The sequence below is a fragment of the Ammospiza caudacuta genome, chromosome 1, assembly GCF_027887145.1.
Source record: "Ammospiza caudacuta isolate bAmmCau1 chromosome 1, bAmmCau1.pri, whole genome shotgun sequence".
Classification (NCBI taxonomy): domain Eukaryota; kingdom Metazoa; phylum Chordata; class Aves; order Passeriformes; family Passerellidae; genus Ammospiza; species Ammospiza caudacuta.
Window position 1 is genome coordinate 146,086,145 of NC_080593.1, and position 72,089 is coordinate 146,158,233.

Consider the following 72,089-nt stretch of genomic DNA (forward strand, 5'->3'; position numbering starts at 1 on the left):
TTAGCCAGCAGCATCTTCCCAGTCTTAAAACTTTGCTTTACTTCTGGCTAAAATTTCACACTCATTTAGTATTAAAATTTGACAAACTGGAACATTAAAGTGGAATTATCAAGTAGTTTGAGGCTACAGTTTAATCTACTATAAAGCTGACTCAATCTGGTAGGGAATGTCTTGTGGTATATTTACTCTCTGTGCTTAAAATATTTCTTCGTTACTTACAGCTTAAATAATTAACCACACTTTATGCTTGACATTGCAATATTCTTCTTTGCATACAGACAGGGCTGAACTGATTTGATTGAGGCATCTTATGGGCAACACTGCTGTTTTTCTGCCTTACACATGACTGAGAAAATTAACAGGTAAAAGCAATAATATAATGAATCTCAATCAGGCAAGAGAAGGAGTGTGAGGTATAAGCAAATATTTGCATCCTGATTTTGATTTGAATCTCATATTTTTTGTGGTGAAAATAAGAGAAGAAAACAAATGAGCTGTCACATCTAAAACCTTCATATGCAAATATTCACAACCTTTGCTCAGCACAGACTTTGGTCCCACCAATGAGCTATTGGAATTTCTAGCACCTTTGTCTCAGTAATGAAATAGGGCAGTAGATGTCCATAAATTCCCCATGATCATGTTGTATTTACTTCAAGGATCTTTTGAGCACCAACATTTGCAAATATAGATTGGAATTAATCTATGAATTGGGGTGGGGTGGTGAGGTTAAAGGTTTGGTCAGGTTTCTTTTGTCTTCCTTGTGCCAAAAAGCACAAATCTGTTTCAAGCAAATTCTCTCCTCAGCTTGAGGTTGAGTGAAATGTCAGTGACCATGAAAGAGCCAACAAAAAGCCCAGCTATGATGAGTTTTGCTGTATGCAGAACATTGATTCATTGATTGAAAGGTGACATTTTCAGCCAAAAGAAAATTAAAAGGACAAAAAGTGTACCAGAGTTATTTTAAACATTTTTACAAGGTACCAGTAATGAAGAAAAAATCATGCACACTACAAAGGTAGTAGTAGAAAATGTGCTGGTGAGCAGGAGTCAAAGTTCAGTTTAATTTCCCTGTGTCAGACTGCTCTTGCTGTACTGTATACTTCTATGATGATCATTTATATTTCAAAAGTTTTCTAAGTGTTGCCAGTGTGGGAAACTGCAGAGTGTGATAAAAATTGGTGCAAGGGCACACCCAGATCCTGATCCCAGTTTCTCAAATTCAAAATGGGCCCAGAGGAGATCTCATTTGGAGCTGCTCTCTGAAGACAGCACATCTCTGCTCACACCATCAATCCATTTTTTAGTTCTCCCTATGCCATGGGATCTTTGCAGTGATGGCTTGCTTTAACACCTTAATTTATGCTGCAGCACACTCCAGTGATGCTTCTGTTCTGTTGGGATACACAACTACTGCTGAACTCATAATGGTGAAATAAATCCCAATACACTGAATACAAACACTCCCTTTGACTTGAAGGATTTCATCAATTATTTTGAGAATCAGCTAAACATGCATAGCACCTTTTTAATTGTCAACTTTTCCACATTTTGATTTAACTGGACCTAATTTTCTTTGGCTTCTTGTGAAACATAGTTGACAATATCTTCTAGAGAGAGGAAAATATTTGACTTGTGTAACCATGAAAAAGCCCATCTCAAAATCTTTCCTGAGCTGAAACATTCATTGAAACAGGGCTTGCTTTTAATGTGAAGACATGGAAAACAGCTTTTATTTTTACTGCTTTTGAATGGCTGGTACCTATTTCTGTATTGACATTAGCAGATGTTACAGTGTGGTTCTGTCTGGCAGGGCTCAAAAAATGTTTAGCAGATGATGGGCAGGAAGTTCTTGTGTTGTAAATGTTACTAGAACATGACCCAAAAAGAGCATTAAAGATGTTAGTACATGATTGGCTGTATGTATATGTCTACCCTTTGCTTCCCTAGGGCATAATTTGGCAAGATATCCCTTCACTATTCACCTGTTCCAAATGGACTTCAAGCTGTAAAAATAAACCCATTTTTCTGCACCTTTGTACCTATTTCACTTACTCTGTTTCATTGATGCTGATGCAACCCAGGAGACATGCCATTCACTTCTTCAGAGTTTATTAGATTTACAGGGGTAAACCCAAAAGCTTGGCCTGAGACAGGATTAGATTCAGAACAGGCTTGTTACCCAATAAATAAATCTGCCTTCAGTTTAGTTTTTTCTCAGTTAGGCAGATACAAAGAAATCTTGCAGTCCATTGTGTACAAGGTTTGGTTTATTTTTCTATTACCATAAGAAACTCTTTTCTTCTTTACTGTTTCTACTGTTTCACAATGACAGAAGTCTTAATTTAATTTTTTTTAAGAGCTAGAGATCATTATACACCATTGATTTAAAAACAAAATTCAACAGAAAAACTCAAAACCTGGGGAGGTGAAGGCCTTTTCTCACCTTATGCAATATGGACTTGGTGTCTTAGACATAAAAGAGAAAAAAATAGCCTTTGAAAAAGGCAAACATGAGTGGGAGGAAGCCATAGAAATCAGACTTGGCCAGCCTGTACAGCAGAACAGAACTTTGTGGGTGTTCATACTTTCCTGCACCAAAAATGTAATCCACAAAATACACACCAGTCCCTGCTCTCACTCCAGCCCTCACTCCTGTTTCATTTCATCCACCCCTGCTCAAGAAGAGCAAACAGAAACACCAACTGTTTCAGAATAGTAGCACATTTCAGAGTGACAGAAGACAGCAGATATAATGTAGAGGGGGAGGTTGGACTTTGTGAAAAAAACTGCAGGGACCAGCAAAGCTGCTTTTCTGGGATGACTTTCAGTTGTTCTAATTTCTAGCAGGAACAACAAAGGCATCTGGAGATGTTTGGCTGGTCCCTTTCTGCTGGCAAGGTACGTCATCTGCTGAAATTCCTCTCCCCCCAGTTTCTTATGTAATTTGGTTTTAAGCATTTTAATTTGCCTGCCTTCATGTAGTCCTCAAACCTGATTCTTTTTACAGCAGAGCCCCTCTGCATTTCCTTGGCTTCACAAAGGGGATTTATATTTTACATTTGCATGGATCTGAAGGAATCCTGTACCATCAGAGTGCTGAGAAAAATAGTTTAATGGCTCTGAAAATCTGCCTCCATCCACTGTGTCTGGTTTACTTTACTCAAGATCTCTGGCACAGGTGAATTCCTGTTCTCCAAAGCATTCACAGCTGTAGTGTCCTCAGTGAAAGAGCCCTGAACTCCTGGAAAAGCCTGAAGTGACCTGTCCATCCAGAAGATTGCTGAGGCACTTTCACACCTGATTAATTGTAGTGTTTTTAAGTTGGGATCACATTCCTACATCACACGGAGTCCACATGTGAATCACATGGAGTCCACATGTGAGCACACGAGGCTGCATGACTTGACTTTCAGTGATTTAGAAAATGTGGGGTCAACATTCTGTAATTTTGGAGCATATAAAGTCTTTTACTCACTTGACAGAGAAGAGCCTGAGAAGCAGAACTTGTGAACTTTGCCTTAAGCACTGTCTGGATAAAGAGCTTCTCTATTTCTGCAAAGCCATTGGTGCATCCAGCTTGCAGTGCCTTCCCATCCCTTGGAGTGTCCAGCTCCTTGCTTGTCGGTTTCTCGGCTGTTTAGGTGACCTGGAAAGGCCCAGGGATGGCCTTGAAGAGCCGACGCTTCAAAGGACGAGGAGAGACTTCTGATCTTGTCTCGGTCTTGGTGTTTATTAATTGTTTATCTAAAAGATTTTCTCTCAGCCCAACAGAGGTCTGCACAGCAGCCAGCCATGAGCACACTGCGAGCCCCCGGGGCGGTCACCTATCTTTATACTCAAAGTTATGTATACAATATTTATCATTTTTCCCCAATACCTTTTACCCTTATTAACCAGTGCACTTTTAGTAATAACCAATCCCAAAGTGCCAACATCACCACAGAAGATGGAGGCCAAGAAGAAGAAGAAGAAGAACAGGACACGCCCCAATTCCTCCATCTTACTTCTTTAGACCCCCCTGTACAGAAATCCTAAACCCTGTGTCTCACACTCTAATTAACTTATCCCTTCACCATTCACCCGGTGAAATCCTCCCATCCTCATACAGGTGTCGTCTCCTGTGTAGGATCAAAGTCCAGCCACCAGACACTTCTGGCAACATTCCAGGACTCTCGAGCCCCCCAAGGGTGGTCTCAGTCACTCTGCACATCAGTCCTGAGGTGCTGAGATCCCACACTTGCTGGGTTCATCCTCTGGACACCTGGTTATCATCTCCAGCTGGGGAGCAGAGCAGTGAAGGCTGCTGCACTTAGAGACAGCAAGAGATCATAGGAGCCCCATGCTCATTTCTGCTTCTCGGGCCACAAGACTGTGTTATTCCTGTGCTGCACTTTAATAAGCCAGGCTTTTTCTTTCAGATTTATTTTGTTTCTGGTTTCCTTTTACCTTTTTTACCCCTCCACATTCTTATAATGAATTTTAGTAACCTCTGAAACAGTGCAAGATGTGCTTTATACCTTTTCAGCAATGTTCCCTTGCTTGTTCTGCCCTTAATATAGATTTTTCTGTTATTTGTTTTTTTCTCAGGGGGATATGCTGAGTTGTATTTTGCTCAACAAGAAGCAAAGAATGACTTTTCTATTTTTCTCTGTTTGTTTGTTTTTTCTTTAAATAAATTCAGGGTATATAAGGAATTAAAATAGGTCTGTATGCCTTCCACTAGGGAGATACAGAAAGTAGAAGCACTTTAACTGGCAAGAAAATGGCAAAAAATCCATGGTATGGATGCAGCTGTACTGTAAATTTACTCTTTGTTACCAGTAAAAAAAAAAGTAAACCACAAGACCCTCAAGGAAGGCTTAAATCTGTTGGTTTTTTGGTGTGGTTTTTTTTTTGTTTGGTTGGTTGGTTTGGTTTTCTTTTTTCTTTTTTGTTTGTTTGTTTTTGTTTTTATTTTGTTTTTTTTAATGCATTATTCTATTCACATTAGTTGCCCTCCTGATATTACTTGGGAAAGCACACAAATTTAAAAAAAACTACACATGAAAATTGGATTTCTGTGAAAACAAGATGAGAATAGTTTTACTTAGCAAAATAATGAAATTTCAGTAAATATAAATCTTTCCAGGCAGATATGACATAGTAAATGCATGTGGCTGCTATTACTTGTAAGAATTGTGTATAAAGGAATGTGAATATAAAAATAATAATTCCTAAGAAAGAAAGAAATCATTTTAGTGCAAAAATCTTACCTAATTTATCTAAGAAACTGAATTTCGAGAATATTCCAATATCTCAGACAGGAAGTTTAAGAGTCCAATTCTTCAAGGACAAAAGAAAGTATTCAGAGTGTCAGAACCACCTTTTTTTTTTTTTTTACTTCAATCAATATTCTGAAACATTTTAATCTATAAAAGTGTAATAAGATATGATTACACTGTTTTCTTGCAATCTAAATAAGGCAAAGATTATGTTTATGTCTGTTTAGCAATTAGGTGTTTTCTTCTAAATTTTTGCCCATCTAAAGCCTTGACTCAGTTGTTTCTCATGCTTCTGATATTGTCTAGTCCTAGAAATTTCTTAGTCTAACTAAATTTCCTGTATTGCTTTAAGTATTACTCCATGCATGCTAATTTCCTACTCTCACCCATTCTGTCTGCTATGGTTGTGATATACAGTTTTCTACACAATTATTTAAGATGAAGAATTAGGATTAAATTCTGGATACTCATAGGACCTTCCATAGGCACAGCTGTTCCAGTGAGTAATCACATGCTCAGACCCAGACCAGAACATCTATTTCAGCCAAAACTTTTCAGATGAGTCTCAAAATCTTCTGACTTATCCTATTTAGGGCTAATTTAGCCCACTTAGCCTAACAAGGATCTAGCAAAAATCAAGCACTTCATGAATTTACTAAATTTAACACATCACCTGTTCTGAGTTTCAGAAATGAAGTGAAAAATCACTGTGACAAAGTGCCAAAAATTCCACTAAGACAGCAGGTGTTGTGGGACCATGACCACCCAACCTTGCCTGATCAGAGGGTGGGTTTGCTGGAACTGATGGAACTGGGGAGAGTTTGATAGAGACAGGCTGGGAAAAAGGCAAGGAATAAAGAGTTCTAATTCATACAGTTAAATTACGTAAATTCTGGGCACGTTATGGTTTTGTTGTTACATTTCTTCCACCTAAGTCCACAACAGCCTTAGGAATGTCCATCCCCTGAGATCTGTGGAAGTCAGGGCTAGGAATGTGAGTCATCCCTGCAGTAGGAAGGGCAGATGCTGGCATCCCTTGCCTTGCTGATGGAAGTGTTTGTTCTCTTGGGCCAAATCACAGCATTGCTATTAGTGCTGTGCACAAACCAGGGGAACTTTGCAGCTCTAACATACAGTTCTGCTTGGGCCACTGTAGCACTTGGAAATTTGATAAATGCATAGGTTCTTTCTGCTGTTTGCAGATGTGTTTTTATCTTTATTGCACTCCAAAAAACCAAAATATTTAATTCATTTTAATTTATAACAATATGGTGTGGTCAAAACTCATTATTATTCTAACCATTAATGTTGTGTGGCTTGAAGAAATGGGATTATTTTCCTCTGGTTACATCATTTCAGGGTCTTTCAATTTTTAAAGGGGTAGTTCATGCAGGAGATAAAATCTTTGATACTGCCAAGTTATGTTTTAGTGGACCTCAGAAGATGTTGCATAAGTTGCAGTGAAAGGATTTGATAATTTCCAGCAACTTGATTGTTCTCCACCAGTTGTTAATAGTCTTTTTGACAATCATCAAGGAGATCTACAATTAGAATTGAACAAACTAATACTTTTACTGAACAAAGATTACAAGAACTGAGAGTCTGAGTGGAGATACCACTCAGTATCAGAGAGTTCTAGTTGTTATTAATTTATCATGTATTAATGATGAACACTCATTGATTTCACATTTGCTTTAGTGGGGAGAATAAGAACATGCCTTTTCAAAAAAGCTCAGAGGAAATGCAAAAATAAAGAATTCTATTTCCTCTCTAAAGCCTAGGAAAGAGCTGTGGTTTCCAGGATAACTACCACTGTCCCTTGGCAAATGTTGGTGCTGCTCTAACAGATGCAGTTAAGAGTATTGGAATAAAAAAATCCATTGAGTAAATACTCACCAGAGATCCCTGTCCCTACTAATTCCTCTTTCCTTTGGAGGGAGCTGGTCTTCCTAGAGAGCAAGGGATCTCCATTGTCCCTGAGTTCACGGACAGCAATATTTCTTGCCAGTAATTGAACTGTAGCTCGTGTACAAGATTCCTCTGAGCCCCACGTGCGCACTGAGAGTCCCAAAGCAGATCAACAAGACCACAGATGTCACCCAGAGCATTTGGCATATTCAGAGAAAGTGCTGGAAAGAGAAAGAAATACAGCTTTTAGCTGATGTGTTGAGATATTGCTTTGTACAAAAATAACTTTCAAGCTGATAAGATAAATAGCAAGATAATTATTAAACACTTTGTGTGTGTAACATAGATAGATAGATAGATAGATAGATAGATAGATAGATAGATAGATAGATTGCAATAATGATAGATGCTGAAGGGAAGAAAATCTATTTTCCATGGGATCCATAAACACCAGGGAAATCTGTGAACCAATCACATGAAAAGAGATCTTTGGTATAAAGGTGAATGGAAGCAAGGAAGATTTCATGCCTATGGATTATCAGGTTTTTAAAAATGAAACCCATCTTTATCATTATCTTAATACAATAGTAAGGATATTAAAGGGTGGTGATGATATTTGGTATATATATTTGGCATATTTGGTATAAATATTTGGTAAAACCAAATGTTTTCCTGATGGCACTCAATGAACTAAAATATTCTCAAGAATGATAGAAAGGAATTCCAAGAGAGGCAGACTTCCTTAGTCAAAGGCCATGGTTATATTTGTAGTTTGGCTACCATTGGATATTCCTATTGGATATTAGAATTCTAGTGTTTCTCCTTAGTTTTAGGAATGCAGTTGTGTCCCTGAGTGGTGCAACCTATTTTCCAGGTAATAATGGAAATTAACTGCCTCAGCCATAAGAGATTCCAGATTTGCTGTCATGGACTCCTTTGGACAAGACATCCTTGAGAGTTCCAACATCAGTATTTAACAGAAGGGGTGTCAGCCCGGTGACAAAATTAACTCTGCATATTTTAGATGTATTTATGTGTGTTATTTTTTGTGAGAGGTAGAAGTTCATTTTGCCTGTTAATTAAATGACCACCCTGTAATGGATCTATGTAACTTGCAGGTAAAGTAAGAGAGGCATCTCTGTGCAACTGAGCAAGAAAGGGTTTTACTCTTTATTTCTCCCTCTAACCACTACACCATGAGCCTGCCTATTAGGAGGGAATGTTTAGGTGGAAAAGTGATAAGGACTGGTATTGCAGCTTCATTTTCCTCTTCTGCACCCTGTTTAGATTCCAGGTATGCCCAGTTGTGGCAACAATTTTGTCTTTCCATAATATTTACTCCTCCCACATAATGAAACTAGTATTTGAGCTCTCTACAAGACAACTTGCTGAAGCATACCCATATTTGACTAACTTTGGTGTCTTGCAAATTGTTTAAGTGAAAATTGCCTGTCAAAGATGGGCATCCAGTCCTTTTCATTCCCCATGACTGGAACTGTTACCCGAGAGAGAGATTTTGGATACAGTGTTCAGCAGTAAATCCCACCCTGCAGTAAAAATTATGCTAGATTGGAAAATTCAGAAAAAGACTTGTGAGGATGATTAGAGATCGGAAGATTTTTCTTTTTTCTTTTAGTGAAAAATTTAGAAAGCTGAATGTATTCTGTTTAAAGGAAAGAAGTAAGTAGCAGATTTAATCAAAGCTCAGAATTACCAATAGGGGTGGATATTTCTGATGCCACCATCCTCCTTAATCTAGGAGAGAGAAGTTAATAAGAATCAGTGCTTAGGAGATAATACCAGACAATACAATTTTAGACACAAGGCTTAACTGCCAGCACTGAGCAGGAAATGATGAAAAAACCTCTCTTATTTTGTTGAGTCTCTACATTCATTCTTGGTTTGAAAAATAATGGTCCAGAAACGGGAATTCCAGAGTGAAAATCCATTGCTTGTGTTGGCCAGGAGCTCAGTTCAGATCAGTCCTCAAATTCACAGCTCTCTGAAGTGACTCATGGGTCCTTTGAATAGAGCCCAAGGAAAAGAGCACAGAGGCACAGGACAAATGTGGAGCTGGAAATGGAGAGCGGTGAGGTGATGTATCCTATATCATATGTGGGTGGGAAAAATCAAAAATAAAGGACAGTCTTCCCCCTGTGTCAGTGTATTTCTGTATTTATTTGGCCACAGAAACTATTATAGTAACTAGGACTTATCAGGAAACTGCTTTTTCTTTTTTTAAAACTATTGATTTTTTAGAAATAGCAAGCAAACAACTGAAGACTATTTCAAAAGCTTTGGCTAAAACTCAAAACTTCTGATATCACAGGATTGCAGTTTGCAGTCACTGTGCCCTTAGCAGTTTTTTAATTCCTTTTTTTTCCTGATCAAGGGTCCCACTTCACATACTGTGCTTTTCTTCTGTATTTGTTGAGCTGCTTCAGTGTGTCAGGAGAGTCCCACAGTCAGAGGTACCATGTGAAAGATGGGTACAGGTCGGTGAGCCTGAAAATAGAAGGAGAATAAAGGAAGGGCAGTAAATAAACTATGACACCAGGGAGCAGATTAGCAAGGTTTTAATCAAAATTGTGTATTCCACTCACCAACATCCAGATTTCTTCTGAACAGGTTCCTTTTTAAATTAAAAAACCTTATCCAAAGCAAAACACAAAATTTCTTTTCCACACAGAGTACATACTTTAAAAAATGTATGAATTGAACAAAAAAAATTCCTTTCTTCAGTTTCAACAAAAAAAAGTCAGCTAGCTATTCTAAAGACTGCCACTGGTAAAACAAAAATTATAATTTCAGTGTTTCATCATCCATAAGCCCAGATGTTTATCTGACATGTTTCTGAGTATTTGATGGGCACATTTTAAATACACAGGGTCTCATAAAAATCATAATCTCATCTCTGAACATTATTAGCAATATAATGCTTCTTGCTTACTTTTACTTGTTGCTATATAGCCAAGATCAAGATGAAGAGAAACAAGTCAGTAAAAGAAACTTTTGTTAAAATTATAAGTACAATTTAAAGAATTTAGGTTACTTCTTGTTTTATGAAAATTGACAGACATACTTCAAATAAAGGTATCACTGTGAGAAAACTTTTAAAGTTTTCAAGTAATTTTATTATTATATAAAATTATACAGTGTTATAAAATACAAAAAACAAATATATATTATAACAAATATATATTATAACAAATATATAGCTATATCTCATGATATATTTCTAGATTCTATTAAAGATCAAAAATTTTAATTCTTATGACATTTAATGGTTTAAATATTAATTTTATAGTCATTTCAAATGTTACTTTTATCAAATGGTACTCAGATTAAACATTGGCATACCATTAATGAAACTGTTCTTCATAAATTTTGTTGATATTACTGTCAGCTGGGAAACCTGTAGCTTGATTTAATCTGAAAAATATGGCACTTAAGTTCCTGTGTGAAGAAAGTTATTAATGACTGGATAGATTCAGGTTTCCATGACAACATATTGCTGTGCTGGATCAAGTGGGATTTTACAGTCGTAAATAGTTTTAACAATTGAGTTCAGCATTAAATAGGACCAAGGTACCACCAGGAACTGCCTTGAATCTGCTTAGGAATTAATAGAATCATGGGATCATTAAGACTGGAAAAGGTCTCCAAGGTCATTGAGTCCAAATTTTGACCAAACACCAACACCTCAACTAAACCACAGTTTCTGAAAGAAGAAACCAACCCTCACCTGCCTGCAACCTCTTTGCAGGGGCTTGTAGGGAGCAATAATTCCCCTGAACATCCTTTCCTTCAGGCTAAATGTCACTGTCATATTTTCTGAAAAATCCCTTCGCCAGGATTTCTTCTCCTGGGAAGCTGAGAAGGCTCAGGGAAAAAGAAAAAGAATATTATCTCATTTGCTTCTCCCTGTTTTGCTGCTTTGGAATGTGGTTTGGAGATTGTTTATCCAACAGGTGAATTTTTACTTAAAGACCAATCACCATCTGGCTGTGTCAGGACTGGAAGCAGTCACGTGTTTTTCGTTATTATCTTGTTAAGCCTTCTGTAAGTATCCTTTCTCTATTCTTTAGTACTGTTTTAGTATGGCATAATATATAATAGATAGAATAGGATAAGATAGAATAGAATAGAATAGAATAGAATAGAATAGAATAGAATAGAATAGAATAGAATAGAATAATAAATTAACCTTCTAAGAACATGGAGACAGATTCTCAATTGCTCCTTCATCCTGGGGACCCCAAAAATACCACAGCTGAACATCCCCAGCTCCCTCAGGCCCTTCTCACATGATTTACCCTCCAGATCCCTCACCATCTCTGCTGCCCATCTCTGGACATGCTCCAATAATAAAGGTGCAACCCTTGTGCTTCCTGAGGCTCTGCAACAGCAGCTTCACTTACAGGACACTGTGAATCCATTTGCTTTTCCACCTGGGACAGCTCTGAGACTGGCACCCAGCATCACCTTGCTTTGGGACATTCTGTAACAAAACACATTTGAGTATGGGGGTTGTTCCAATATAAAATTCTGGCACCATTTCACACTAAGTCCTTTTCACCTCTCACTCTAATGTTATATCTCTTTGGCATTTCAATTCTGGATGCTAAACTGCAGAAAAATGCAACCATCTTTGCAAGTGGTGAAATATTTTTAGGTCCTTACATCTCTTTTGCTATCTGGATAGTTTATTAGCTTAGTTCTATGTGTTCAGTCTTGGTTTTCCCTCTTAAATACCTTGTTTCCTCAACACCTTTCTCCCATAGTATATTGTCTCAGCTTGAGACAAATTAGAAAGAAACATCCTGAAAGGAGCATCTCCTCTGGGCATGAAGCAGATGATAGAGGATACAGTACCATAAAGTCACGCCAAGACATATTTATCTGCAGCTTCCTGTGATGGATGCAGCTATTGAGGGAATTAATGGAGGCAGGACTAATGAGGATGGAACCAGTAATTGTGGTGAGACTTTTTGTGACAGCAAATGTGATCGTCCAGATTTCATGGTCCAAATTTACAATTAGCAATCGACTTTATGTGAAATTCACTTAGGGCACCTTGTTATTTCTATGATGTTTCCCCTCTGTCATGCTTTCTGTCTCTTTCTACTTTGATGTGTCTATTCTGGGGGTAAGTCTGTCAAGGGCTGGCATAGAGACAGCCACATTTAAAATGGGAAATGAGAAGTCACCACAGCATGGAGGCTGAGCTCAGCTGATGGGACTCAGAAACATGAACATCCTAACACAGTGTTAGAAAAAGCAATGGAGACCACAGTGCAGGTAATCTTACTTCAGTGTGTCTCCATCTGACCTAGATCATGTCCAATTGCATTACATCCATCACAAGGAATCTCCTGTCTCAACATAAGACTGGAAAAAGCTATCTTTGTAATATGAAAGTGCAATAACTTTGTTCTTCTGAATTAATTCATGGTTGTATTACATTCAGAAAGTAATGTTTGAAAGCTTAAACTATTTAAACTCTTTAAAACTATTTAAACTATTATCCACAGATTTAAGATTTCTGCTGTGTTAAAATTAAACCAGTTGCCTTAATAAAAACCAAAAAACAACAAACTAAAAACAAATAAGCAAACAAAAAAAAAAAGAGTTTTAGAAAACCAAACCAAACCAAAACCCTGAAAATTTAGTTTCTTAGCCAGGAATAAGGCAAAATTCAGAGTATTATTCTCCAAATGACCATTTATGTAAGGAAGATGGTTTTATCAAAACACTCTTCTTGTGAGTATTAAACATCTTTTTGCATATTTTTCACTCTGACAGCTGAGGCCCATGGGGTTCTTCCTCACCTGATGTGGACCTTGAGCAGACATGAGGCCGCTGGGTCAGCTCCCTGCTCTGGGAGAGAGCCCAGGGTGGGGAGTTCCCTTTGCTGCAGCACATCACTACAGCAACAGCTTCTGGCACCAGCCTGATTCTACATGTCATTAAAACCAGTGCTTTGGGAAATCGGAGGGTGAAGGAAAGTTTTTACAGAGTGTGAATCCTTTCTGCTTCTCCTTGTACCTAAGTTTTGTTATCAAACAGTTCAGTGTCCAGCCCACTTTTAGAATCTTTGAAGGAGAGGAACAGGAGATAACAATTCACCTTTTCTCTCTCAAACCCACTTTAGGATGGGATCAACCATTTTTTACAATGTGCCTGTTGATCTACAAGTATTAGGAGAAACAAAAGCAATAGTTTAGACTAAATGTCAGGTTTTCTCCCAGCTACAAATAATAACTGAAAAAAATGACAATTACATACCTTACTTTTCACATATCTTTTGGACATCCCTTCATTTTTTGACTTCTCTGATGGGAGAGGTAATGTAATACAAAAACCAGCCTCCTTATCAAGTGTTGCCAAATACAGTTGTTGATTTGATTTCTAAAATAATATTTAGTGCTTTTGAGGCATGAGCTTTCTCACATTTCCCTAGAGGCCAAAGGCCATTCTTTTCATATTAACTCTGTATTTGAAAGAGCACCAAACTGAATTAAAACTCAACATCAAGTTATTGAGTAAAAAAAATATTATGCTGGAAAAGTACTATTCTTCAAAAGCAAAATGTGCTTGACCTGTGAAAAAAATAAGTTATTTATATTAATTTGGAAAATGTTATTTTTTCACAATTTTTGGGTGCTGTTTTCCAATGCAAGTAAAATAGTAGTGAGATTCAACTAAAGCCTGATTTCATAGCTTTAAATAGAACAGGTCTTGTCTAGCTGTGAAATTATCATTTATTTGCTAAGTGAGCTATGTGTTGAAGCACTGGGTAAATTTAAAACATATTTGAATGTCTTTTCTGTAGCAGGTTTTTATGCTTATGTAGTAAATCCTATTCATAGAATCCTTTTTCATTTTTTTCTCTCTGATTAAAAAGAAATGCTAAACACTGAGCAGTGAATGACAAAAGAAAGTAGTTTTATGCTAATGGATATCTAAAGCAGCACATGAGATAGAAACAATTGGGAACTACTGAAAATGAAGTCTCACAGAGATTATGCTAATGGAGAATTTCATTTTAAAAAGATGAATTCTGATTTTTTTCCTACTGAAGTATTGTAATTGCTGTAAAAGTGAAGCAATAAACAGAATGACATCCTGTATTGTATAACTTAATAGTCTTTATAGTACATGAATTTTCATCTATAAGAAGACTGATGTGATCATTATAAATTAAATTCAATAGGATAGATATGATCAATATACTTGTGCAAAAGGTCCAGAGAACTGGAAGTTGCTTAATGTGCCGCCAAATAGACCTTTGAAGGGAGATTCCAGGAATTGTAGATTAATGGTGTGAGACCCAGTAGTGCTTTTAATGAAGAGCAGAATTGATGGACACATGGATAAATAGTGGGTGTGTGCCAAGGTATCCTTTGGAGAAGAAGTCAGCCCTTACACGCCTGCAGGGATATTTTAAAGAACCAAAAAATATGTGCTCTTAATATATTTATTTAGATTTACTAATATATTTATCTCACCTTCAAAAGATATTCAATAAAAAGCCAAAGAAAGGCATAAAGGAATCCTCCCAAAATAAAGCTGCTTTAGTATAAAATGGGAGTTCTTTTTCTGCTTGAATTATTTGTTAATTGTTAGGAAAACAGGGACAGCAAGAAGCAATCAGATTTACAGCATAGGTAGGTCAGTGGCAGAGTTCCCTGGTGTCTATCCTGAGAAAAGGATATGAATAATGAGGCAAAAATTTGCTAATGACACTAAGTGATTTATGGTAAGGAAGACAGGGAAGATTATGGCTTCTGGAAGGAAGATATTACAACACTGAATAATGAAGCAATAAAAGACAGATGACATTCAATGCAGGTAAATTTTAAGTGAGGCTCAAGCAGTAACAGTCCAAACTTTCCATAGAAAATGATTTGTTTTAATTGGACTGTTATTACTCAGGCACAACACCTGGGGTTACAGTACATAATTCTGTCAAAATATTAACTTACAGATAAGCAGTGTCAATTAAGCAAGTGGAATATTCAGGATTATAGGGAAAAAATAAGTTAAAAAAAAAACTATACCACTGCACAGGTCCACAGTATGTCCACATCTTCTGTAGGCTATGATATTCTCATTCCCCCAGTTTTTTAACTAAAAAAAAAAAAAAAGTAAAAATAAAAGAAGAAAAGGAGCGAGAAACACTTTTAGAACAAAAAAAAAAAAGGCGATGAAAGGTCTGGAAAAGGCTCTGCATCCTATGTAGGGCAGGCCTTTTCAACGTGCAAACAGCTCAGGAGAGTATTACTGATATTACTGAGACCTGTAAATCATAGGTGTCCTAAATAAGATGGATGGGGATCAACTTTTTGTTGTCTTTTTCCGGTACAAAACCAAACTACCAAATAGAAAGGAAACTAGCAAGTAGCAAATTGAAAAAAAATATGAAAAGAGCAGCTTTCATACAGGATGCAGCAGCTTTCATACAGGATCTTCCCAGGCTGCTATTTACTAGGACAGCTGTCTGTTTCTGGAAATCACTGAGTCATCTAAATGGATCTCTGATTCTGTAAACTGCTGGAGGCAAGGAGAGTGGTTTTGGGAAGTATTTGCTGCATAATGCCACCTCCCAGACAGTCACTGTTGGCCACTGTCAGAGATAAAATAGTGGAATAACTGTATCACAGTTCTGACACAATAGGCCTATTTTTATGGTTATTATCAGGTCCGAGCTCCTGCATGCTGTGGTTAAGTGTAGATCACAAAGAGGTCATTTTTTCCTTTGGAGACAATGCATTAGAGGGATTTAAAAATAGATGAAGTATCCAAGAAGCATACTTGAAAACACCAAAGTCTTTTGTAAAAGCTTCAGGAATTATCAACCTGTATGTACTTTTTGAGGGTGCTAAATCATTATACCTTTTTTTGCAGTACTTTCTTTCAATTAAGAAAAAAAATAAATCTGTTGCTTAACAAAGCAGAAGTACTGAAAATAATTGGATTTTCATATAAATTAAAGAGGTTTCTCTAATTTTATGCAAATTTAGTAGGGTTTGGTGTAATAAATTACTTGTGTTTTTGCAGTTGTTGGTAAGGACTCAATTCAGTCAGCTGCATTTAAGTACTTAGCACTACTTGAAAGTGGCTCAAGGTATCTGAGACGCTTCGATGGTCTGGCAGATACAACACAAAGGTTAAGCCAGACTTTTTCCAAATTGGTCATATGTCCAAATACAAAAACAAAAATGCTCAGGCTCAATGTCCTTTGCAAACCAACTTTGTCACTCCTTTTTTGTTCTTTTTCCAAATAACATCTTTTTCTCTTTCTGCAATGTGATTGAATGTGCAGAATCCATTTGTTGGGCAATGTGGTTACAGTTCTGCATCAGCTTTTTAATGGACCATACTGGCATAAGAGTTAATTTTTTATTTATTGATAGAGATATATTCCAGTAGAACAACAACTTCAAAGAATCAAACAATAATGAGAACTTGTCTTTAATTTGAGTGGAATTCTAGGAAGAAGAATTTTAGGGAGCCGTAGTTAAATTTAAAGAGATTGAGCATTAATGAGATTGAACTCTACTCCACACAGGTGGCAGCAGCAAGATGTGCCACTGACAACACTGAAAGTGTAAACAAAGAACATAGTAGTTTTTCTGAAATGAACCAAATTTTATTGTGTTCCCCTCCTTTCCTGCATCTTTTTTTTGCCTACTTCCACCAATAAGGCATCTGCTGAGTTGCATGTTAACATAACAATACAAAAGTACAAAATCATTGCATGCCCAGTCATGGAGTTTACTCATTTTCCCTGACAGCTATGAACTTTGTGAAAATGGTGTTTCAGAGAGAAAAACTCGAGAGGAACCAGTTGCTGGGTGTCCAACCCCACTGCCTCCCTCACACTGCATGCTTTGACTGAGCCAGTGGTGATAGGATGGCAACTGTCATCACTGCATTACCAGTCCAAGAGAAATTCACCTCTGGTTTCCAAAAATTGTGAATGGCCATGGAATAGGAGTGCTAGCCACTCCAAAAGGCACATACAGCCATCACAGCATCTGCAGATGCAGGGCATCAGTATCTTACCAGTGAGAAATAACATGGACACAGCACCAGCCTTTACATTGTTATCTGCAAAAGTGACATTTTCCAACCCTTTTCTCACATCAACCCCACTGAGATGACTCACTTAAGGACTGGTCTGGAGGAGCTGTGTGGGTAGGAATGGGAAAAATCCTAAAATCCTTCTTATGTCTGAGCTCACTTCTCTTTGTAACAGTTGGATGTCAAAATTCACAGACCATTTCCCTTTGCTGTCAAGGACTGTGCAAGGACAAAATAATAGCATACATAGTGGGGCATTAAAATGTGACTTGGTGAGTGTACTTTGGAGCAGGCTGAGGTTAGATAAAGTGCTGTATTATCCTCCAATAACTTCCATATGCATTAGAGCACAATGACAGTAATGCACTCCCTGTCCTATTTTCTTAATCCTCTTGCTTGGGGAGCTGTGGCGTGGGTGGAAATCAAGATTAAAAGATAGTAGCCCAGATAACTGTGCATAGCTAAGCCCTGAAAATATTAATTTTTGTCTTTGAACTGCGCTAGTCATGGTGGGGAGTAAATTAATGCAGGATTAGAAACACTATTTTATACAAGATGTGATACAGGACCAAACTCAAGAGTCTTACTCCCTGTTAATTAAACCAGACAGTTCATATTGTTCAAAAATACTGATTTAAGGAGCAGAGCTGAAAATTAGAAAATGTTTTGGTCTGGTTATGTTTAATTTTAATTAACTGGAAACAAACTAATTTGACAAGTGTTTCACAACATAGAACTTTTAAAAGGACAGTTGAATGTTATGCTTGATCTGTGGGTTATTATATTTTAAAAACAACTGCATTTAAAAAAAAAACTACATAAATACTCTAGCCTTTAAAAAAAGGCATTCAAAGTGTTTTACTGTAAGCTTTTTATAAAAAAATGAAAAATGTTTTTACTCAGAATAAATTATTAATTAAATATTTCTTAACTCCCCACTACATATTTCAACAATCATAATTGACCACTTCATTTCATTTTAGTTTGCATTCTACAAAAAGTACCCATGCAGTGAAATACAGCTCACCCATCATCAGGATTCTAGAGGGGTCATCCTGTGCTAAGGTGTCTTCAATGTCTTCAACATTACTCAGCCTTCAGAAGTCAAAATCTCACTTCAGGGATGAAAGGGGAAGCCTAAGTGATTGAGTATTGCCAAAAAATAAATTTAAAAAAAATCATGTGCATTCCACCTTTTAGATTATTGATACCAGCTTTGTTCAGGTAGATAACTTTCTACATTGCTAAAGAACCAAAGTAGGAGTGATTCATGTCATGTTAGATTATCTGCAGAATTCAGTGGGTTTGGGTCTCCTTGGGATGAACAATATAGATGTTTTTGTTGTGAAAATCTAAGCTCCTGCTTCTACATCATACTGGAATATCAGCAACTGCCAAGTGTGAAATACATACTTGAAAACATAAATGAATCATAGAAAAATTAGAATAGAAAATCAATAATAGAAAACATAAAATTGGAGGTAAGGCATTAGCCAAGTAGTTGAGAATAATGCCTTAGTATATTCAATATCTAGGTGAGAAAAGATGAAGACAAACATTTTATTCTAATTTGTATCTTACATTTATTTACAGCCAATTTCCCTCTAATTTGATTTTTTTTCTACTAAGTGTATCTGTTACTCTCCTTTCCTTCAACCATGGTACTTAGAGTCATTAACTATTCCCCATTACCTGTGATTCTCAAGTTGACTTTTCTGCTGTGGAGAAAAGGAATTTCCCTGTACTGAGATCTTGTTTACTTAAGATTTTAAAAAGGTAATACACTATTTACTTAAGATTCTTAAAAGAAATAGATTGGCCCACTTGGCTCTGGAAGGATCAATCTCTATGGATTGCAAGTCCATGATTAAGAACTAACTCTAGGAACAAAAAATTGTTAAAGGTATCTCTGAGAGAGAGGGACAGCAGAGAAAGGCAGCGTGTCATTCTGCTCCATCTCCCAGGGAGCCGTCCGACAGGACAGGCTGTGGATTCCATGAGGTGCCCAGCTGGTAGTTCAGTGGGATGAAGGGAAGCAGGGGAATATGAAGTGCTGAGTTACCTGAGAGTGCTCACAGAGAAGCCGCTCATGAATTTTTGAAATTTTTCTAGACTGCCATTTCTGTTTGTAAATTAAACATTTTCAGGTTCAAGTAGTGGGAAGCAAAGATATTTTTGACTGTTGGAAGTCACCACATTATGATTACCAAATGAAGTTCTTGCCCTTTATTATGGCATGAACTATGATTAATATGACAGATTTCAGATACTCAGAACTGTTCCCTGAGCACAGAGACCCCTGAATCTTTCTGCAGGGAATTTAATGTTTTCATCACAAGTCTTTGAGCAACCATGTGGTTGAGATTAGGAAACAGATTCTGTAAAAAATGTAGCAAAGTCTTCATCTGAAGACAAAGCTGGTTTACCACAGAACTTTCCAGATAGTTTTGTTTTTTTAATGAATCACTTTTAGTAAAATGCAACACTACATACAGGTTTTTTCAAAATGAACACTAAATTAAACATTTTTTTTTCTTTTACTACACAGGGCCAGTTACAGAGACAATTATTAAATTTCACTAAGTCATGTTAAAGTTTTTTTTAAAAAACCCCAACCCTTAGACACAAAGTTGGAGGTATGACTAAAAATTTGATCCAGCCCTGATAGTTACCTCAGGAGGTTAAATCTTCAAACCTTTCTCACAGTCTTTTGAAGCAGAATCTCTTGATCAAGTCAGTCAATGCAGCCCGGGAGCTGGAAATCTGTGTCTCTTGACAATAGACCAGAAGTGGGAAGGTGAAAATCAAGTAGGAGTTTGGGAAGATGAGAAGACCTTCAGGGATATTGCAATAGAAAAAGGAGCAGGTTTGCCTTATCTCAGTTCAAGCTGTAATTATTCCTGTTAATAGGAACAACAGAGTTGTGTTGAGGAACATCAGGAATGTCTGAGGACCTAGCATTTCCTTCTGCTTCTGAATTTCTGTTTCCCAGTTTTAAGATGATCTTCCAAGGCTTCCATGATTTCCTCCAGAAAATATTACTATCTTTATTTCATATCTTGAATTGGTGGAAAGTGTCATAGTGAGAGCCTTTAGAATTGGTGACAGATGGGGAGTGTAGGGTTTGTCTATATTTGTGTTTATTAGGGAATTTTAGTAAGTAATGGAGAGCCCATTACTTACTAAAATATTGTAGATCAGCTTTATAAATTCATGCACATGTGTATTCTCTGATTTCAATACAATGATTTTTATTAAAATTTGACCATGGCTATAAGTAAATCTTGAAAATGGTCTATACTCAGACAAAATAAAAACAGATTAGCAAAAAGTAGGATGAATTTGTTATTATGAGTGAATGTTAGTCTTGCAAAATTTTAACTTTCCTTGTAAGCTGTGAGTTTCTCAAGGGGTTTCTGTTTGGATACTCCCTAGGAATGTTAGGATTACCTGTAGAGTGCAAAGATATGTTTGTGGTCAGGCCTTGTCCATAATTCTAGAATAGTTTACTTTCAAGATGAGTGGTTCCATGCAGTCTGGCTGAAGGCTGTGATAACTCCTTCATGCATGGGAATTGTTGAAAGGCAACTGTTTGGTGATGAGGAAAATGGCACCAGGGACCCCCCCAGGGATTGTCAGTGTAGATGGGTGCCTGCCACTGCCCTGGCACTCCTTGATTCACTGGTATTGGCACTGCTTGGGAGAACTGGGGTCCTAATGCCATGGAATCAGTGGTTTCTCAGGTGTCCTGTTCTTCTCAGAGCTCTGAACTGCACAGTGACCATGGGTAGTTCCTTAGAGTTACCAGTACCTGAGGAGACCATGCACTGTGTGAAATTTTCACAAAGAGAATGTTTTAATGTACATGTTTGATAGGCTGCCCAAATTAGGACTAAGCTCACAAGACTCCCTATATCACCCACATAGAAGAAAGAATCCACCCAATCGTCAGGTGGATCTGGAGCATGCAAATAAAGCCATATTCTGTATTGCCATCTAGAGGACCCATTTTTTAAAGGGAAAAAATTCTCCTGACCAGGGATTCTTCTTTCTCACCAAATTGCCTGAAAGTGACTGGCTTCTACTGGCAATCTGCAATCATGACACCATGATTGAGTCTGCCATCCTCACTCAAAGTTAAAAGAAGATATTTTGGTACTTAAATGGGTCTCTGAGTCACTCAGGATGAGATTCATATCTTCCCTGAAAGAATTTATTTGTAAGAGAATCTATTTTACCAGGGTGGTGACAGCTATTCTGGAGTTTCTGAAGTGCACAGACACCAAGGTCTCCATTGTGGCACTGCTGTGACTTGGGGCATGTGCCTGCAGACAGCCTAAGAACTGCAATTCCTGTCAATGAACCATCTGTATTCCTGGTTTTCCTTTGCCTTGTACTCTTTATGTGGAAAAGCAGAATAAAAGTACTTCCACCACTGTCTTAAAATTCTCTCTTTTAAAAGGCTGTTATTTAGTGAAGGTGGTGTCTAGTCGAGGAAAAGTCACATTTCCTATTAACTTGTAGTATTTCCATAACTAATACATTAAAGAAAAAATAATAAAGAAAATAAATATTAAAAGTGAAACTCATACTTGGATTCCTCATTGCTCAATGCAGTTTGCTCTTACCTCCTGTAGGCAAAAATGTTTTTACAAAAAGTGTCAGACAACATATGTGATCTAAAGTTAGGTGTCAAATCAAATTTTGGCATGTAATGTGATTGTCCATATAGTAGGGATGTACATATGAATGCTGCAGGTGCATGCCACTGTTGGGTAAGAGCCATGGCTGTGAATGGTGGCTGTTAAAGAGCAATATTATGTTTGTCTTAGAGACCCATGGCCATGGATATGCAGCCCAGATTGATAAAATAATTCAACTCTACTAGCAATTCCCTCAGCCTCAACTTCCTCATATTTTCCAGGAATATTTGACAATGTAAAAGAGATTATAATTCCATTGGTCAGCCCCCCTTTGAAACCATCAAACATATTTGAGACACTCATTCACCTCCCTTTCAGAGAGTTGCTGGCTAAATAAGTGGTCTTTCTTAGAAAAATGTCATGAGGAAATCCAGGTGGGAGGCTGACTGTGACCTGGAGCCTTTGGAAAAGCACGACAAAGCGCTGACCCTAAAATGTTGCTTCCATTGACTTCCACTGGGAGCAGGGGAATCACAGGGAAAGAGGTGACAACAGACAGCCTGAACAAGAAAAGGTGTTAGTGCCCAAGTGCCAGGAAGACGACGCAGGACGTGGACTCAGAAAAGGCCTCTGTGAGACTGGAGCAGCATCAGAAGCAGGAGCACAAAGCCAGAAACAAGAAGAAAATACAACTTTAAATAAAAGGTGTGAAGAAGGAGCTTGAGGAAGTGTTTCTTCATAGTGAATCTGCCTCATCACATCTGGCAGGCAAAGGCAAGTCAATGATAGCAGCTTTGATTGCAAAATCAAAATTATGTTGACAGTAACATCAGAATTATACCAAATGCAACAAGTAAACTGGTCATTCAGTTTAGTTACCCAAGTAGACAGAAGGTTCCATCAAATAACTAATACCTCATGGCAACAGTCATAAACACAATAGCTTTGAAATGACAAGTGGATAATGCAAGGGATCAGGCCAAAGCAGAGAGTGATTTACCAATAACTAAAGTGTCCAATGGATATGAATGGTTGGAATAAGGAGCAAAGAAGACAAAAGAAATCAAGTAAATAATGTTCAGAGTGAGAGCTGTTTTCTTGACCTGTTAATGTAGTTGTGTACTACTATTTCAAATAAAATATGTGCTGAAAGCAATCTAAATTACAGAATAGTTTAAAAGAAGAAAGGTATCAGAAGCAGTGAATTCTTGTATAGTTCAAAGAACAAAACCAGCTTCAAAAGGAAGGCAGTCAGCCTTCAAAAAGATGAAAAAGACAGACAGTGATATAAAAAATGCACAAAAATGAGAAGGAAGGAAATAAAGAGTGATCTTTATGACTGGAAGTTTCTTCCAGATCCAGACATAACTCTTGAAAAGGCAAAAGAAGTTCCTGAGAGAAATGTAGGTCCATATATGAGGTATAACATGTTGAAGTTGAAAAGAAATTCAATGCCAAATTTAAATCCCTTGGGGAAAAAATATGAGAAAAAAGGAGAGAAAGGTATTTTATTCATTATAATGGATAGAAATACACACACAGAGAATCTTTCAAAGGTGTTCAAATATTTAAGCAGCTGCAATGAAAACTTTTATATTATCTGAGAATGAAAGCACATTTCTGGAATCACATACCTTTGAGTCTCTGATGTGCTGCTTTTGGCTGGGGTAAAATTTATCTTCCTCATAGTAGTTAGCGTGGGGCTGTGCTGGAAAGAGTACTGATAAAACAGAGATGTTTCAGTTATTGCCCAGCAGGGCTTTACACCCTTTGCTGCTCCCCACCCCATCAGTGAGGAGGCTGGAGGGGTGCAAGGAGTTGGGAGGGGACACAGCAGGGACAGCTGACCCCAGGTGACCCAAGGGATGTTCCTCACTGGCATCAGGCTCAGCAGCAACAGCTGGGGAAGTTTGGTACCCTGGGCCACTGCTCAGGGGCTGGCTGGGCTTTGGTTGGTCAGTCATGGCCAACTGGTTTTATTTGCATCACTTGTCTGTCTTGCGATTTATGTCTTTGTCACCTTCCTTTTCATTACAATTTATTATTAAAAAATATTGTATTAATAGAAAGAAAAAAATATTTCAATTATGAAACTGCTCTTCTCTCAACCCCTCAAGTTTTATCTCTTTTAGACTTCCATTTCTCTTCCCCTCATCTTGCTGCAGGAGAGAAATGAGTGAGAGATTGTGTGGTGCTTAGTTGCCAGCTGGGGTTAAACCATGATATCTGACCAGAATAAAATCTGAGATTTTCCATATTAACCCTGTGCATAACAGGCTTTCAAACCTTTCCCATTATCCAATCCCACCCCTTTACTATTTTTGTTCTCCCTTCACTGAGAAGGCAACTAGTTGAGTGTTTGAGCAGTTTAAGTTCTCCATCCCATAGAAGTCATGTCAGTTAGAACAAGGATTTTAGGAAAACAGGGCAACATTTGGAAAGAGTTTTTTAAATAACTGCAACTGTTGTTGCAGTTAAATTTGTATCCAGGAGTTACACTACACTCTACTGTGTTCTGTCATTAAACTCTGAGACCAAATTGCTTCCTGCTCTAGGTCTTGGGTTTCAATTTTAAGTTTCTGAAAATAGCCTAACTGCTGCTTGTATTTCCCTGCCTTATTAATATTTAAAACCACCCTGAGAGTATACTGAGTAGGTTACTACATTATCCAGCAGCTCTCTGAAAGGCAGGTGGATATGAAAAAATGTCTCAAGGGTGTTTATGTAAGTAAAAAAAAAAAATCATTACTAATTCCCTGACCAGAAAGAATTGTGATGTCATTATAGTCCTGTTTCATCATCTTTCATTGAAAAGAATTAGGCATAAATAAAAATTGAGGTATTAAGCAGCAAAGGAATTTTAATTCTCATTGGAACATTTCCATGAGCCAGAGCTGGATTAAAGCATAGATTTTGGCCCAGAACTATAAACTTGAAGCATAAATATCTTAGGCTTGTGACAATATGATATTTACAGCTCCCATTAAAGGAAAAGGAAAGTTCTCGTCCTCTGTTTTAGAGGAAAGCTTGAGAACAGAGACTGGTTGTAAACCAATCAGTGAAGTCTGCTCAATTTTACAGAGTCCATTTATCCAGGAGAGGACAAAAAGCTGCAAAGGGAGAAACATCTTTGCCCCAGAGGCATTTCCATGGCCAGTTAAACCACCACCATTTGGAGAACAGTGCTTTGGGATGGGACAAACACTCCTCCACTGGAATGGGAACCTTGAGGAAGCCAAGGAGCAGTGAGATTTCAGCCCTGTTGTGAGCAGCCATGCCTGCTTTAGCAGCTCTTCCCTTACCTTTTCCATAAGGAAAAAACCAAACCTCATCAGTGGGCACTGGCAGCTTTGATTCAGCAGAATCCTGATGCTGAAACTGCTCAAATCCAGGGCTGCATGTGAGACAGCTTCTCCTTCTCTGAGCAGGGCATGTGCTGAGAGCTTGTCCCAGGAGTGCTTGAGTTGTCTCTGGGGTGTCGTGTTACAGAGCTTGCAAGGGTTTTCAGGGTGAAGAGAGAGGCGAGAATGTTGACTTCATGTTTCAGAAGGTTTGATTTATTATTTTAGGATGTATGTTACATTATTATTATACTAAAAAGAATAGAAGGAAAGTTCTCAGAAGCTAGCTAAGCTAAGAATAGAAAAGGAATGAATAACAAAGGGCTGTGTCTCAGCAGAGAGTGAGACCCAGCTCTGCTGTGGGTGGTCAGTAAATCTAAACATTCACCCGAGACCAATCACGGATGCACCTGTTGCATTCCACAGCAGCAGATAACCATTGTTTACATTTTGTTGCTGAGGCCACAGCTTCTCAGAAGGGGGAAAATCCTAAAGAAAGGATTTTTCACAAAAGATGTCTGTGACAGTGTTGGAGTTCTGGATGCTGAGAATTTGAGACTTTCTGTGCTGACAGATTCTGACTTCCAGGAGAGCACTGCATTTGACCTGAGATGGTGGAGCAGGCTTCCAAAATTGTTAAATAGCACTGGGAGTACGGGTGTGTAGTTGGTTAGAAGTGTATGGTATCACAGGGTGGAAAACCTGGGAGTTTGGGGTTTTAGAATGTAGAAATAAATATGAAGCAACATGGAGGTTTTAGGGTGGAGACAGGTTGTTCTTCTTTACCTTCTTCTTTTTCATGGGTTTGGGTCGTATTTTTTACTTGGACAGAAAAGTCCGCACTGCAGGTTTCGAGGGATCAGTTACTGGGTTAAAAGTGAAAATAATCTTGATGCCATTTCTTAATTGGATAGTTTAGCCTTAAAAGACCTTGTAAAAAGAGATAGTTAGCCATTCTGTGCCTTCCTAATGAAAGACTGCAGAACTCATGGTAGTGAGACTGTAACATTGATAAGAAATAATAAACACCTGAGTCTGAACATGAACTATCATCTCAAGTGCCTTCAATCCTGACCTTGACAGAGGTAGAAAAAGGAAGCCAAAAACCAGCACAGGTCTACAATCAGGACATCAGGAGGCAGCTGGCGTCTGCAGTGCAGGCTTACACAACACGTGTGAAAAGCGATGCCAAATCAGATTCCAAATATTAATGCACTTTGACCACGGTGTTTATGGACAGTCATTGCAACTACATCCTTAGGGAACAGTTCTCTAAAAAGTGCCATATAAGAGACACAGAACTATGTAAGGAAAAAGGAATGGAAAGATTATCAGGTCTCGTTTCTTTTCACCCTTGTTAAATCCTAAATGTGATGCTTGCATGATGGAAAATCAGAATCCAGGAGTTAAAAAATTATAAAGTTCTCTTAAAAAAGAACAAATCAGAAGATAAATTCCACCAACACAATGAACATATTAATGATGGCAGCCTTTAAAAGTTTTATTTTCAACCACACTGAAATCAATCCTTTGAAAGTCAAATTTTCTTTTCATTGTGGAATGATAAAATTGCAAGAATGTTACCAGGCTACACAGAGGTATAATAAGGACCAGAAATATTGTAATAGAATAAGTCTGTGGTATGCTTAAATTCAGGTAACCAGGAAATTTCCAAGAACATTTGCCAATCCACAAGGCATCACATGAATATAAAATATTGAATCTATGAGAATGGAAGAAGATATAAATATACCAACAGATTTCAAAGTGTTTAATAGAACAAAGAAAATGTTTTAGTACAAACATTTAGGGAGCCAAAAACATCTTTTCTAAGCCCACAGGGGCGTACAAGAGTAGGATCAGAGCTCATATTTCAAATGTTAGTGAAAATGGGCAGGCATTTACCTGGCCTCAGAGTGGAAACCTGAAATGAGACTAATACATAATAGCAACAGAAACCCATAGGAGCACCAAAATGTTAAAAAAAAAGATTTAGGAAACAGTACAGGAAATACCCTGCATTTCACTTGCTAAAGCCTAAGTAAAAACTATGCTATAAGAAGAAAGCAAACAGTACTTTTAAGGAAATAATTTTACATTAATATTAATTACATTTATACAAATAAAAATATCAAAACCAGCTGTCCTTTGTGCAGCTGACACCAGGAGGAGAGGCAAACCAGGCACCAGAAACAGCTCAGTGTTCAGTTATGACTCCAGTAGGAAGAATACCTCAGCTCTGATCAGAGAAAAGAACCATATGGCAATCAAGAAAAGTTACAATAATATATAGTGTGACAAATTATAAAATTGCTTTGGTAATGCAAAATCAGAGCAGAATACCAAAGAAAAGACGAAGACTAAAATTTCTGCTGATTCTGTTAACTAAAACTCATGGATGCGTCAGCTTATCAGCACTAAAGCTGAGACAGGCTATTCAGGAATAGAAAATGACAGAAAATGGAAAACTGCTGAGCTCAAACAGTGCATTGTGAAATTTTTCAACAGAGTTGTTAGCTGGTTTGCAGAAAAGCTTTACCTGCCTTACAGGGTTCCTGTATGATGTTCTTCACTTAATGCAATATCTGTTAGCAATAATGTAAATTAATGGAAGTAAAAAAAAAAATCCCTTTTAAAACGGTTAATGATTTCACAGATTGGATAAACAGAAATGCATCTACTGCATAATGAAGCTGCATATTTGTCTAGACAGAATTAAATGAGAGTGAGTGCCAAAGCCTCAGACTGAAGATGAAGAAGTGTCACTCAAGGCAAAACTGGGATGTTTTGAGACTGACACTGGCAAGAATTGGTCACTGGAAGCTGCTTCATAAGTAGAGCAATTGCTCCACCATATATTGGATAGCACTGGTGTACATATATACATAGAAAATATATATATCTACTATATATAAACAGATAATATGGAATCAGATTTTGGTAGAGAGCATTTGTGTTTCAGAGTTGAAGATGACAACACTGGTGTCTGGAACTGGAAACAGCAGAGGCAGCATGTGGCACATGGCCTGCACTGTCTTGTCCACTCTCCTAGAACTAGCAGGGTAGAAAAGCGAAAATTCCATCAGACCAGATTGTTTTTTCAGCTACTGTAGAATGATATTTGGGGTTGTCACTGCCACCCAAGAGCTGAATCCTTGCTCTGGAGAAGGGCTAGGCAGTGAAGCAGGTAAAAGAAAGGATAAATAATGTTCACACTTTTCCTATCATTTTCTTTTCAGGCAGCAAACGCTGGCTGAGGGGTTCAGGTGCTGCCTGAGCAAGGAGCAAGTGTGGATATTGTTACTTTCACACAATCTCATGTGTAGCACAGACCTGGAAAGCAGCAATGCCAGCTGTAATCACTTCTGTGTTCGTGGGCAAGTGACCCTGCAAGGTGATTGAGTGGGGCTTGGAGATCTGCAAAGGTTGTCCTCAAAGCCATGAGGAGCACAAAGACAGATTTTACTTCCATACAAACTCTAGTTCCTCCAATAGCTCTCATGATTTTCTCCAGGTTTCATGAAAGCTGTAAAAAGCAGAAAATCAGAAGAAAGATGTAATATCCATGCACTGTGCACCCACAGATCACAGAACAATGCAGAAGCAAATATTGTGACTAATTACTTCTTTCACTGCTTCAGTGTTACAAACTCTTACTGTGGTTTCTCCAACTAAGGAATTTGTCTGACAGTATCAGAACAGCCACCACAGGCTGAGCAGTGGGGATTTCCCACAAGGCCTGCTATCCCAGGCCTTCTTTTGATGAGGGTAAACAGCAGTTTACTGGCAGAGAGATTGCACGATTTACTCAGCAATGAGAATTCACTCACAGCACATCACACCTCCCCACAGCCAGGCAAATATCAACATTGAATTAGCAGTTGAAATAAATAAGGCTCTGTAAAAGAAAACTGTGAGCTTCAGAGAAAATCCATGGCAGGCTACACTTGTCTGTAGAAAGAGAACCACAAAAGATATTCTTGAACAGCTTTGTGCAATTTCTGATGTCAAGATGCTGTCATATCTTGCTGCACAGAATTCCATCAGCAGCAGACATGACAATGGAAGAAGTGCAGGACTAAGAAATGATACACAGAGAAAAGTTGAAGAACTTTCAGATGTACACTGTGGAGGATCTCAAGGACTATTATCTCAGGAGAAAATGCAGCTCTCTAGAGAATTTTGTAACACGGCCGTGAATGGGCATTTAATTCACTCGAGTCCTCACAATTGTAAACAGCACTAGAAAACAGATGAGGAAATGGTCAAACACACATCTCAACAAAATTCACTTACAAGATATGCAAGCTGATGAGCAGCTGATGATAGATATGAGAAGGCTCTTAAAATGTTAAATTTGCAAGAGGACAAAAGCAAGTTTCCTCAGACTCAGAAAGGCTCTCCTTCACATCCACATCAAACTGCCCCCATTTTGGGAAGTGCTCAGATGTGAAAAGACAGCCTTTTCGTGGCTCCCAAGAAACTTAAAAATGAGATAATAAAAATAAGAAGTGGCACTAATAGTTGGTAAAGTACACAAACCCCACAAACTTTATTACCTGAAGTGCACATGAGGAGCAGTGCAATGGGATACAAGGTTTCTGCAACTGGAAGACAAATCGTGCTTGTAGAGAAGGATGTAGAGAAGTATCCAGTGTTTTACAACTATTTTGAGAGCAAAGGTTGAATGCTGTGCTCTCTTGGCAGTGGTTTCCTCTCTCTCTCAGGCTGAATACCAAGCAGATGGAATATAAAATATTTCAACTAGTGGCAGTTACCAGCAAAATTGCTAAATGTTTGGGAAAATAACCACCAGTGTTTTCACAATGATTGTACTCTAAAAGCCGATGGATTCTTGCATTATTTGAGGTACATAGTCTCTTTTAGCATTTGTGCCTTTTAATCTATGATTATGAAGAATATGTGCCACAAAATGGCATTCTTAGTGAAGCCATTGATATTTTTGTCACCAGGCTTCCTTGACTGGGGCCATATCAAACAACTCTGGGACTGAAAGAGAGGCAATCAGAAGTGACAGGGCAAGTGACAGTTCTGACAAGGGATTGTGGAATAACAAGTAACCTTGTACTTGCCTGTGGGAAAATGACCTAAACCTTACTGCTAATTCTGAATACTCCTTAGTGTGCTTCTCCACAGTATATTGCTATATTGTCAAAATGGTTAGCAGAAAATGGAAAGTGGAGTATTTTTCAATGCATTACTGAATTGTTTCTACCATGCCCAAGGAATAGAGTTGAGAGACAATGGTCACTGTGCAGAGCACAAACATCAGCCTTCTCTCTTTCTTCTGTTCATGTAATGCTTAATTCTCTTTCTCAATACATTGCTGACTTTTCCTCTGAAGTCAGGATCAAAAAAATCCTTTTCTTACATTCTCTGTGAATGATCTCAGGCAGAAAAATTGCACATCAACAAGCAATAAAAAGGAAAGTTTCTCTTATCAGTAAGAATCACAGATGTAAAGAAAGATAAGTAAAAATTCTAACAAAAGCCAAAAGGAACATTCTAAAATTCTTTTTTCCTGCTTTTAGACCAAACCCAAGCTTATATAAGACTGTGGGTATGTTTGTTTATATGTGGAGGTGTATTTAACTTCATGCTAAGCTGTTTTCAAAGAAATCACCTAAAGTTGATATCTGGTACCTTTGATTTGATGGCCTTCATATTGACTTGCTTTTTCTCTTTCCACAGGGATGTTTTCACTGGCATCACTGAACTTCGATTTAGGCTATTAAATCATATTTTGTTCTCCAATGTATCTACTGACATTTCATTCTTTCTAATGAGATAAAGCCTTATTATTGTCAAGTGCATCTGAAAGCTTTTTCTGCCTGAAGGTGTTTGACTATTACACAAGAGAAGGAAGGGGAAGAAATGAAGATGCTCTTATGGATATATGCACTTGATCTGTTACAAAAAATGTAACTAAAATCAACCGCCAAGAACTTTCTTTAGTGTATTATCCAGAGAACTAGTTAAACTTACAGCCAACACAGGGCTTCACTGTTTCATACCTAAGGGCAATAGAGGTCTGGCTTGAGGTCTGCTTTAAGTAAGAGGCTGAAAATCTGAGATAATGTTGTAGAAACAGAGTTCAAAAGGAAGTGCTGTGATGGGAGCTATCTGGACAGGGAAGGAGTGACAGGAAGTGGAAGGAAAATAGGATAGATCTGAGATGGGGAGGTGACAGGAGTGAAGTGATTCAAATGTTTCCCTCTCCACACCAGTAAGAGGATCTGCATCAGTATGTTCTGGTCAGGAGCTGTCCAAACCACCAAACCATATGTAACAGTAACAAAAAATGCCAAAGCACTAGTTCTTTAAGGTCTATAGTAGGGCTTTCACTAATATGCTGATGTTGACAACAAAATCCCATCTTTAGCTGACATAGGTGCTGTGGGCTGACCCACTGCAGTCAGGCTAGAATGTTCTAATGAAGATTTCCTGAAGCAATCTATGAGATCTTACGTTTATATCCATGCAGAAAACATTCTCTTTAGATTAGCCACATCATTTTAAAAAACAGATCCCTAATTTGCTGCCTAGACTTTCCTGGCCTTTCTTTACCACAGAAATCTAAATCTTGAAACCACTGTTTTAGATTTCTTCTCACTGTCTTGCTAATATCAGAATACTCTTCCGGTTGCCAGTACCCATTGGAAGAAACTCTCCAAGAACACCAAATTTCAATTTCCCAAAATAATTGTGCAGTTTCCATGTGTACTCTTTGGATGGACACAGGAGCTGGATAACTCCCAGACCCTAAGCACCACAGCTGGAGGTACCAAGCACCATCTTGTAGCCAATTAGAGCCACCCCAAAAATCATACTTCATTCAAAGCAGAGGAAAAGGAAATAGGACATATTTACTAAACCAAAACAGGCCTATCTGCAAAGCTGTAGAAAAATTAAAAGAAAAAATACATCAATCTGTTAAAAGACAGCCTCTAACCCTTTCTCTCACCCTACATATACCACAGCTGATACACTGGGAGCCTCTCTTTCTCTTTGCTGCAGAAAATTTCAGCTCTCACCAATAACTGAACTCCAAGTTCACCTACAAAAAAGTCCAAATGTTTAGGGCCCACCTGTTTTATAGCTGGGATCCATCTGCTGGGATCATATGTACTCCCTATGTCCATTGTCTCTGATCCAAACAGAAAGAGGACTTCCCATTCTTCTCACAGACCTACTTGAAGATGCTGATATCTGTGTGTCTGGCACAGTTTTACCAGTGTTGTTAGAGGGTTAAAACCCCCATTCTTCTCTAAACTCCTAAAAAGTCTGTAATATGCAGTAAGGCATGGTGCCCTTTTGTAATGAGTGGGAAAATTTCACACCTCAAACTGATGTCTTTTCAGATTTAGTATTTCACATACAGCATCCAGACCAATGGATTTCATGGAGACAGACACATGAGCTAGATGCAGATCATTGCTGGTATTTGCCTCAAACCAGATTTTAAGGTCATCAAGGACTTTGGGTGTCTGAGGTTTTGGCCATCTTGAAATTTAACATGACAGCCTGCCAGAGTAAATGAAAGATGGCAAGAGAGTGCACTGGTGACTGCTGCAGAGGGCATCAGAAGTCTTTGCTGAACTGGTGCTCCTCATAAAGCTACACTTGTAATACACTGAGGCTGTAGATGGAAAGTACTAAATTATTTCTAAGAGCAGCTGGGGCTGAACAGGTTTTGCTACAGGACAGTGATTAGAGCCCAGCCTGTTGCCTCATCACCCTGGTCACATTTGCCTTCTCTACAGCACCTGTTCAGAATGACATTTTCCCAGGCTGTATGTACTAATAATAAATTATTTAACAAACACTTGAAGGGGTGTGATGGTGTCAGGAACATTTTGGATAACAACTCTTATCCTCCCACTCTTCTGTCACTCTATTTGTTTCCTGCAAGGGTATTTCTCAGCTCTAAATTTGATCCCTGATATCTATGAAATAAAAGAAAAATATGAAAACAGGATACACTTTTTATTTTCCATTTTTTTTAATTTAGCATTAACAAAATGGTTCAAATTAGGAATACAGATCTTCTCCAGACCCAAACAGCTTTGTTTTCCCTTTTAAGTCACAATAATTTTAGTGAAATCTCAAACTAATTGTGTTAATTTCTTTTTAATAGCTTCATAGGAAATCAGCACAAAGAACTATTGGTTTTAGTCCTGTGAGCGTCTGCACTGTGCATTGTCACCACAGCACCAGCAGAATCAACCTTGCTCAATAAAACACCTATACCAGCCTCCTCTTTTGGTATATGGTCAACTGTCCTCAGAAATAACCTATCTCTTATGCTTGACGAGAAAAGAAGATGAAGTTTGATGGTTAACATGTGTATGACTCAAGCTGGAAAATCTTTCTCTAAAATCTGGAGCTGTGTTTTGAAAGCAACCACATCCTCAGCACCGGTAAATATTTTTAATATTCATATTGTTTCTTATCCACCTATGGTATCACCCTCCATCTTTCCTTTTGCCAGGCATTATTCCTGAAAGAAGACATCACCATCACTAAAAGCTTAAATATTTAATGCAGATTTCTAGAGAAGAACAGGCAAAAAACCCCAAGTCTCTTGTTGGGAAGTTACAAATGAGGTTTTTTAGAAAGGAATGACTTGAAACCTCTGGAAAACACTGGATGGACAAGATGGACAAGGCAGATAAGAATAAGACAGGTGGGAAATTTGGATGAATGATGACTACACTATAGGTTTTTAGAAGCAGAGAGGATTTCTTAAAGCCCCAGAAAGATGTGGTAAACAGCCATCAGGATAAAAAAAAGGAACTCCAGGGAAAGGTGGGCATCAGGAGTTATAAAGTCCTGCTGCTTCTGCATTGGAAAGGAGGGTTTTATTTGAGGAGAAAAGTAGTGGGTCAATAGGTACATTATCTATTTCACACTACCTTTCATTCTGATCCTGGATAAAATGCAGCTATGATAGTTTATTAGTGTTATGGGATAGTTTATACTGCTGCATTTGAGACCCTGAAGTTCTTTTAAGACTTCAGAGATCTTAAAGTAGTAGAAGAGTGATACAAACAGCAAAACAGCACACAGGTGTAAAAATTTCCTGATCTTTTATCTGCTGTAAAGACTGGTTGAAAAGAACATTAAATCATCAAATTCCTTTAATTCCTTTACTTTTGCATTAAACTCAGTTATGGCCCATATCTTTTCATTAGGATCCCGTGTTCCTCTATGTGCTTCCTTTTTTTTTTTTTTCCCATTGGGGATAACATCTTAGCCTTATTATTGTCATTTGCTTTGCCACTTTTCTGAGCTTCCCTTGAAGCTCAGAATTTCGGAATTACACCAGACCTGGCATTTGTGTTATTTGGACAAGATCTGTCTTATACTGTGTGTTATTTACACAAGATTCCCATATGTTTTTTTTTAAGAAGGCTTCTTTAGCCTTAGAAAAGATGCTCATTTTTCTGCCTAATGATGCGGTCTTGTATCCTGGATTCATCTGGGACTGACTTTATTTTCTTCCAGATGGCTGGTGCAGTGCTGTGTTTCAGATTCAGTATGAGAATCAGTTTGATAGCACACTGATATTTTGGTTTTGGTTGGTGCTGAGCAGTGCTTTCCCTGAGCCAAGGGCTCCTCAGTGTCCTGGGCTCTGCAGTGAGCAGCTGCCCCAGGAGCCAGGAGGGGACAAGGCCAGCAGAGGTGACCTGGCCTGGCCAAAGGGATATTCCACACCCTGCAATGTCAGGCTCAGAGCACAAACTGGAGGGAGCTGGCTGAAAGAGGCTGATCACTGCTCAGGGATGGGCTGGGCATCGGTCAGTGGGTGGTGAGCAATTGTACCGTGCATCACTTGTCTTTCTTGGGTTCTATTCCTCACTTTCCCCATTTCATCCTTAGTTTTAGTCTTAGTTCTGTTTTATTTTATTTCAGCTATTAAACTGATATTATATTTTATCTTTTTTTTTCTGATTCTCCTCCCCAGCTCACAGATGGTGGAGGGTGGTGGAGAAGGGAGAGAGCACCTGTGTTGCACTTAGTTGCTGCCTGGGGTTAAACCCAACAGCTGCCTTTTTTCTCTTGGCATTTATTGTCTCTGGAATTGCTCCTGACATACTTTCTACATCAAACTTGCGGAGTGTAGGGTTCCTTTTGTATTGCATTCTCCAGCATACTGTTAACCTTTTCTGTCAGCATTTAGAGTCTGCCCTTTCACAGTTCATTGTCACAATATTTTACTTCTGGGAGTTACTGTTAGCCATAATATCAAATCTAATTTTGTCCTGATGCCCAATGGAATGTGTGTAACCTTTGTAGATCAGTATAATAAATATGATTCCACCAGAACTCAGAGCAGGAGATTAAACTCTGTTTTACAGCCATTACTAACAAATGTTCCTTCCAGTCTGACTCCTTCTTGATTGAGGTGGTGACTTGGAAGGCTTTGGTTCTATCTAGGAGATGTTTTCTAAATTCATGCAATGCCATGGCTTGATTATATTAATTATATTATATTATATTATATTATATTATATTATATTATATTATATTATATTATATTATATTATACTGTTCAATTTGCTGTTTTGAACAAAGCAGCTCAAATCAAACAAGTATAAGAACGTTATTGAATGCACATCCCCTGTAGACAGAAATGCAGAGACCAGGAGGATTTTTTAATACCATGCACTCATACAGATGGAGATAAACACAGACACAGAGATTTATTTATAAAATAAATAATGTAAAAGTAGGATATAGACATAACTTCTTTGCACACCTACATTTACATCTGAAAGAAGGTAGAGAGGTAAGAGATACTAGCATGTAGATGGAATGACATGGATGTATAACTAACATACCTATTTTAGCCTGACACACAGGCTATGGAATAAGGAATAAACAGAGGATTCTGGGTGCATTTTTTTTCTTTTCCTGAGCCATGCAGAAGCATGAAATAGCCCCATAGCCTTTTGTAAATTTTCTTGGTTTATTTTTTGCCTATAAAATCCTTGATGTTGAAAATGTTGGGAAATTAAGTCATTAAATCCAGCTTTGTCTCTAGTGGTAGGGGCAGGGAGAGTTGACAGGAAAATATGAACACTGAGCTATTTACAGGAATTGAAACTTGAAGCTCATATGAGAAATATGTGCAGGAGTGGTAAAGAGGAGGGATTTTTAACTGTTACCATTACTCTGAATGGGTGCAAGGGAAAAACTAAAAATAAACCAGGAGAAATTACATGAATATTCATCACCTGCTACTGCTTTTGTCTTTTTAAATTATAAAGCTTTTGAGAAGAGGAAAGGTTTCATGTATAAACTGGCAGTGGTGTCATAAAGACAAAAATATGCTGTGATTTTTTCAATGGGCTTAATGTTCAAATAAAATGAGAGATGACAGTAGATAAACCAAAATGCTGGAAAGGATATAAGGACAATAAATACAGGAGCTTAGTACAGATGCTGTATGAAGAACTGGCAACTACCTTCACTTTTTCCTTCCTCTTCACGTCTTAAATTTTGTGTGAAACTTATTAGACTGAATTTTTTTACTTAATTGACCATGCAACTTATATTGAAACAATAAAAACTGAGTTTGTAGTTGCTATCAGTTTTGTTACAGCCCATGAATCCCATCTAGTTACTCACTAAATTCCTCCCAGTTACTTTTTTCTTATACTGTAAAGAAGTGTGATACTTCAGTTTGTACAGTGATGTATTTACCCTTGCTGGGGAAATGTAAATTCAGACACACCAGTTTTTGTCCTGTACATGAAAGTGGTGGTATAAAAGCTGTGACAATTACCTGTCATGTTTTACCTTGTCTCTGAGAACCTTTGGTCCCTTGAATGGACATTTGTGTTAGGTTGAAGTCACCAGTGCCTCCTGGGCAAGGCTGACCCTGGGAGCCCTTGTCAATCAGCTTATCACTGAACCTGTCTTAGCTTCTATATTAAGTTTGTTCCCTCTGGAAACCCTGAAATCCATCAATCAGGTGCATTCTCTCACAGAAACTCAGTGACCTCCTGGAGAGTCAAACTCAGCAGAAGTCTTGGCAAAACTGGATATGCTTGGATTGTGTTACAGCAGCCACAGCTACTGAGCTCTGAATTAAGAAAACTGCCTGAAATATCTGTGCCACAGGAGGCACCTGTCACTTGGCTGCATTCTGCATCCCCTTACCAGCATCTTACTTCATTGTAATACTAAGAACAGGAAAGGTAATTAAGAGATGCCAGGAGATGTGAATTCAATTACAGTTTATTGCAATTCCTCAGATATAAAGTAGATTTACAAGGTACAGGTACCTTTTATTTTGTCCAAGTGATAATGACAAATATAATTGCCCTTTTACAATATGAATGACATAAGGAAGAAAAGGGTAAATTGTTTTCTGTGGCTTTCATGTACAGAATCAGAAACTCAGGAACATGAATGATAAACAAAGCGCACTGGAGTTCATACAGAACAAATTTTTAATGAGAAAATATAATTCAACTCCTACACATTTGTACCACATTTTTGAACAGTTTAAAAAGTCAGTGAATAAAAGAGTAGTAATAAAAAAAAGTTATATTGGAAAATATCTTTTAACTTGCAACAGTAACCACCTGGAACTGTAGGCAAAAGAGACCATGAAGCTTCTCTTTTCTTCCTCTTATATAGAGAGGCTTTACTTTTTTAATAACAACAAAGAAACTTCTCTCCTGGACCCCACACTTATTTCAGCTAGATATATCATTGGTCAGCAGGATAAGAATTTAGTCAACAGCAAAATTTTCTGTAACCTTTCCAGAGCTATGTTTTTTTTAGCACAATGAACCATCCAGGTCATGTGCAGCAGTACTGGCTGCAGAAAGAACATTTTGTTACCTGCTTATTTGGTTTGTGCTGCTGTCACAGCATCACAGTGCCACTAAATATTGTGTTCCTGTTTCATTGCAGAACTTCACAGTCCAGAAACTGTCTTCATTACCTTGAGGGTCATGCTCATCACAGCTTTTACACTGTTGTCTTTTTGTCCTTGTTCATCCAATGAGTACACCCAGGAGTCTGTAAGCACATGCAGGAAAAGAATATTTCTTCAAATCCCACCTTCTGAGGATGCCCTGGACCCAGGCCCAAGAGGACCACCTGGGAGATGCCTGCAGACTCACCTGCTCAGTATAGAGAGCGTGTAGGTGAAGAATGCCAACTCAGCTAGAGACACTAAAATATTTAGGAGCCTAGAGCCCACTGAAGTTCAGCCCTTACATACCCTGGACACAGAGACCAGCCTATGTTGGACACAAGCTGGGTGAAGATGTAGACCTCTCCCTTCTCTTCCCAATACATTATATTTCTCATAGACTCATTAAATCACGGAGGTTGAAAAGGATGTCCCAGACCACTGAGCCCAACCATTAACCCAACACTGCCAGGCCCACCACTGCTGCTTTTTATGTGCCTGAAAAATGCAACAGGCTCTTGTCTAAAAGGGTAAAAGGAGTGATAGAGCTTATACAGTGCAGACAGGGGTGCTGGAGCCATTGCCTTCCTGCACATGGAAATTCATGTTCAGAGAGTTGTACCAGGTAGCAGGTGAGGTTTTGGCAAGTTGAAGCTGCAGCACTGTAGTTTTCCTCTCCTCCACACTGAAACAGCTCTGGGAGCTCTGCTGAGGCACCTCTAGCCCTCAAAATTAACAGGGAAACTTCACAATAGTGTGTGACCAAGTGCCTCTAGAGCTGTCACTGCTAATAAAAAGATGACAGGCTTCAAACTAATGCTGCAAGGCCTCTGTACTGGGGCTTGTCAGGCTTGTGTGTCTGGTTGTGTCTAGACTGTGTCTTGAGCTCTGGCTTGGCTTTCAGCAGCTGCCTGGGGAGCACTGCACCTAACTGGTCTTTTTTCTTTGCTTTGTACAAGTGTGGGGTGTAAAGCTTATTGCTAAAATAATTTGGATATATTATCTTTAAGTGACAGCTTGTGTTAACAAATACTTAATCACTTTAGAATGAACAATCTATGACTCAAGAATAATGATGTGGTGCAGAGTGCAAGTGTGAAGAGATATCACAGGCTTTGAAAGTATAAGGAATGGATTATACCAGAGGCTCTACAGTTATAAAAAGCTCAGCAATGTTCTGTTCCACACTGTTAAAGGAATGTGACTTCAAGAGCTGGGTAAGAAAAGCTTTAAGCATAACTAAATTAAAAAGGATCAAATATCCAATAAAATTTAAATATTCAATATAAAGCCAGGTGAAATGTAGAATGGTAGACCAATAAAGAAAGATAGGGTGCAGAGTACAATCAAAATATAAAAATTACCTGAATTGAATCCAAGGAAGAGAATAAAGAAACTCTCAGCATCTGCATTGCAGTCCTCTGAATTTTGGGTGCTGAGGATTTGAAGCAACCTACCCTTCTTCCCTTTTTCTCATAAAAAACTGCTACCATTTACTTTAAGACCCAGAGGTTAAAAAAAAAAAGTTGAGCGAAACTTCATAGGATAGAAGTATTAGAAAAACGTATATAATAATCTTAATGTTAATTTATTAACATTTTCCTGTATTAAATATGTAATTTGGTCTGTGACTTTTGACACTGCAAAAATAGCAAGTATTTACTTTTATTAGATTTTCAGACTTTAATTAAGCCAACAATGAATACTCAAATTTGCATATAAGATATAATTTGTTCCCTAAAACAAAGTTTCTGGTACAATAGCTGAAGTTTACCCAGTGAAAACTTCAGTAGATCATTGTTCTGGTTTTGGCTGGCTTGTATTTAATTTTCTCCATAGTAACTGATATGAAGCTCTGCTTTGGATTGTGCTGGAAAGGGTTGATAAGACAGGGATGTTGTTGTTACTGCTGAGCAGAACTTGCACAGAGTCAAGGCCTCTCCTGCTCCTCACCCCACCAGCGAGGAGCTGGGGGGAACAAGAGTTGGGAGGGACACAGCAGGGACAGCTGACCCAAGGGACATCCCACAGCACATGGTGTCATGGTCAGCATATAAAGCTGGGGAAGAAGGAAGCCAGGGACATTCAGGGTGATGGCATTTGCCTTCCCAGGTCACAGCTACACATGGTGGGGCCCTGCTGTCCTGGAGATGGCTGAACACCTGCCTGCCCACGGGAAGTGATGAATTAACTCCTTGGTTTGCTTTGCTCGTGTGCTGAGCTTTTGCTTTCCTAATAAACTGCCTTTATATCAACTCATGGGTTTTCTCACTTTTACTCTTCCCATTCTCCTTGCCATTCCGTGGTGGTGGTTGAATGAGGAGCTGCCTGGGGCTTAGCTGTCAGCTGGTGTTAAACCATGACAGCCACCACATGAACATGTAGCCTCAGTGGGGATACAAACTCGCTTGTCTTTGCTCTCCAATGGCCATTCAAATGTCAACCTCCTCAAAGTCATACACTACAAAGACTAGGAGGGTTCCATAAATCTCTGCTATCCTTCACATGAGTCCACAGATAACTATTAATGAAGTCACACAGTGTACAGAAAGTAAAAATTAACAGTGTTGGTCACCAAAGGCATTGGCCATATCTTTATCTGTTCCCCATCTCGTTTAGAAATATTCCTATTTTAAAATATGCCATTAGTTCAGACAGCACTGGAGGTGAGCTGGGAATTTTGCTATGCAGACATCAGTCTTACAAGTAAATCAATGAAAATATATCCAATAAAGTACCCATGGTCGGAGAAATACTGCCAAGTGAATACATCTGCATAGTAATTAATCAAAACAGAAGTTGTGAAAATGAACTAAATCACAAATAACTGCATCTGTCTGGCAAATTAAACCTTGAAAATGGTTAATAATTTTACATACTGGAGCTGTGCCACTGCAACATAGGTGACTGCAGCCTGTGGGACCTAGAATAGGTAAACTTTATGTTTAGCAAACCAGAAACAGTGGGGTAGCTGTAATTCTTCTGCTCCTCGCAGGCAGCTTGTACACAACCAGGACATGTGGCTTTTGCAGCTAACCTGACACATGTCTGTAAGTTCAGGGGGTTGTCTATCAAGATTTAGGTAAATGTAGCTCCAATCTATTTAATTTTACTTTGGTTTTCCATATCACAAAGCAAAGTAAAATTAATTCCTACTACTTTGTTACTTAGTACTAACCAAGCTACTGAGAGATAGACAAGTGGGGTTTTTTAAAGGAAATGGTTGAGTCATCCACAACATTGCAGGAGAAAGTGGGAATCCCTGTCTGTAACCTCATCCCTCCAACCTCCTTACATTTACAAATACCCATCATGATTTCAGCTGATTCCTCCTCTTGCTGCCAGTCTAGTATCACTGGGCTGGCAGAAGCAAGCGGTGCTGAGCACTCCCTTTGCCAGCCTCTCTCAGGCCATGCAGTTCCTGGGAAGAAGGGAAGCAGGCTGAGTGCTCCTGAATGTAGGCTGGCTCCTAGAACATGAGGGTTGCTTTCTAAAATGGTTCAGGTAAGGGGGAAAGGCAGTGGAGCTGACAGCCAAACGTGGCAACATCCTTAAGTAGTGTCAGATCTGTAATCATACACCCTCTGCAGACTTTCTGCACCAGGGCAATTCTCAATATAACACCTGGGGCTGGGTTCTATTTTTGTGAAGCTTCAGTGCCTCAGTGGAGTAAAATGCTCCAAGGAACCTGTTATAACCATGGATAACATTATTGTTAAAGTTAGGCTCAATTGCTTTATATAGCTTTCAAAATAGGCTTCCCCAGAAAAACTCTTTGTTTTGTTTCTGAGTGTGTCTGCCCTTTTATACTCAATGAAAAATATAGAAATCACCCAGTAGACTGATTTCAGAACGAGGCAGCGATTTTAGAATCCTCACTGGCAAAAGTGGTGCAGAAAGCTTTTCCAGTAGCACCACATGATAAAGAGGTGAAGGATATGCTTCAGTTTGTCATGTGTTTATTTTTTAACATGACCATGATGAAAGTTTAGCAGTTGGTCTGCCACAGTTAGTGGTTACATGCTTTACTCTGCAATAGAAAAGTCACTTTATTTCCACTGTTGATTAACAGGGAAGGACAGGTGACTGATTCTGCCAATGTCTTGGGAAAAGCACAGATAAGCCAAATTTCCTTTTTCTATTTATGTTTTATGGGAATCACTTAAGGCTTGATTTCTTCAGCTGGTTCTGACTTGTAGCTGAGGAATCCCATTCATACTGCCATTGCCAGTACAACCATTTCTCAACCCTGAACGAGACTCTTATAATAAAAAGAACTTTTAAAGGTACAAGAAATTTTCATTTTTACATTTTTTTCAAAATATTGAATCTTGAGATAATTATTTTGATCATATTTTCAAGATCTTCCCACAATCAAGAAGGCAAGAGTTTATTTTTTTTAATGACTGTTAACAATTCTATTAAAGTACCAAAAATAAAACACCACATATTGTAACTATAGCAATAAAATATCAAGAGTTGGCAAAAACATTCTCTTTTCCTTTTTTCCCTTCTCTTTTTCTGCAGAGAATCTATAATAGATAGAGCTGTGTCAAAACCTGCAGTGTTAAGTCCTTATTTGTTTCCAGTCTGATATTGCATTTCCCAGGGCAAGACATAGGAATAGACTTCAGAATTCATTTCAGAATTCAGCCCTTCATTTCTCCCACAAAACAAAAAAACCCCATGATTTAAGATATGTGGGGAGACAGCACACAAATCTTTCACGTCACATCCCCTAAAAAGGACTCCCCAGTGGAAGAGAAGGGCAGGGCTGTGCTGTGTTAAAAGTTTTCAGCACCAAAACCCAGACCTGTCAGGGAATCCATTAATGAGTTTTGGGGTTAATGCATTAGGACTTGCTGGGTGGAGGACGAAAGAAGCCTGGCAATGGACAGACTCTCAGACACTTAAATGGCCATTCACATATGCTTTCTCTTCATTTTATAGTAGTAATCTCATGCTGGTTTTTACCATTTTCAACTACAGAGACATATTCTGCATTAGTTTTCACCTGTAAAATTTTATTGAAGGTGAAGTGATTGAATGGACTTGAACAGACCAAAGAGAACATTTTCATTGAAATTTACAATAATGTCAGTTAAGCATAATTTTTATTATTTGGGAGTTGTTTTAAAATAATTGGTAAATTTACCTTGGAAAATCTTGTTCACCTAAGCTTTGAATAAATAAGTTACTTGAAAAGCACAATTTATCCTCAAAATACCCTAAATGTAGGGATGTACAAGTCTGAAGTCTTTGGATTGTTCTTGTCATATAAAAATAGTACAGGTAATATCCATCAAATAATCTAATGATAAATAAAACATACAGTAAACCCAGGTGTTAGATGATACAGCCAAGCCAGCAAGAAATTATTGAAATCCTCAAGGCTCCAAACAGATGTTGAAAAATGCAATTTGGCTTGCTTTTGGGTACATAAAAATAAACTATGTGCTAAAAATATTTGAATAATTCAAGTGTTTACTCAGTATTAAGAAGCAACAAATTGATTAACAAGAGCACAGGAAGCAATAAGTATATGCAACAGGGTTAATGAAACTGGATTCTTTTTGGCAGCTCTGGTGAGTGATACTTCACACTGAAGTCAATATTTAACTTTGAAATCTGTGTTGCTTGCACTTATTTATACAGAAATTTTGTGCATAGCAGGTAGGTTGGAGCAGATTAAAGATCTCTTCCAGCCCAAAGCTTTCTGTGACTTTAAATAAAACAGAGATACATAGCAGAATTCATATCTTAAGGAGAATAAGACTTTTAATTAGCATATGATTGTTTCTTGCAGCATTAACATTTCTTATGCATTGGTCAGTTCAGAGTCCTTGCTGATCAAGCAGATAATACTCATTATTTCCGGATGTTTCTCTTCTCACAACTGTATTTCCATGTTCTTAAAAAACTTAAATTGGTAGCTGGAATGTGTTCAAATAATCATGTCTTAATCTTGGTTTTTGTTGAGTAAGAACCTTAAATTTCACTGTGAAAGACATGGTCTTGAAAATAATTTAAAGTGAAAAAATTGAGTTTTGTCAATAAAATAGCTTCAAAGGTATATTCAAGTGCTCCAGTGGGTTTTACATTCTTTGAGGAGATGAAGCCTCAGGCCCTGAGAGATTTGGTGTTCCCAGGAAGGACAGGAATGCACAGCTGCCCCAGAAGGGCTGGGCCTGGTGAGACAGAAGCTGCCAGAAGGTTCTGTCACATCCTGGTGCCCAGAGCCTGTGCGGGAGTGAGGCCCAGGGCTGCCACAAGGTCTCCCTTGCTGCCCACCCTGGGCAGAGACTGGAATATAATGTCCTTTAGAACCCTCACTCCGCAAGTGTTGTGGATGGAAGCAAGATGGAGGGCACAGGGTGTTGTCCTGGGTTTCTTATTCATGGTGCTTCTTCCTTCTTCTTCATGGGTTTGGGTGGCATTTTGTAATTGGGCAGAAAAGTCCCCATTGTGGGCTCTTTGGGATCAGTTATTGGGTTAAAAGGGAAAATAATCTAGGTGTCAGTTCTTAATTGGATAGTTTATAGAGGGGCTTGATAGCTAGCTTGCAATCAAAGCTGAGCTATAGAAGAAATAACAATTGATGATTTTCCACTGTATCCATAGCAAAGAAGAAGACATGGCTGTCAGCATGGAAACAGATTAGAAAAGATACATGAAAATTTTTGTAAGCTAGACTATGTGCATAAGTAGAATGTTCCTTATTAAATTTCTTTAGAACTTTTGCTAATTATATTGACGCTAATTGCTTTGTACCAATGAATATAATAAGTTATTGTGATGTAGTTGATGACTTAAGATCATGCTTTGTTAAGAGTATATAAGCTGGAAAACACGCAGAATAAAAAACTTTTTTCTTCTTAGACCCTGATCACATGTGTATGTCATGTCCAACCTGATGGTGAGATTAGTTTAATCTTAAAAGACCTTGTAACAAGAGATTGTAGGCCATTTTGTGCCTTCTACTGAAAAGCTGCCAAACTCACAGCAGTGAGACTGTTTTACTCATAAGAAATAATAAACACCTGAGTCCAAACACAAATTACTGCCTCAAGTGCCTTCAATCCAGACCCAGAGAAACCAATGACTGGTACCACCGCACACAAAGAGCCCACAGCATGGCCACAGGAACAACCAGCACAACTGTGAGTGTGTCTCTGAGGGAGCCTTTGTCCCTAAATAATCAACATTTCACTCCCTCCTTTGATCAACTGCTCTCAATATGCCTAAATTGCTTCTTGTGTATAAATATTTGGCACATTGGGTGACAGCTCAACAGGAAGCAAGTTTATGATTTCCAGAGTGGCTTTCATATCTAAGCAAGTAACAACTTAAAATTCTGGTTTGAGTTAATGAAGATGTAGTTAAGAAAGTCAGTGGGGATTAAAGATGGATTCATTTAATCATTAAACATCTGTGCTGATCAGATAAATCACTTTGTCACCTTCATTGACTACCCTAAGTGTCAGTGGCCACCATGTGAGCCCAGGAAATTTGCTGCTCTTGGTACCTAATGGCAGGGTTTGATAAAAGGTCAGTGTTGGGACAGAGCTACATTTAATCTCTGACCCACCCTTCAGCTATGGGTGAAAACTCAGGTCAAACACATCCTTCCTGATTTTACAGCTACAAGTGAAAAAGGCTGGATGATATTTATTTCTTTCAAAGCCTGTGACTAGAAATTCATCTTTAGAGAAGATTTAGAAGGTCTGACTGGGCCTCCATTTTATGAAACAGGAGACTTTTCAGACATACTCATTCAGTCCAAGTTTAAGGTAAACTCTTGGCTCGTTCTGCCTGGGACAGACACCTCATATTCTTGCCATGGAATTAGTGTCCATTGTAAAAATATACAAAGAAACATATGTTTTAGCCCAATCACCAAATCATCATCAAATTTTATCTGCCTCAAGATCTGGAGTACCAAGGACTGCCAAGTAGACAAGATCAGGAAGTGTTTGATGGAGGAGAACCAGGCAGAGCCAGCTTTTATCAATAGTTCCTGAGGTAATGCTGGTCTTGCTGATAAAGGCAAAATTTTAAGGTCCTCATAACAGTTGTCTTAATCTTAAAGTGTGGTGTAGAGACCTTAGTAGCAACAAACAGAAGAACTTTTACATCAAAAAAGATTTATAAGCATTAGTGGGAGAAATAACAAAAGCTAAAGATGACTCCTCCCAGTCTGGCCCTTTCCTTCTTCCTTCACAGGTGCTCTGTGGTCAATGTACTCATGTACCTTTACTGTCCTGCATCTCTAAAAATGAGGCTGAGAACATCAAGATGTAGGTTGAATTCTATAATTTGGCTTGATGTGACATGGTAGATGGATCATCACACATTTTATTTGGCAGGGAAACCTGCTCTGCAGCTTGGAAAGGTGATGCACAGCCAAATGTCAGCTCTGAAAAGCTTCAGTGAAGACTGGGGAGAATCAGTGGGAATACTATAGGCTGTATGGTCAGCACAATGGAAAAACTGATAAACCCACATATCTGTGTGAGAATGAGCTGAGTCCTTAGAGATGAAGAACTTAAAATGTAATCTTTTGGATTACTAGATTTTTAGTTTAACAAAAGCTGATTGAGATTTTAAGCAGGTATTAAATAAAGTTTTGGACTACATTCTTTGAATTAGGAAGTGATATGAGTGATGATTTTTTATTCCTGGTGCTTTCTGTCTACTGGAAAAAGAAAACTTGGAGTAAATATTGATAAATCCCCTTTTCTGAATTACACTTGTCTGGGCAGAAACACACATATTTGCTTGAAAAATACAATTATATTTTGAAAAAAAAATTGAAAAAACGTTATAGAGTTTCATGCCCTTCAACAATTTCATAATGGAATTCTCTGACTTTACTTGTAAATTCAGTTATCATTATTATTATTTTTCTTAAAGTCAGACAGAAATATTGATTCTGGTGTTTCACAGCTTTGTAAGATGTTCCCTCTTTTTTTTCATCAGCACCAAAGGTTCATAAAGACATGAGCAAACTCATTTATGCCTTCAGGGGTTTTTTTCTTAATAAGCTTCTGCAATAACTAATTGGAAAGCAGACACATGTTCTTCTGTTGTTCTTTTCAATACATTGATCATTTCTATGCTGAAAAACTTCTTGTAAGCAGAATGCTGAGATAATACCATAATTCCTTTGAGGTCCTGCAAAACCTAATCTGCTGTGCAGAAAAGACTGTTCTGAAATAGTTATTTTCTAAATTAAGCCGCTTCTGGATGTAACAACAATAATGAAGAGTTTCTCATCAATTAATGAGATGTTATTCTGATTTTCTTTTGTCTTTGCATCATTTACTGTTTCCTTCTATCCTGCTAATCACACAATTATAATTATAAGTTGGGAAATCTGTATACAAAGTAATCTAAGTTTCCATCCCATATAAGATTTACATGTTGAAGTAATAATTTGATCAGACATAAATTTAGCTGGCATTTTAAAATTCACACTCATTCACCTCAGAGTTATTAGAAGCACTTTTTAACAGCTGAAACCTGATTTTAAGGTTTTTACGTATTAGTGGAAAATGTAAAATCTGTATTAGTTGTTTTAGAACAGTCATAGTGAAGCCAGCCTAACACAAGCTCCCAGAACTACAACAACAAAAAAAAGAAATTCCACACTCTCAAGTACCTGAAACTACTTTGCCAATTTGATCAAATGGTACAAGATGGTCACATGGATGATTATCTTGAATGCCTTTATTTTAATTGTACAGAATTAAATGAATCAGGCTGCCACATGTTCTGCCTTTATTTTGTGAATGGAAAGCAGGACACTTGGCTTGGAACCTGCATTGTGTGATCGCTCAACTCTGTAAACAGAAGAGCAGAATTAAGATGTACTCACTTTTCACTCCTGGACTTTTGAAATAGCTATTTAATGAGGAATAGAATATTATTTCTAACTTACATCTTCCTATTTTAATTCTTTGGTATTACTCAAATTATTGCTGTGTCTGCTCGATCCTAAAGCACATCTTGGGACAATCATAACTCCTGTTCTCAGCCTCTTTTTCTCCAGTACTTGTTGCTTTGACTTTTTTCCATGCAGAGATGGATTCTCAGTCACTCATGTGGCATTTCCAGGATATTAGTGAAGATTACAAAAGGAGAAATAGTTGTTCCATCCTTCCAAAACTCACATTATTGGGTACTCCGATAGAAGCCAACTTGAGTTTGTTTGAATTTTTTGAACAATCCGTACACCTTTGTCAACCATGTCTCACCCATGTTCTCATGCCTATCCCTTTCCTCACTCTCCTCTCTGCACAACTCTCTTAAATGCTGAATAAAAACCAAATCATTAGGCATGTATTCATTTTCCTCCTTTTGTAACTTCTCTGAAATTCTCCATCATCATTCAGTTGTCATCTTTGAAAGTAGCAACACTCCAACATTTCTTTCCTTCAGCTTGACACCAGATATTATTGCTCATTTGACCCTTCCCCCCTTTTCCGCTTTTTCTTGGAGAAATCTTTATATTTTCTTTTCTTGGGCAGCCTAGCACACTTTTAGCAAATTTCTTAACCAACTGGATCTCTATGGCTGTGCAGCATGCCAGCTGCTCTATCAGCCTTTTCTCTTCATGCAACAGTCTGCTGGTTTTCTCTCTTCAAAGTCCTCCTTTAAACTCTCTTCTGTCATTTGACTGATGTGTTTTACCTGGACACAGAAGAAAGTGCATAGAAAGGCTCATTAATAAGTAGTCAAACATCTTCTGGGAATAAGACATACAAAGTGTGGGTATGGATTATATTTCCATTTTGTGTGAACTATAGCAATCAATCCATCATGTTCTTGAGGAAAGAAGGCAAAGTTACTGATCTGAAGAAAGGGCTATAATGGAATAGAGAGTTCATAGCAATGACACAAAGTTTAGGAGGCACCTTGAACATGTCTGTTGTGTCTGATCTCCCTTTCAGAGCAGAAAATAAATCCTAAAGAAATGAAGGGCCTGCTTGGTAATAGCTCTGAACATATATATTGTTTGCAATATAGGCTTGCTTGAATTGGTATGCAGCATTTTGAGTCACATAGCTTCAGGCAACAATTTTTAGAGGCAAGGACATTTATATTAAAAAATAGGATAGTGTCAGAGCAAGGTTATCAGGAATCTCAAAATATTTATAAATGTTTTACATGTACATCCCTGCAGAGGAAAGTTGAAAAAGGGGAAAGAGATAAAGAGGCAGGTGATAAACTACACTATCATCTGCCTTCAAGATTTCTTAACTGAGAGTTATAATTCAGTACCCTCTTTAGAACTGCAATCCTCAAGGTTGGATGAGCTTTTCTTCCACAGCTGGGCTCCACAATCAATTCAGAATATGACTTTCATGGCTGACAACCCAAAACATTGCATCTACAGGTTTTGCACAGATGTTGCCTGAACCATGCTCACATGAGATCTGCAGGAACATCTTTCTGGCACAGATAATAAGTGGTTTTTTTGTTCTTACTGCACCTGCTCATTACAGAGAATAGAGTCAGGTACTCTTTAAATAGGCAGATGGGTTACTACAGCTCAGAAAAGAGTCAGCTTCTCCTGAAATAGACTGGTGGGGTTCCTACAGCTGTCTGATGTGGAAGCATTAACCTTGTTCTGCTGCAGTTACATCTTTCTTGACATGCAGGCAGGATTTGCTGCACACAAGCACTGAGGGCAGAGCTGTTCCCTTGGTTTTAATGTCATTACAAAATTAATAAAATGGACTGCAGTACCCAACCTGCTGTGTGTATTTATCATGAGGACTAGGCCTTCAGGTTCACTAAAACAGTTTAGATTACATGTTTCCACTTCAATTGGAACAGGAAGACTTCTATTAGACTGTCAAAGTATTATTTTTACAAACCTTCTTCACCATGCACATAATGTCCATAATGTCAGTTTAGCCTGTTTTTATTCCACCTACTGTTATATGAAATGATTTCATGGATGGGGTGAATTTCAAATAAAATATGCCTGAAATTAACTCTCTTCTTTCTCTCATTAACAGTAATAGCACTTACAGCAAAAGATTTCCCATCCGGTGGGATTTTTTTAAAATAATAATAAATAGCCCAATTTTATAAGGAAAATCCATTTCCTCTACAATTTTTGTAAAACTGACATATGAGTACATGACTAAATGTCTTGCTGTCTCTGTGTTCATTCGTGTGACTACTCACTTTGGCATGCTGATTTGAAATACTAATTGCAATAATTTCCCTGTTTCTTTTCCTCAGTAAAGTGCCCTGCAGAAAGAGACTATCAATTGCATCTTTTGTGGTTCTTCAACACAGAATAAGAGCAAGGAAGACAAACCTTGGCAGTCTCCATGGAAGGAGTTTCTTTTTCTATTTTGCCTCAAATTTATATTAATTATTATAAACAGTTCAAAAGCTGAAAATATTGTGTCAAACCTCTACTTTTTGTGACAGGTTAAGCTTTACATTCAGATTACAAGGTGGATGGATATTTTGGGAAATCAAGTCATTCAGATGGTAAGAAGTAGCTGTGGTGATAGCATGCTGTGCTGGTTTTGGCTGGTCTAGCTAATTTTCTGCACAGTAGCTGGTGTGGGACTGTGTTTTGGATTTGTGCTGAACACAGTGATGATAATAGAATAAGGTTTACACAGAGCCAAGGCCCTTCTGCTGTTCATGCTGCCATGCTGGTGTGGAGACTGGAAATGCTTGGGGTGTTGGGAGGAGACACAGCCAGGACAGCTGACCCAAACTGACCAAAGGGATGTTCAGTGCCATATGAAATTGTGCTCAGGATATAAAGTGAGGGGAAGAAAGAAGAAGTGGGGGGTACATTTGGAGTCATGACATTTGTCTTCCTGAGTCACACATGATGGACGTCTGCTGTCCTGGAGATGGCAACACCATTGCCATCTCCAGGACAGCAGGGAAATTTTCCTCCAGGAAAGCAGGGAATTCATTCCTTGTTTTGATTTGCTTCTGTGAGCAGCTTTTTCTTTCCCTGTTAAAAACTTTTTATCTCAACCCATAAGTTTTCTGTCTTTTTCCTTTCTGATTTTGTCCCTGATCTGACTGGTGGTGGAGTAAATGTGTGGCTTCCTGGGGCTTGGCTGCTGGTAGGGGTTAAACCATGGCACACGCAAAGATGCTCACAGTGATTTCAGAAAGGGAGTAAATTGTAAAAGCCCTGTTCCTTTGGTAATTTCCATAGTCCACAAAAAGAAGGGGAAAAAGAATTTTCAGTGTCCTGTGCCAGTCATGATTTGAAAAGTGGCTATTCTCTGACTGTGTCTGAGCATTAAATGGGCCCCATGGTGGGCAAACCAAGTGCAAGAAGTGATGTTCACCTGAGAGGATTCTGAAGGAGCAGATACATACTTTTCTTCTTGACTCTAATAATGATAATTGTACTATCAAAAAGCCTAGGAGAAGGTGTTTTGCTCTGGAGTCCCTTAAGCAACACATTTCTCAGGCAAAAATCACAAATATGTCACTCTTAAGGAATGCATAATGTAAGTAGAAGTGTGGATGAGCAGACCTAGACCAATGGGGAGAAGAAGTGAGGAAATTCTGGTTGGAGTATTTTACCATTTGCAAGTGTCTTGAAAGGGAAACTTTTAATGGCTTTTGGTTCTGTGGAGCAGCAGCTTGGTCCTGCATTTGAGAATATGGGACTTTGTAGGCACTGCTGTCATATGACAATCCCTTCAGAATTCAAATACGTGGCACTAGAAAGGTTGTGAGCAGCAAAGTGTTTACCAGAGGAACCAGTCAAGTGAAGTTACTTGTTTTATGAGGCTTTTACTACATCCAAGCTTTAAAATAGGAGTTTCAACTGTGTTATTAGGGCTTTAAGTGTGCCTACACATGTAACAATAATACAGTGTAGAAACAAAACTTTAACGTCTCATAGAAATTCATAGCCGCAGATGTTTCTTGGAAGATGACACTAAGATGTAGCAAACAAACTCAAAATTACAGTGCTGGGAGCATGGAACTAAATCACCATGGGCTCAACCACAGAATGGCTGCATCACCTTTTATACCTTTGGTACAACCATCCCCCCCAAAGTCCGCCAGTCAAATCTCTCTTAACATACACATAATTTCATCCCTTTAATTGTGAGAGCCAACCTTCACATTACCCATCTAGAACATTTCTGATTTAAAAGGAAGAAGACAGGAGAAAGTTTCATTCATGAGAGTTTAACTGTTTCAGAACAGACAGCCCCATTGCTCAGTGGCCAGCTGCAAGTCACACATTCATGTTAGGGTTTTCATGCACTTTTTGTGGAAGGAGAGACTAGACTGGAAACAATCATGTCCTGGATGGTGCTGAGTGCTATTTTACAAAAGCTTACCACTGTCCTATTAGGTTAAAATCCCCAGGAGGTAAATACAGTGAAGTCAATGTGGTTTGAGGCCTAATCGGGAAATCTTGAGCCCAAAAGAGTAAAGACAAATTTCCAGTTTTGAGACTGATTCAGCCCCTGCACTCTGGTGAGCAAATTTTACTTGTGTCTTGCATCCTACCCACAAGGCACAAGCCTGGCTGAGTCAGGTGGTTAAATCAAATGGAGTCCCATTGTGTTGCCAGAGCAACACAAAATTCAGGATGAAGACCATGACACATTTTGATTCCCCTCTATAAAATGTACAAAATAACACCTACTGCAGCAGATGCTGCTGAGTTCATTAGCTAGTGTATGCATTCAATGTGCTGAAGAAAAGCAGAGATTTTATGCTTGTTATATTGCAGATAAATATTTGAATAATAATCTTGTATGTTAAATGGGAATTGAACACAGTGTTACAGCATGAAGTTTCCAAATTTTGTAGCCTGTGGACCAAAATCATCTCACTGGATTTCTTCATAGTAGTTTAATTGTGCTCTCCAAGTCTCAATTCAATCTCCTTTGTGTAGAAGTTTTAGGAAGTGGATCAGAGATTTCCTTCTCTTTTGGACTCAGGTTCAAAGTCCTGAAAGATAAATTTCCATTGGTGGCAAAAAGATGTCTCCATCATACTGAGGTTTGTGGAAAGGGGGGCTGGCCTCCATTTATACAAATATATGAAACAAGAGTCCCGTAGAATATCCTGTGACACTGCCGTACCACCCTGGCTTTACTGCCCTGCCAACTGGTGATCAGAGCACTCCAGTCTAAGTGAGGAAGACTTTTAAGGTAAGAAGAGACATTAAATCTGAAAAAAAACCAGGCAACCATAATGAATTATTAGTTTTCTGTAAACAATGGCGAAAATAAAATATCTTGTAAAGCCTTGAACCAGTCATAGCTAATGTGATCCTGTGTATATCCTTAGTGATGTCAATACTCAAAGTTATTTTGAGTAATTAGTGAAAGGCATGGATGTTGCATTTCAATTAACTTTTCTCAGCTATAAAGTATGTAGTCTTATTATGGTTGTGGGCATTTTGGGATTGTCTGCTTTTTGCCATCTTTATTTTATGGCATGATATGTATTTCTCTGATGTAACAAGTCAGTGTAACATTTCTTACTCAAATAGTCTTGTTAAAAAAGAGATTGTTTAAGAAATGAGTAATTATTATTATGGACAGCAAAATAAAATAAATTGGCTGCAGGAAGTGCTCTCTGTGAAAGAAAATTAGTTTGGTATCTTTCTGTTAAGTGTTTTTCACAGCCAGTGGATGGCTAAGTGCCCATTTGTCCTTGGAAATAAGTGTGACAAAAGAGGTTAGAACACAGCAGTTCTTCTTTTCAGAAGTTTTTGCCTAGTAAGAATGCCTAATGAGAAAAATCAGGAATTGATTTGAGATGGTAATGGCACTGTATGAAAACGTGTCACTTAAATATCTCAAGTTCATGAAAATAGTAACTCATGACTTTTCTAGATCAACAAAAATCCTGTTTTCAGAGACCTTCTCCCAGCTCACGTTCTCCTTTTTCTTTTAAACTAAGTCTACTTAAAGTAAGAGATCTAAAAGAGGACCTTTTATAAAGTTTATAGACAGATGAATTATGGAACTATAAAGTTTATAGACAGATGAATTATGGAACTATGAGACTTGCTTTACATGTGAAAGTTTACAGCTTTTTAAAATGAAAAAAGGCTGTAAATGACAAAAAAATGTATATGGCATTGGTGATCTGTCTTTTTCCTCTCATTGTATAAATATGTCTGAGTTCTGCAGGAGGATTATGTGAGTATCCATCGACACACATGCATATATCAGAAAAATGCATCAAATGCATCAAATAACTTGTGCTGCACAGAAATGCTGGTGGGGGGTTTATTTTCTTGGTCAGCCACTTGAGTGTTTCCTGGTTCACAGACATGAGCATTCCTCTCACAGTCCTTCAGTCCACATCTCCTTATGAATCCATTATTGCATCTTCAAATGAACAAAGGAGGAAAGATAAACAAATCAGCTGAAGGTAGCAAAAGTACATGGCCGGTTTATGGAAAATGCAAGATGAAAACATGATGGAAAACAATTTACAGAGAGGTTGCATAATCTGCCAAATTGCTTCCAGCTACCAGCAGCTATGTAGGGACCACTGGGCTGTGTTGCTCCACAGCAGATCTCTTCTACTTCTCTTTTTCAGAAACTGTACCTAATTTTCTTCTCTCATTGTTTATTTTCTGTTACCTCATGTTTTTAAGCATATAGCTTCTAATATTTATTTCACTCCTTTCATGAGATCTTCAATACAGTTGAGATTTATTCTTTAATGTTAAATATGTTTCAGGGAGGAAAATTATTTATATAGGCCATTGCCTATTTTTTAAAAAGTTTTTCAAAATGCCTCTCAAATGGCCTTCTGTCTTACCTAGTTGGTCCTGCTTCATTCAAACTGCTTGTCTGTAACTGAACAAGTAGAGACTTGAATACAAAACATCACCAGAAGAGAAGAAAAAGTGCATCAAATTTGGTTAACAAAATATAAAAACTTGAAGGTCAAGTGAGTTTTTAAAGTGTTGGAGCAGAGTTATATTTTTATGATCCAAAAAATATGTCTACAAAATTGAGAGACCTAAATAAATAACAGAGCAATAAATCATAGTCTGCCATTCTGTCTTAATTCATTTCAGTGAAATTGCTGTGCAGAGTCATTGGATTGGTCAGGCCCATGAAGAAATTCAGTAAGTTACTACTTTTTTGGACATGCTGGATACATTCATTAAGATTGACAATTGCTTTTAATTATAGAAGTTGAATTCTTCAAGGCAAGTCATTGATATTTACTGTAGAAATTCCTTTAATTTCTAAAAAGTGGCTATATAGGATATATATAGAAAAGAAAAATGCAAAATATCTGAATATACATTTATATCCCACTTTCATGCAAGATTAATATTTGAGTGGTGAAAAGTGTCATTTTTCACCAGATTTCTTCAGATAGGTAATAGCCAAGACAGTTGGCTGATGCTTACTTCATGTAACCATTATAACATAGCTAACATAGCTTTAATTTTTGTAAATGTGGGGGAAAAAGGGAAGCAACGGGCACGAGGTCTAATATGGGAAAATTGGCTTTTGTAAGAAAAAAACCCCACAATGATGATGTTCAACACTGGGATAGCAACCCAGAGAAGCTGTGAAACTCCATCCTTGGAGATACTCAAACTTCAGCTGGACAAGAATGTGAGCCTTGCTCTTTAAGGGTCTGAGGTTTAATGAAACCTCAGCCAAAATATATCTTTTATATCTCAGCCAAAAGTATCTTTGGTTCAACCTCCTACTGAAAGCAGGGACAGCCTCAATGACCTCCTGAGTTCTCATCCAAACTAAGTCATTTTGTGATTTGTGGTCTTAGGCAAATCAACAAAAGTTTTTTCTTGTATACTATCCTTGTAGTGCTATCCTTGTAGATGCTAACCATTTTCAGTATAGGTCTTCATTACTAGCATCCATTGTATTTGCAGAAAAGTGACCTAACAGAAATACAGTTTTTTTCCTACTCCCTATACACATAGAAAGCAAGTTTTGAATCAACAACCAATTGCCAGAAAACTTGATGGGTTTACAAAGCCTTTAACTTGTCAGGCTTTGATTTTCACACTAAATATTTGTGTTCTTCCATGACATTGAATAAGAGAACCAACACCACCATAATAAAAAGTAGGTCAATGGCCATGCTGTCTGAGCACTTGGCCATTCATAATTTGCCTCTGCTCTATTCAGAGTTCATCTATAAATATGACCAGTCACTGTTGTGTTATGAAATAACTGAGTATCTGAAATATGAGTGAAAGAGAGATGCTTTGATTAAAATTTGCAGCTTGCAGCATACTCCTAAGGACGTTGTCTGGAAAAGATAAGGATTCATATCACACATATACAAGCTGGAGAAATTGGCAGACAGGAACGTCATGAAGTTTAAGAAAGGGAAAAAAATAAATCCTGCACCTGGGGAGGAGCCTCATGCATCAATATATGCTGGGGATTGCCAGCTGGGGATTGCCCAGCTATAAAGCAGCTGTGCAGAAAAATACCTGAGGTTCCTGGTGGACACAAGGTGAACACGAGCCAGCAGAGTGTCCTTGCAGCACTGAAAGACTCCTCAGATGCCTTTTAGGCAAAGTATTGCCAGCAGCTCCAGGGAGGTGAACCCTCCTCTCTCCTCAGCACTGGTGGGAGGACACCTGGAGGACTGTGCGTGTCTCAGGAGGGACAGGAGCATAATGAAGGTATCCAATCTCCAGAGAGACTGATGGAGGGACTGGAGCATCTCTCTTATGAGGAAAACCTGAGAGAGTTGGGATGGTTCAGCCCAGAGAAAAGAAGGCTCAAAAGAACATAAATGCACAATAAATCTATATAATGAATTTAATACAATGCAAATAATATTATTATAAATATAGGTAATATATAACAAATTTATAGAAAAATCTGAAGGGAGGATGTAAAGACAGAGGCAGGCTCTTTTCAGTCAGTGATGCCCAGTGGCAGAACCAGAGGCATTAAATGGGCACAAAATGAAATACAAGAGGTTCCATCTGACCAAATATTTTTATTTTGAGGCTGATTGGGCACTGGTACAGGCTGTCCAGAGGTATTGTGGACTATTGATCTTTGGAGATATTCCAAAGCCATCTAGACATGGTCTTGGACAACCAGCCCGAGATGGCCATGCTTGAGCAGGGCTATTGGGTGAGATGACACCTGGAGGTCTCACAGAACCCCAACTATCCTGTGATTCTGCACTTCTGTGATGTGAGTGGGGGGGCACAGTACACTGCAGAGGTCTGGGCTAGAGGTCAGGAAACCACTCTTTCCACAGGAGTCAGTAATATGCATTACTGGGGATGAGAACAAGGAATTCAGGTTAAATTGGAATAATTTTTTTTCCCAGATACTATCCTCCATTTTCACACCCTCTAAATCTTTCTTAAAGGGATTATATATCTTCTTTCTAGTAGGTTTAGAGATATGTTGACATTGCTACTTTTTCCTTTCTGATTTTCTTTCCCTTAGAACTGGTGATGCAACAGCTGTGGGGAAATGTTTAGGAAATTAATCACATACTTTTTTTTTCTGGTGATCGATCCACAGTTTTGGGATAGAACTATAAGGAATCAATGTGTTGCAATCTTCTTTGTTGTTTTTTTGTTTTGGGTTTTGTTTTGTTTTGTTTTGTTTTTTTCATTCTGTTTTAAATCTTAGAATTTTTTACATTGGAAAAGACATGCAAAATCATTGAGTTCAACCATTAATCCACTACTACCAATCCATTACTAAACCATTTCCCCAGGTGTCACATCTACATATCTTTTAAACACCTCCAGTAGTGGTGACCCAACCACTTCTTTAAGCAACTTGTTCCAGTGCTTGACAACCCTTTCTGTGAAGGAGTTGTTCCTAAAATCCAATCTAAACTACAAGGATCTAGAAAGTCTTAGGAAGATTCACAAATCTTGGTCTCCATCAGTGCATAACTGTGATGTCTGTGTGCATCTACCGGGTGTTACTGCATTTTGTTATCATCATAAATTGACTTCAAATGGTCAAATAAAAATCGTTGTTTTCCTTTTTTACTAAAAGTCAAATGTTTGCTATTCTAAGTTTGGGAATAAATGTGTGTATTGCACCAAGTCCTTTAGCTTGACATTTCACCCCTGGTCATTTGTTAAATAATAATGCGAAATAGCACATATTAAGATGTAGTTAGCAATATTTTGGAACAGAAGTACAAAATTAATTTCCTAATAATTACAATCTATTTTAAAGTATCTGTTATTTACTTTAATGTCAACAGTAAGAAGCTTCTTTGTCACACTGACAAAGAATAAATGCATCTGGCTTTCTTAATACATTCACAGTGTGTGCTGCATTGACTGTGATGAGAGAAAGTGTGTGGATTAGAGTATCGTAATTCTGTTTGATGTGCTGTTCGATTTTCTTGTTATCAAACAAACATTTTACTTTGTCTTGACATCACTGAAATATCAGTAAAACTGGATGATTTGATGTGTTATTGAAAAAGGCAGGAGGTATGCTTTGTGTTAGATTTGTTGTTGTTGTCATTACAAAGAGAATTGGTGAGGAAATATTTATTTGTGAATGTCTGTGTGTATTGCTGAGAGAGGAGCTTACATGCAACCATGCTTTTTGCTATTGACTCCTGTTCCATCTTTGATAGCTCATTTTTGTTTCCAGAAAGCAGTCCTGGAGTAGAGAGTTAAACTAGCCCATACTGGACCAGGCCAACAGATTCTTGATGTCTGAGTAATTGACCATTTAGGAAATATTATGAAATTTTGGTGGCTGGTTAATAAAAGTGAACATGTGGAGGAGAGTGAGGGGGTCTTTATTACTCAATGGCTTCCATTGCTAGCTGTGCCACACACTTTGAAGGAGCCTATATTTGGGGTGGGATTTGTCTCAGAAAACACCAACATAAATCTCTGAGCAGGTCCTCACTCTAATTACCCTTTACAATCAATGAGTAGCCTGTTTCCAGTTAAAAAAAAGTTAAAAAAAAATTTAATCTAATCTGAAAGTAAATGTTAACATGGGATCAGATGAATTGATTCCTTAATTCCACTGATAATGTTGACTCCATCTTTTTTAGCTGCAACAGAAGCCCCAACAGCAACCTCTGATATAGCCAGGTCTGCCAAAGGGAGTCTGAGGCCTCAGTTTGCCAGGAGAAGCCAGGGGATGTGACAAACGTGTGGAGGTCAAGCCAGGCCAAGACAGAATTTGATTTCATTCCATTATCTTCTTTTTCCTCAGCAACAAGCATGTGTCAGAAGCCAAGGTCAGTTACCATCAAAGTTATTTCATACCATGGTAAAAGAGATGAAATCTAGTCTATGATCACCTTTTCTTTGGACCTTGCCTTGCATTGCACATGAAATTTCTCTGATTGAACAATCAGAGCCAACGTCCCTACTAAAAGATAAAATATCTGCACAGGTGATATCTTTGCTTGAAACAATTGAAATAAAAGTAGCAGTAAAACTATCACACAGAAACAGCTCACATTCCTCTGTAGAAGATATATTTGGAAAGATTTGAGTCACATTTACAATTTAATTTAGGCAGAGACTAAATGAAAAGAGAACTATAGGAAAATATCAGCTACAATGTCTATCTACTCCTACTTCCTAATCACATTGCCAGATTTGAAACACCACAACGCAGATTAAGAAGTGAAGCAATGCTAATGATGGAAGATGGAGGAATTCATGGTGAATTATTGAATATCTAGATAGATCAATATGATATATCTTCATGGGACTTCTGAACAAGTAGACTGTAATGTTCTAGTTTGCTTAGAAACTGCTCAGAAGCATCTGAGCCTACCTACTCAGCATTAATTAAAGATTAATTAAAAATTTATGGAAGATCATGGACTATTCTTGTAATTTTGCCTAGCTGGTAAAAGTTCATAGCAATGAAAAACTTGTATAGAAACAAAACCTAGTTTCAAGGGCTACACTGAATTTCTAGTCAATGTAATTTTATTCTCCATCTTCTTTGTAAGAACAACTCCTTGCACTTTTGATAACCTCAGCTCATAATCACAGACTCATAGAGTACCAGGTTGGAAGAGACCTCAGGATCATCTGGTCCAGCCTTTCTTGACAAAAGCACAGTCTAAAGAAGATGGTCCAGCATCGTGTCCAGATGAATTCTATAAGTGTCCAATGTCAGGGAATCCACCACTCCCTTGGAGAGATTATTCTCATAAACTTTTCATCTTAATTGGAATCTCCCCAGGAGTCACTTGTACCCATCACCCCTCAACTTTTCCATGTGACTCCTGTAAGAAAGGAGTCTGATCTTTGTTGGCATCCTTTAAACACTGGAACATGGTGAAGCTGTCTCCCCAGGCCCTCTTTTCTCAAAGTTGAACGTGCTCAGTTCTCTCAGCCTTTTCCCACATGTCAGGCTTTTCCCTTTGCTCACCTTTGTGGCTGCCCTTTGGGCTCTGTCCAGCCATTCCACATCTTTTTGTGTAGCCAGGCCTGGCATTCACAGTATTGCATACTGGGGCCATTCCTGGCCCTAGAATCCCATTCTGCTGGCTCAGTAGAGTGGGATGATGAGTTCCCAGTCTCTGCTGAGCATGCTGTGGTTGATGCAGCCCAGCCTCCTGCTGCACACTGATCACTCATTCTGAACTTGCTGTCCACCGGGACCTCCAGGGCCTTTTCCACAAAGCTTCCACCCCTCCAGGCAGATTCCAGCCCGTGCTGCAATCCTGGATTTTGCTTTCCCAGGTGCAAGGCCTTGCATTTGTCTTTGTTGAATTTCATATATTGCTGTTAACCTCCTCTTTCTGCTAATCCAGATCTGTCTGGAAATTTTCAGAATATACACAAGCAGTGTAAATGATACAATTACAGCATATTTAATGTCATCCAGCACTACTAGAACTGGATAAAATATATATTTAAATTATTACACATTTGTTTTTAGCTTAATTGAGCCAGCAGTAATTAATAGATTATTGTGTGTGTGTATTGCAGAATATGCCATTAAAATATGCTTTGGAAATGTCAAAACATGTTGTTCCAGCATGGTCCAACATTGATCAGCTTCCTTGACAGCTGGAGAGCCTCCCAGGAGTTTTAGTTTGAATGCTTCAGGCCCCTAATCTCTCCTGTGTATTTGATTTTCCAGATGGACAACTGTTCCAGGATATGCTATAATCTTACTGCCCCAGGGTTCAAATAAAACAGGTCAGTGTACTTTAGTGTATTCTGAATTTCATCCAGGCCAAGACTCTGACCTACAGTACAAATCCAGGATGAGAGGTAGTGCCCTTCAGCTTGCATGAAGGTGGATGTCCAGAGGGCTGCAGGTTAATACTGAGTTGACACAAAGTATTTCTGCTCAGTGTGATGAGCCAAATGTGTCAATTCAGGTTGACACAACCCAAAAATGAAGACAGCACAAACATACCAAAATTCACACTGTTAGTGAGTAGGCAACATTTTCTATCAAAAACCCAACCAAATTATCTCCACAAAATTCCCCATCATCACTTTTTACAAATCCACTTTCTCAAATGTTGCTTTTTTTAGATTTTCAGTTCTGTGGTATCTGGACAGCTGGCAGAAAAAAGCAGCACTCAGTTGGACTCAGTGAGTCTTTCAAACCTTCAATCAATCTTGCAAGGGCAGCAGCTTTAAAATTTGTAACTGGGAATGTTTATATATTTCCTGATCTTTTCCTGCTTTTCTAGCTTCGTCACTCTCTCAACACACACATTCACATACACTTATACTCCCACCTCTGAATGTTGGAGAACCTCTTGTGCACTGTCTAGTGTCACCCTCTCTTTCAAGCACAAGTTCACTCATACAACCCTCTACAGAGTAAAGCTTCCTTACTTTCTTTTCTTTAATCCCTTTCTTCTAATGACAGCTAAATCCTGTAAGGTAAAAGATGATATCTCTGGGAAAAACTGAAGTAGGGAACAGCATGCAATTCACATCTCTCCTTCATTCTTTACTGGAGAAGATTAGTGTTGTGGTAATTATGGTGTTCCCATTGGAAGCATAAAGGAGTTATAAAGTCACAAATTGCTTGCTCTTTTCCTTCAACCTTAGTTTCACAAGGTTGAATCCTATCCAAATGGGATGTCTTGTAAAGTATTCTTGTGGGTTTTTTTCATGCCTCCAATGCAAACTTTTTAGGATATCAGGATTTTTTCTTTCTTTCTTTTTGAGGTCTCTCCCCCTTTTTTAGTTATTTTTTCCAATGTCAAGTGCAACAATTCATTAAAAATAAAACTCTGTTATACCTATAATTCCAAGAGAGCAAAAAAGGTCAATATCCTCCCTGTCTGGTCCCTGGGATGCTTCTGCAAACATACTGGTTGGTAATTTAGCAATCCCTGGCTCCCCATGTGCCCACCAAGGCTCTCACTGATGGTGTGGCAGGAAATGGCACACCCCTTCTGGTCTTGCAAATCTTACTTCAATAAGCAAAGCTCTAATTGCTGTTTTCCCATGACACATTTGGCCTCTCCTAAATGTTCATGACAGTGAGGTTCTGATCCATTGTCTCCTTGTGTGGCAGTGCCAGCCTGCTGCTCAGGATGGCTGTCAAACCCACCACGCCAAGCACCACACTGCACCCTCACTATGGCAAGGCTGCTCATGGCATTACAGCAGATGCTGACTGATGGAATGAGCAAGCCCAGGACACCTACACATGCACAGCCTGTACCACTCCCACCTGGGGACACTGCTGCAGCACCCAGCTCTGCAGGACAGGGCCATCTCTGTCTGTGGGCTCCAGCCCCAGCACGGTGAACCTGCAGTTTGGTTAGAAAAGTGCAGGTTGTAAGAAACAGGGCAAGGAAGGCAAGACATCATGGCTGAGTTGAGACCTGCTGGTCAAACTAAAGGGCAAGAAGGAAATGCACAGGCAGTGGAAGAAGGGACATGTGTCCTGGGAAGTGTATGGGGATGTGGCCTGCTGGTGTAGGGTTGGGGTCAGGAAGGCCGAGGTGCAGCTACAGCTGAACTTGTCAAGGGATACAAAGAAAAATTTTCTTTGTAAACATTTCTAGCCAAAGAAGGAAGAGGATGCTGGGGTTGAGAGGAGCTCTGAAGAGAAGAACTTTGGGGTCCTGATGGATGAGAGGCTGGACATGACCCAGAAATGTGTACTTGCATCCCAGAAAGCCAAACATGTTCTGGGCTGCATCCAAAGCACTATGGGCAGCAGAGGAGGGAGGGGATTCTGCCTCTCTGCTTTTCTCTGGTGAGACTACATCTGCCATGCTGCCAAAAGCTCTGGAGCCTCAGCACAGAAGGACCTGGACCAGAGGAAGGCCCCAAAGATGGTCAGAGGGCTGGATCATCTCTCCTGTGAGGACAGGCTGAGAGAGCTGGCTTTGTTCAGCCTGGAGAAGAGAAGGGAGACCTTGTGACATCCTTTCAGCACATGAGAAAAGATTTAGCAGGGCTGTAGTGACAGGACAAGGGGTAATGGCTTCAAATTAATTTGAGAGTATATGTAGACTAGATATAAGGAAGAAATTTTGATATGAAAAGGCTGAAGAAACACTGGCACAGATTGCTCAGAGAGGTGATAGATGCTCCATCCCTGGAAGTGTTCAGGGTCAGGTTGGATAGGACTCTGAGCAACCTGATTTAGTTCAAGTTTCCCTGCCCCTTTTCAGGGGAGTTGGAACTAGATGATCTTCAAAGCTTCTCACAACCCAAGCCATTCTTTGATTCTGTGTGCAAGTGGGATGGCAACAACAATTCAGTACACTTATTCTTCCAGGGATACACATTTACTTCTGATAGCCACAGGTGTGTCCTTCCTTTGTTCCAGAGAGTGTTCTCTCCCTTCTTCTTCCAGGCAGCCAGTGTTTGCCTGTCTCAGCAGATAACACGCCATATAAAAAAAAAAAAACAAAACACTTCATAAATTCAATCCCTTGTGAAATTTTTAGAAGTGATTTCTAGAGCATCATGTGGCATAAGGCCATGGGAGTACTTAAGTTTTATCTTTTGTTTAATTGCCTGTGAAGGTCCTGCCCTTGGCACTGTAGTTAATGGTTAAAACTGTTTTGTACTGGATTGCAATTTATTGTAGTCAACAAAAATAAAGTTCATTGTACTTGTCAATAAGAATCTTGTCTCCTGTCTCAATATTCTTTATGTAGATCAAATTCCAACCTTTTTCATTCCATACAAACACACACAAACCAGCTGATTTCTCTTTATAATGCATGCTGAAGAGTCTTGATGATTTAGGGAATAACCTAAAAGCTCCTACAGTGGAGAAGGTGAGCCATGTCAAGGAAATAAAGAGGCATACAAAGCATACCCCCATGCTTTGTAAGCATACCCCATGCCCTGGTCCCCTGCCCATGCTTGTAGAGCAAAGTAGGAGCCATTATATAAAAGAGCAAACAGGTTTTAAAACTGGTAACTTAAAGAAAGAGTACATGGGTATTTGAAAAAGGTGAGAGTTCAGAGGGAAAATTAGTTGCTAGGCAAGATAGTGGAAATATCCTCCATGGTTTTTTTTATAGGAGGGCAAAAGACGTCTACTAGCCAGACCAACAGCTTGCTCTCCTTTGAAAATCCACCCTTTTCTCTACCGTGAACTATGAATTTTAACATGGATTCAATATTGCCCATTTCTAGTGGGGCAGTGGGGGAGAGTCAGGGTTTGGGATTTTGGGTCAAGCTTTTTTGTTTGTTTCTGCTTTTTGCATATTCCATTTTCTACTTGAGGCTGTTTGTTGGAACAGTGCCATGAAATACTGACATGCTGTGGAGGCACCAGCTCTGGTGAGACACAGGCTTGGGGCCATTCTGGTGCCCACTGCTGGGTGTTCCCTGGGGCCAAGCTCAGAACAGAGCCATCCTTGAAGCTTTTTTTTCCCCTGAATAAAAGCTGCCAAGTTTCTAGTCCATGGAAAACCTCAGCATAACAGCATCATGCAGTCTGTGTCCTCACTGCTGGAAAAGACAGCTCTTCTCACAGTGTGAAGGAAATTTCTTTCTCTTCTTCCTACTCTGTTCCATCCTTGAATAATGTGCCAAGTGTACAATTTATCCTGTTTCATAGTGCAAATCACTGCCCCAACAGGAAGTAAATTGCAAACCCCAACTCACTAAGATAGTTTCCCCAGTATTGATTAATAGATTAACACAGAGCTAAAGATAAAAAGTTGAGAGCTCTTTATGCCATTCCAAAGACCTCCCTTTTCTCTTTTATTGTTGTAAACATATGTAGAATGATTAAATATTTCTTTTATAACTTATTCATAATTTACCTTTGCTTTTGTTCCCCAAATATACTAAACTTGTCTTCTTCCATTTATATCTCTTTTTTTGTAGCCTTGAAGGCTGCTGTACACAGAAGGAATAACTATAGAGCAATGATATTCAGAGGTTTACCAGGAACACATAAATATTTATATGTACTCCATTCTGAAGACTTTCCATTGAGACAAAGTACATGTATAATGGAGATATGTGTATCTCTAATTTTCATATGAGAGGCACAAAACAGATGAGACAGTTTCATGCTTGCTTTCATTTAATACATTGAGGTTGAGGTCAATGCTCTTTTATTTTTCCTTTGAATATCTGCAGTTGTGTTGGCTTTTTGTCTTTGCTTGGAGTGCTCAGTCATGAGGAGGCTTCAGAGCTTTCTGCCTCAGGAGCCCTGGTCCCAGCCCTGATCACACCCAGGGAGGTTAGTTGGTCTCATCATGCTCTCTAGTGGCTGCTTCTCTGCTGAGCAGCTGCCCTGCTCCAGGGAGGACCAGCTCTGGAGCAGCAGTGATGATGCAAGACTTGGTAGCTTGAGCACAAAAGGAAAAACTGGAGGGATATTTTGGCTTCATCCTAGTCAGTCCTAAACCATGTCTTAATCTCTCACCTCAAAGAACCAGAGAATAAATGTCTTGATTATAGTCATACCAATTTTTAAAATAATTTCAGCTTTCCTCTTCCTGACTATAATCCCTCCATTTGAAATCTGGAGTTAATAATGATGAAACTGACAAAAGTATGGCTAAAAATTCAATTTTTTATTTGCCTCAACCTTTTATAAAAATTGCAATAAGAAGAGCAATTGAGGTTAGTGGGAAAGGCCTCACTGACTTCTGCAGGCTTTTAACCATGGGACCAAATATAACTCTAGTTCTCTCTGACACTAAATTTTAGGAGATTGCAAATTTTCATGGGGTCTTCCCAGGAACAGAGTTTTTCATGCATTTTAAAATTATAGACTTGATGCTGAGTGTGTCCTTGATATACAGAAATAATCCACAGAAGTTTATAATGAAACTGGATTTTCAACCTTTAAAAATCCCAGAGAAAGATTTGGTTCAAATTCTGACTGACAATGCAGATCAGAATTATTTTCTGAATAAAAAATAAAATTGCAGTAGAATAAAACTGAGATTCAGCAAAAACAAATGAATCACTCTTGATCATACTTCAAGCATAGAGAGAGTAAACTATCAAATGAAGGAGATTATAGGATTACTTACTTTTTGACAACAGCTTTTAGTTTCTGAAGGGTTACTTCAGTTATTTTCGTTACTGCTAAAATACCATAAGAGCAACAGGGAACAGCATTGTGAGGGACTTGTTCATGGCTCTGGTCCTGGACAGTGGCATGAGCTCCCTTCTCCTGCTGAAAAACTTCTTTTGCAGTCCATGGACGCCCTGGAGGTTCACACCCTGCTCTGCAGGCTGAGACCAAACTGGCTTGTTGACTTTCTGCCCACACACTGGGGGTGACACTGTGGGGATTTAAGAGAGAAAAATAAAACTGATGTTTTCCATTTGTGGGATGTAGGTGGTCAAGAGAAACAAAAGCCCTTGCAGAAGTTCTACATGAGATACACAGATGGCTTTGGGGGTGTGGCAGACTCTGTTGATGCTAAAAAGATGAAGGAAGCCAAAAAAGACTTGTGACAGATGCTTTCAAGCTATGGAGTATTTAAAGAAGATTGCATTAACTTTATAAATGTTAGAAATGTTTCCTAACGAAACTCAAGTTTTTGTCAGTAGCTGTGCTCCCAGATAAATATGACATGAGATGTTTCCTTCAAGTTGAAAAGGATGTAGGGAGGTAATTAATACTGTTTCAGCTTTGCAACAGCTTCAAGTGGAAAATGTATGAGGTTCATTCTCCAAAGGGGCAACCACACAAATTGCTAAGGCCCAAAGGCAAACCAAAAGAAGCTTCAACCATTTGTAAAAATAACAATACTGACTGGGGACAGAAATGTCTTTTAATAACTCACTGTGACTAACAAGGACAAATGCTTCAGAGCCCTAAAAGTGTTGGAAGACAAGTGCCCATCAAGTAGGTGCATTGGGTGGCTGTTGTTTTGAGGCACATTTCCTAATCAGTTATTTTGCCCTTTGTAAATAGTTCATAACCTTGGGAGAGCTGAAGAGGCTGTGGAAAAGTGTCAGAGCAGCTGCTCAGAGAGAGGCTTGCAAAGGGTTGGAGGGGGTTTAGTTAAGGGCCAATTAACAGAGGCAGCACTGTGGGGTCCTGCCTCAAGAGAGCTGCCAAGTTGGGACATCATAAGGGAAATGGAAGTGCAGTTACCTTAGAAACGGGAATGAGAACCTTAATAAATTATTAACATATCTGAAAATTAAGCAAAACCAGTATTTCAATTATTAGAAAATGAGGTTCAAAGATCTCCTTTTGGAAACAAAGAGTTTTAGGAATTAGCAAGCTGAGTTGGTTTTTTGGGGGGTTTTTTTTGCCACAAAAAGGGAAGACCAAGAAAGACCCAAACAGCAATTATTTTTTTTCCTTTAAACCCACACAAAATTAATGTGGTTTCCCTCCTACACATATTTAATCTTTTAGTGACCTCCTGGATTTTGTCTCCTAATTCTTCTTCCCTCAGTTCAGTTTATTTGGGATGGACTCTAACAATCTTGGCCACATGGAGAATTTCCAGTTTGACCAAACCAGGGACAAATGGAAAGTTCTTTTTGGCCTTTGGCCAGGATGGTTATCCTCCAATGAGGTGCTCTAGGCAGCAGCCCCGAGAATGCTAAATGCTGTGAAATCAGGAGACCATTAAAACCTTTGATGTTATAAAAGAGCTATGTTAAATTTGTTCATAAAAATGGAGCTAACTTCAGAAGAAAGTTAGAAAGGAGAAATGTTACATCAGACCTTCAGGTATCTCCCCAGACAGGAGAGTATTCTTCTTAGAAGTAATTGATTTGTTGGTTGGAAAAAAAGTTGATTTCTCATTACTTACCATGTCTAAAGTATTTCTAGAAATTTTGCAATGTGGAAATGAGTTTATGAGATAATAAATGAGGATGTACCTGCAGTTTTTCCACTCAAGACCAAGTACCCAAAACCTTGAGAAAGAAAATTGCCCCTGCTTAAACCCCCAGTTTGATGCCCAGCTACCTCACTGGGAAACCTGAAACCAAGAGGATTAATATAAAAGCAGTTTTGGGTCAGTCATGTAGGACTGAAATTCCTAAGGGGAAAAATGGACAGAGGAATCATGTTTCTGCCTGAGAAACACTGGGCTGATCATCAACCAAGAAATCCAAATATTTGCTTGGAAATATTTTCACAGCTTGATCTGTCATGCTGGAAAGTCCACACTCTGAGTGTCTCTATCCAAAAGCAGACTTGATGCATGAGTGTGCATCCTGCTGCCAGTGAGTCACCTGGAGGATTTGGCATTCAGTTACAGTATTGGGGAAAGGGGAAAATGCAGTTTATCCTGTGCAGGATTATTGTAATGACATCATTCAAGCAAATAATTCCAAATGTTGTGCCTGGAGCAGTGGATAGCTACATTGCTCACTGGTTCCTTGCCTGCTGGATGCATGTTTACAAAAGCTAATTAGAGTGGACTGTGTTATTTACAGTGTTAGACTTTAGAAGGAAAAAGCTTACTGTATAATCTCTGCCTGAAGTGTGTTTGAGCAGAGATTACTGTAGGGGAACTGAAAGGAGCCAGCAGGAGCAAACAGCAATTATTCTAAAACAGGCAAGAATTTCTATTCCCTAAGTGGCAGTATGAAATTTTCCCACACTGATTACCTGATACTGGATTATACAGGGTAGATATTTCTTTCTGTATGAACTGCACCACTTTGGGCCACAGTTTGTTTCAGACCCCTCAGCTTCACATTAAATTTTCAATACATTTAACATATGTAACAGAAATCAGAACTAGGAAAGGTCATAGTTTTTTCCTTCTGGTCCTTACTATCCCCTTCTTTTTAAAGTTTAGGAGCCAGTTCCTCTCCCACAGCAACTTTTTAATTTGTTTGGGGTTTTTTTGTAGTTTGATATGATATCTACTAAGGTTAGGAGGAGGTAGATGGAACCTGGGAAAGCTGAAACCTTTACCTTTTATTAAGCTACCAAGGCATAAACATGAAATCCAAATATTTTCTTTGATGGAAAAGAATCCCTGGATAACATAAAGATTTCTATCATCTTCACCAGGAGAAGGTTATGTTTAGCAAGCCTAGGGTCTCTCTCAAGGAACACTTGGCAGAGAAGGTGGTCAAAAAAGGATTAGTAGCCTATTTGGTTCTAGTTTTCAGGCAAATCAATCAGAGCTTCATGTTACCAAGTTTCAAAGACTTCAGCTGAGTCTCTTCAATACATGCCAGCTATGGCAATCCCATTCATACCCAAACCCTAGCAAACATGCTGGAGAGCATTGTGTTTTCCAAAAAGTTGCTTTATCAAATGATAGCACACTTTTGTCAACAGGAGCTTCACAGGAAGGTGCAGAAACAGGAAAAGGAGATTGGGAGTATTAGAAATCTCTGCTGGCACTATTGTTACTGTTTCATTCTGATCTTCTAAGATTTTCTAAGCTTTCTGATGTTTACATTCTTGTAACAAACTTTCTTACACGCTTTTTGTAAATAACTTATTGTTTTGTATTCTTTTATAGAAAAACAGAAATTTGATAGACTGTTAGATTGTTTAGTGTCATTGGAGAGGTGGTACTTTCACCCTCCAATCCACTGTCACTTTTAGAAATCTATAAATGTTGAGTCAAAAAATAAACTTCCCTTTTTGCCTTAAGAACAGCAGTGTGTGTGCATTGTGTTATTTTGTGTCCTATAGTAACACTACTGCTTCAGTGGAAAACCAGTTGGATCTAATAAATAAAAGAGAACTGGAAGCACATAAAATAATTCAGGATATTCCCATTCCCAGCCCACATGTTCAGCCCCAGTTTCAAATTCCATAGACTGTACTCAGCACAGGGAGAAAAGTCTGAGCAGGGAGGCAAGGATAAAATAGCTTCCCTTCTTCATCTTCATTTAGACAATCCAGACTTGTGTTCCAAATGTACTCTTTGCTGTTGTAGCACAAAATGACATGTCTAAGAGAGGGAAAAATACCTGCCACCAATACCATGCAAGAGAGGAAATATTGACTTTGATAAATGGGAATTTTCTCATGTTTGTGCTTTCAGCACTTTACCAAGGTGAGTTCAGCATCACGGGAACCTGTTTCAGCAAGTTCTCACATTCTGCTTGGTGATAATATATGTGTAGAGGTGAAAGATTAGAAAAAAATTGGAAGATTTTAATTTTTTCCTGTTGTGGAAGCCAATTAAACTACTTCTGTACATTAAGATTCAGATTCTTTTAATTTTTATAAGGATTTGCTTTGTTTTACTTGGATTACTTACATATCAACATATTTGTTAGACTATGCAACTGTTTCTGGAGGAGCTTTTAATGTATGTGAACTGATTTGTAACAGCAAGATTAATAATTTATTTAGTTATCCCAGAACATTCTGTGAGCTTGATTAAGGTAATATTCTGGAAATATCTTTTTTGCCTTCCTGAGCCCTGGAGAGCTTCCTTTTAAAAATGAAATGTGTCAGCTGAGTGTGCAGAAAAAGAGAGGATAAAGCATATTAGATATAGATATAGATATAGATATAGATATAGATATAGATATAGATATACAAATATATAAATATATAAATATATAAATATATAAATATATAAATATATAAATATATAAATATATAAATATATAAATATATAAATATATAATTATATAAATATATAAATATATAAATATATAAATATAAGTATTTATGTGGGAAAACATCTTACATATACTTTATGTAACACTCTAGTCAGCAACTGTGAATAAGAGAGAGGGTATCAGAGCCCCTTGCCTGATGTCTTATAAACAGGTTGAAGAACCATCCATTTTCTTCTTGAACTGATGAGCTACAAACATTGCAGTAATGATTTCCTTCAAGTGTCTGTGTAGAATCCTCTGAGTGTGAATCCAATTAAGTAAAGAAGCGGCAAAAAGAGCTGCTCCTTTCAGGACCATTCCTATAACCAGTGCATTTCAGAGACAGCAATGAAACAAAGATCCTGAACCACAATCTGTTGCCAAATGTAGCCACACCTGGAGGCCAAATAAAAATTTCAGATCTACCTGAACATTGCAGGAGTCTGCAAATATAAAGTGAAAGTTGTTTTCTGTGGACAGGGTTCATCATAAATTCCTCAGCCTTGCTTGAGTATTGAAGCAACTGTAACTTCCTACAGCCTCAAAAGTTTCTTTGTCAGAACATTTCTGAGGGTTTCCCCAGTGGTTGTCCAACTCTGACACACCAGTGAGGATGACACACACTGCTGTAGGCAGCAGAGAGGATTAGAGCTCCTGTGACTGAAATGCCTTTGCAAGTCAGAGTGCTCAGGGAGGCACAAGCCCAGGGAAAGCACAGCCTGGAGAGAGGAAGCTGCGGTGAGGCGAGAGGGGCAAGGACAACTGCAAAACCTGACAAGGAACATCAAAGGAGAAATACAAAGCTGAGATTTGAAAAGGTAAATTTCAAAGCCGTTTCCATCTGGTTGCACTGATTGCACTTAAGAAGAACAAATTGAGAGCAAGCTCTCTTCA